General features: G+C 40.8%; 1 protein-coding gene and 1 long non-coding RNA gene across 5 annotated transcripts; one reads left to right on the top strand and one right to left on the bottom strand.

Annotated features, from left to right (window-relative positions):
• Nucleotides 1–36224: 36224 nt before the first annotated feature.
• Nucleotides 36225–53353, bottom strand: TNFAIP3 (TNF alpha induced protein 3). 4 transcript variants are annotated; one of them, XM_009242296.4, is made up of 10 exons: nucleotides 52960–53353; nucleotides 52541–52653; nucleotides 48001–48310; nucleotides 44494–44684; nucleotides 43694–43841; nucleotides 43363–43533; nucleotides 42267–42447; nucleotides 40173–41092; nucleotides 39271–39452; nucleotides 36225–38496 (listed from the first exon to the last, which is right to left on the bottom strand). In XM_009242296.4, exons 3-10 carry the CDS (start codon nucleotides 48293–48295, stop codon nucleotides 38212–38214), a joined length of 2373 nt encoding a protein of 790 aa, XP_009240571.4. In that variant the 5' UTR covers nucleotides 48296–48310; nucleotides 52541–52653; nucleotides 52960–53353; the 3' UTR covers nucleotides 36225–38211. The 4 variants fall into 4 exon arrangements, with proteins under 4 accessions (XP_009240571.4, XP_009240568.4, XP_002817458.4 ...); XM_009242293.4 differs by lacking the exons at nucleotides 52541–52653; nucleotides 52960–53353 and adding an exon at nucleotides 51995–52315; XM_002817412.6 differs by lacking the exons at nucleotides 52541–52653; nucleotides 52960–53353 and adding an exon at nucleotides 52019–52278.
• LOC134761558 (uncharacterized) lies at nucleotides 53148–62273 on the top strand. Its single transcript, XR_010140354.1, has 2 exons — nucleotides 53148–56615; nucleotides 61386–62273. It is a non-coding gene; the product is annotated as an uncharacterized LOC134761558 (long non-coding RNA).
• Nucleotides 62274–72089: the final 9816 nt, after the last annotated feature.

Here is a 72089-nt window from a genome sequence, read left to right as displayed (position 1 = left end):
TGATTTAGGTTACTGATGGTATGTATTTTTTTAGTGTCAGAGTCATCTAGGCACTGCACTTTAGAGAGTCCAGTGTTTCACAAACACACAAAAAAACAGAAATCTATTGATGAACACACGGTTGCCTTTGTTGCTTGGAATTTGCTGTCCAGTGCGGGCCTAGTATATAACCCATAAACCTAGACATCCACTCAACAAGCAACACTCTTCAAGCCCCAGGGAAGCTCTGCAGTGTTAGGGGTGGGCCTGCACAACAGCACAGAAATCCATGTCTTTTCTGAGGATAAGTCCCACTAGGCCCCACATCACACATGTTCCTTTTTACCCTTAGCCTATCCTTTTTTTCTGCCTCCCAAACCAGCTAGACTATCTTTTAGCTCTGCTAAGATGTTTTGATAAAAAAAAGAATGATCCACTGGAAGTTCATTCTCAGAAGGTCTGTTTTCTTTTGATAAAGAACCCAGGGAGAAACGAACTGGTGAAAGCTGTAGTCTTGTTGGGGCTGTTAGTCTTTATTGAACCATGAATTCCCCTGGATGAAGGCCTAAGCAGAAATCCCTCATTCTTTACATAAGTAAACAAATAAATAAAATATTTTGGCTGGTACCTAACAAAAACACACACAGGCAAATCAAGTTTAGCACATATCCTGGAAACTCCCAACTTCAATAAGATAGTCAGTTGTAGGGTATCCAGCCCAATTAAGGCATATACACAAAATCCCCTTTTCACTTAAAAAAATAACAAATAACGGGGTCTTTTTCTTTATTCTAGACCCTTTGATTGTGGTTTAGTGGCTAAGACTGAGATTAGTGAAGAAAAATATTACTAATCTGAAAACTTTTTTCTTGGGAGGAAAATGCCATGAAGTATCAAAATGTCCTAAGCAATTATTCAAACAACACAACACAAAACAACCAGGCTAAAAATGATCTTCCAGCAAGGGATTTGCCATGCTTGGCTCCTGTGCTTATTTCGAAAGGAATGAGGGAAAACAGATGGGCATCATACCCCTACTCTGGCCATACGGTTTTAGTTTTATATGGATCAGTTTGAACAGAAACTTTGAAAAGCAGAGACAGGCAAACAGACAGAAAGAAAGAAAAAAGAAAGAGAGAAAGAAAAAGGAAGAAAGTAAGAAAATAAAAGAAAACAAAGAAAAGAAAAGGAAAGAAAAGCAGCGATTGATCAGATTTCTGGCGTTCAAACCAGGATATATGCCCAGCCTATTTTGGTCTCAAGGCCCAAGGCCAAAATCACATAATGAAGAATCCCAGCAGACATAACTTATTTCTAGTGGCATACATTTCCCATTTTGAGTTTAGAAACTCTGGTCTAATGTGACAGAGGTACAGATTTTAAGATCTTTGGGGCCCTTTTGCTTTTCTTCAAAAGCACATAATGCAATGATTCTCATGGTGGGGGTGGTTTTGCTCCTCCTAGGTGCATTTGACAATGTCTGGAGACAGTTTTGGTTGTCACAGAATGGAGATGGGAGTGGGTGGGGATGGGGAGTGGGCATTTTCTAGTCTGGAGAAATCAGAGATACTGCTAAACATCCTACAATGCTCAGGACAACTCCCCCAACCAAAAAATATCTGGCCCAAAATGTCAATAATGCCAAGAATGAGAAACCCTGACATAATGGGCCCCCTTAGCTGACTACAGAAGTTACTGTGTGATGGACACACTCCCCGGGAAGACAGAGATTAAATAATTACAGCTATTATTCATTGAGGGTTACTTGTGTACCAGATGCTTCATGCACATTAACATTTTAAATTAATAGACTTTAATTTTTAGTGCAGTTTCAGGTTTACAGAAAAATTGCATAGCAAGTTCTCATATGACTCCTCATCCACCCCTCAGCTTTTCTATCACTAACATCTTGCATTACTGTGGTATATATACTACAATAGATGAACCAATACTGATATATTATTATTAACTAAAGTCCGTAGTTTACATTAGAGTTCACTGTTTGTGTTTTAAATTCTATGGGTTGTGACAAATTTATAATGTCATGTCTCCACCATTATAGTATCTTAAAAAGTAGTTTCTTGTCCCTAAAATCCTTTGAGCTTCTCATATTCTTCCCTCCCTTCCTCCCCCCAAATCCTTGGCAACTACTAATCTTTTTACTGTCTCCATAGTTTTGCCTTTTCCAGAATGTCATTTAGTTGGAATCATATAGCGTGTAGTCTTCTCAAATTGGCTTCTTTCACTTAGCAGTATGCACCTGAGCTTCTTCCAAGTCTTTGTGACTTGGTAGTTCATTTAATCTCAGCATTAAATAATATTTCATTATATGGATATACCACATTTTGTTTATACATTCACTATTGAAGGACATCTTGGTTGCCTCAAAATTTTGGCAATTATAATGAATACAACTTCTATAAACATTTGTGTGCAGGGTTTGTGTGGAAATAAAATTTCAGCTTATTTGGGTAAGTATCAAGAAGCGCAATTGCTAGATTGTATGGTAAGAGTATGTTTAGTTTTCTAAGAAACTGCACACTCTCTTCCAAAGGAGCCTTGCCATTTTGCATTCTCATTAGCAATGAATGAGGGTTCTGTTGCTCCACATCATTGCCAGAATTTGGTATTGTCAGTGTTCTGGATTTTGGCCATTCTAACAGATGTGTAGTGGTATCTCAGTGTGGTTTTAATTTGCAGTTCCTTGATGACATAAGATACTGAGCATCTTGTTATATGTTTCTTTGTCATCTGTATATCTTCTTTGGTGAGGTGTCCAGACATTTTGCCCATTAAAAAATTTGTATTGTTTATTTTCTTACTGTAGTTTTAAGAATTCTTTGTATATTTTGGACACCAGTCCTTTATCAGATACATGTTTTGCAAAGATTTTCTCTCAGTCTGTGGATTTTCTTTTCCTGTTCTTAATAGTATCTTTCACAGAGCAGGAGTTTTTAATTTTTATAACATCTAACTTATCAATGTTTTTTTTTAAAGGTCATGCTATTGGTGTTGTGTCTAAAAAGTAATTGCCAATTTTGAAGGTCTGTTAGATTTTCTCTTATGCTTTCTTCTAGGAGTTTTATAGCTTTGTGTTTCGCATTTAGGTCGATGATCCATTTTGAGTTAATTTTTGTGAAAAGTCTAAGATCTGTGTCTACATTGATTTCTTGAATGTTCCCTGTGTACCAGAACATTTTATGTATATATATATATATATTTTTTGAGACAAGGTCTTGCTCTGTTGCCAAGACTGGAATGCAGCGGTGTGATCTTGGCTCACTGCAACCTTCACCTCCCGGGTTCAAAGGATTTTCCTGCCTCAGCCTCCTAAGTAGGTGGGATTACAGGTGTATGCCACCATGCCTGACTAATTTTTGTCAGGGTTTCGCTATGTTGGCCAGCCTGGGCTTGAACTCCTGACCTCAAGTCACTTTGGCCTCCCAAAGTGCTGGGATTACAGGCGTGAACCATTGCGCCCAGCTGATGTACATTATTTTTAATCCTCATACTTGTTTTCAAGATTGGTACTTTCATCATTTTAAACTTGAGGAAGTAGAGGCTTAGAGGATTAAATATCATACTTAATTTAATTATGTACTAAGTGACAGAGGTGAGATTGAAGTTAGGTGTGTCTTGAGTCTGACTCCCAAAACCATCATCTTTCTACAACACTATGCACTCTTTCAAATTAAAACAAAGATACTTTTTGGAATTGATTTGTAAAGTCTAATGTTTCACTCTAAAAATCCATATCCATTTCTGGGCAAAATTTATTTTGAAATTAAATAGCTATTTTAAGGGATACTAGAATATTGAGACCCACACTGTATAACAGAAATACAGGGCTTGATTTATCCAATAAGCTACAATGTATGCAATTAAGTAATTCAAGAAGAGACCACAAACACTAGTGCGGACCCTCAAAATGTTGTGAATAAGATGCTGTTTCAATAACAAAGATGCATTAAAGTATGTTACCTAACAAGTACCTGGAGGTAGGGAATCCAGCCCAGCAACATCATCAGAGACACTTGCTCTCTCTCACATTGAGTTCTATAATTCTTAGTGGGCTACCCTTCTGTCCTCATGCTTGTTGGTTCATGATGGAAAAAATGGTTGGTCCATTCATCACAGCTATACTCTACACAGAAAGAAGGGGAAGAGAGTGGCACCTGCCTCCTTCTATTTATTTTATCTGGAAAGAGACAGAGACCCTCTGATATGGTTGGCTGTGTCTCCACCCAAATCTCATCTTGAATTGTAGTTCCCATAATCCCCACACGTTGTGGGAAGGACCCAATGGGAGGTGATTGAATCATGGGGCAATTACCCTCATGCTGTTCTTGTGATAGTGAGTGAATTCTCACAAGACTTGATGATTTTATAAGGGATTTTTCCACCTTTTGCTCAGCACTCCTCCTTTCTGCCACCATGTGAAGAAGGACATGTTTGCCTCCCCTTCCACCGTGATTATAAGTTTCCTGAGGCCTCTCCAGCCATGCTGAACTGTGAGTCAATTAAACCTCTTTCCTTTATAAATTACCCAGTCTCAGGTATGACTTTGTTAGCAGTGTGAAAATGGACTAATACACCCTCTCACAAACTTTCCTTTACATCTCATTGTGTTACACGGCTGCTTTTAGGTGTTCTAGGCTCTATAATAGAGGCTGGCAAGAAACTAGGGGGCTGAAAAAAGGTGTTGAATGTATCCACTTAAAAGTATCTGCGATTGGGCAGGATGGCTCATGCCTGTAATCCAATCACGTTGGGAGGCTGAGGTGTGTGGATCATTTGGGGCCAGGAGTTCGAGACCAGCCTGGCCAACGTGGTGAAACCCTGTGCCTACTAAAAAACATGAAAATTGGCCGGACATGATGGCACATGCCTGCAATCCTAGCTACACAGGAGGCTGAGGCATGAGAATCCCTTGAACCTTGGAGGTGGAGGTTGTAGTGAGCCGAGATCATGCCACTGCACTCCAGCCTGTGTGACAGAGTGAGACTCTGTCTCAAAAAAAAAAAAAAAAAAAAATGCCTTGGGAACCTTTTATCATAAAAGAGTCCTTCTCTTTCATCCTATCTCTTGCCCAACCTGTTACTGTGTATAAAGGGGCCCCCAGCACAATGACTGCTTAAACTTCCCCTCCAATTCTGGCTTCTCTAATCATTAAGTACAGTTTTCCCAGACTATATATATTTACTTAGAGAACCACTGGAACTGCCCACAGAACTTCCGTAAAGAAGCTAGATTGGTGAAATGGGAACTGCTACTTTAGAGAAAGAGGCCCTCCATTGGCTGTCTCAAATCCTGGTGTCATCACTTAGAAGTCACTCAGTTCAATGAATTCATAAGCACCACATTAGTGCCAGGGAGCACATCAAAAACAAAGAAGAGAAATATATACTAAGGGAAAAAGGATCCAATTGTTACATTAAATCTCAAAAAAACTTTCCTTTTCTCTGTGGTCATCTTCAATACCCAGTAGAGTACACATTCAGATGAATTTTGGAAGTCCTACCCAGAGTAATTAGAGAAGAGAAAGAAAAGAAAAGACATCCAGATAAAAAAAGAGGAAGTTAAATTATCTCTCTTCACTGACAATATGATTCAATACCTTGAAAACCCTAAAGATTCTGCCAAAGGACTTTGAGACATGATAAATGACTTCAGCAAAGTCTCAGGATACAAAATCAACATACAAAAATCAGTAGCATTTCTATATGCCAATAATGTTCAAACTGAGAATCAAATCAAGAATACAGTCCCATTAACAATACACACACACACACACACACACACACACATGCACAGAGCTAAGAATACATCTAACAAGGAGGTGAAACATCTCTATGAGGACAACTGCTGAAAGATTCCATTACTGCTGAAAGAAATCATAGGTGACACAAACAAATAAAAAAGCATTCCATGCTCATGGTTTGTAGATTCAATATTGTTAAGATAAAGTAATCTACATATTCAATGTTATTTCCGTCAAATTACCAACATCATTTTTCACAGAATCAGAAAAACCTATTCCTAAATTCATATGTAACCAAAAAAGAGCCTGAATAGCCAGGGTAATCCTAAGCAAAAAGAACAAAGCTGGAGGCATCACATTACCCAACTTTAAACTATACTACAAGGTCACAGTAACCAAAACAGCATGGTACTGGTACAAAAATAGATCTATAGACCAATGGAATAGAACAGAGACTCTTGAAATAAAGCTGCACAGCTAAAGAATACCCTATCCAATAAATGGTGTTTGGACAATTGTCTAACCATACGCAGAAGAATGAAAATGGACCCCTACCTCACACTATATACAAAAATTAACTCAAGATGGATTAAAGACTTAAATGTAAGACCTCACACTATAAAAATCCTAGAAGAAAACTTAAGTAATACTCTTCCAGACATTGGCCTAGGCAAAGGATTTATGATGAAGACCCCAGTACAACACAATAAAAAAATAGACAAATGGGACTTAATTAAACTAAAGAATATCTGCATAGCAAAAGAAACTATGAACAGAGTAAACAATCTACAGAATGAGATAAAATATTTGCACACTATGCATCCAATAAAGAGCTAACATCCAGAATCTAAGGAACACAAATAAATCAACAAGAAAAAAACAAATAACTCCATTAAAAAGTGGGCAGAGGACATGAACAGACACTTCTCAAATGAAGAAATACAAGCGACCAAGAAACATGAAAAAATGCTCAACATCACTTATAATCAGAAAGATGCAAATCAAAATCACATGAGATGCCATCTCATACCAGTCAGAATGGCTATTATTAAGAAGTCAAAAAATAACAGATGTTGGTGAGGTTGCAGAGATAAAGGAATGCTTATACAATGTTGTCTGGAAGGCAAATTAGTTCAGCCCTCATGGAAGGCAGTTTGGAGATTTCTCAAACAAGCAAAAATAGAATTACCATTTGACCCAACAATCCCATTACTGGCTATATACCCAACGGAAAATAAATTGTTCTACCAAAGAGACAACTGCACTTGTATGTTTATCACAGCACTATTCACAACATCAAAGACATGGAATTAACGCATGTGTTTATCAAAAGTGGACTGGATGAAGAAAATGTGGTACATATACATCATGGAATACTACATAGCCACAAAAAAGAATGAAATCATGTCCTTTGCAGCAACATGGATGCAGCTAGAGGCCATTATCCTAGGCGAATTAATGTAGAAACAGAAAATCAAATACCACATGTTCTCACTTATAAGTGAGAGTTAAACATCGGGTACACATGGGCGCAAAGATGGGAACAACAGACACTGGGGACTCCAAAAGCAGGGAGATTGGAAGGTGGCAAGGGTTTAAAAATTACCCATTGCATACTATTTTGGCTACTTGGGTGACAGGATCATTAAAAGCCCAAATCTCAGCATCACACAATATATCCACGTAACAAACCTGCACATATACCAGCTTAATCTAAAATTTAAAAACAAAAAACTAACGTATTTCATCATCTGACCTGATGTATACACATATCTTTTTATGTTCTCACAGGCAGTTAGTACTTACAGCATGTGGACCATTATATGAGTTCAGCACTAAGACTACAAGTGACCTTATACTGAACCAAGAATGTCTTTCTAGGTCAAGATTGGTCTATGCCAGAGGCATTTAAAATCCAGTGCAAGACCACTGCTTGGATATATCAGTGTAAGTGTGAGCACGTTAGTGGGGGCACAATATTGTGAAGCAGAATGATTTTTTATAAGTACAGAGCACAAAACATTCCTTTTCTCAGGAAGCCTACCTTTTAACTGGGGAGGTCACTCACTCACACTGACAAGTTGAAGGGAGGCATTGGGAATATAAATGCTAAAGAGATGCACAGAGGGGTGATCATAAACTTGGATGGGATTAATCAAGTCTTTTAGCAAGAGGTAAAATTTTCAATTATGTTGATAAATGCAAGACTGCTTTTGGATGTAGTTCAATTTGATTTCAAAGAGCTTAATTAAGAGAGTTAAACATGATGGAGGATATAGTAGACAGACAAAAAAGGAAGCAATCGTGCCTGTTGGATAAATTCATCAGTACACCCTCAGGGCCTGCCCAGGAAGAATCCCTAAACAGGAAATGAATTAAAATGAAAAGCATGGCCACCAGAGAAGAAGAGCTCAAGGGGCAGGGTGGAGACAATTTGGCCCCGGGATTCTGTTGTTTCCCTAACACATTCCCTGACTGTCCTTCTGCCAATGGACCTGCTTTGTAGCATGAAGGTGTTTCCCCAGCATGAACGAATGGTGAAGATGCCAAAAAGGAACGAAGCTTTAGCTATCAATCTTCACTTTCATTCATTTCCTAAATCTGCTTGTTTTTCTGCTTGGCTTGAAGGGAGAAGGGTTTTTTTCTGAACAACAGCCTGGTGAGAGACTGTGGCTGTCTGAAGCATAGAGGGGGACTCGAACTGCAGATGGCACCTGGTCTGAGTGTTTCAGCTGCAGCCAGCTGAAAGTCATATGGCCAGACGGGGCATTTCACATCCTTTAACTTCATTTCGGTTCAATCAGCATTGTCCAGTGCCTACACAGAGGTCGCCCTCTAATGTGGAGGTTGTGCTGGGCATTGGGGATTAAGAGGTGAATGCAGCATGCTTGCACTGTGGGGTTCACAGTGGAGTCTCTAACAGAAGTGTCTGAACAATGGAGGTAGGAAATCAGGGGAACACAGTGAGGGGTTCACAGCCCCCCATGAGGGTCATGGGAGACTTGTGAGTGGGCAATAAGCATTGAGTGCCAGTAAAGAGCACTTTTTAAGAATGAAAACAACTAAGCCTTTGTTTACTTATAGGAAAATAAAATGGGAATAGAAAATATCCTGTTGCTAAAAGGACGATTGGCCGGGTGTGGTAGCTCACATTTGTAATCCTAGCACTTTCGGAGGCTGAGATGGGAGGATTGCTTAAGGCCAGCAGTTCAAGACTAGCCTGGGCAACATAGTGACATCCTGTCTACAAAATACTTAAGTAAAAATTAGCTGGGTGTGGTGACGCATGCCTGTAGTCTCAGCTACTCAAGTTTGAGACAGGAGGATCCCCTGAGCCCAGAAGTTTGAGGCTGCAGTGAGCGATGATAGCTCTACTGTACTCCAGCCTGGGTGACAGAGAAAGACTTTGTCTTTAACAAAAAAAAAAGAATAAGATGATTGGGTTGGGGGGAGACTTTGAAAAAGTTATAGAATTTGTAGCTACATAGTTCAACTGGTGAAAGCAATGAATAATCCCCAAACGATTCATTTATAGGTGCCACAACAACAGCTATGGCTACATTATACTTGAAACTAGAAGTTTTAAAGTGGTAGATGCTAAGGCAGAGACAAGGAAACTAGAAACCCTATAAGCTAAGTAATACCTCTGGAAAAACATAGTATGGTATTGTAAGAAAAAATAATATAAATATGTATGGATGTGTTGGCCTTATTTTAGAAGGTAGAAATTCCCTGGGTTTGTGTTTCTATAAATGGATTGTACTTTGGAAATTGTGCTTGAAGTCATAAAGGGAAGAGGAGCACAGAAGAGCACAGAAAGGGACCTCAGCCAAAACTGGGACGAGGGTTTGCAAGTCACTGTGGTTTGGCTTCCCCCAAGCCATCCTCAGTCCCTTCCTCCTTTCCCTCCTCCCAGGAGGCAAGCAGAATAGTCACGCAGTCTCTTTCCCACCCTCCCCTGGAGCTGAGGATGGCCATTTCACCCATTTCTGCTAAACGAGGCATTAAGTAGATTTGCAGGAGGACATTTGGGAAAGTTATTTTGCTTTCTGATTAAAAGGACAGAACCTTTCCCTTGCCCTTGATTCCAGCTTGAGATGCTGAATTGAGGACAAAATCTTACAACCATGAAGCAAAATCACAAGGACAAAAAACAACACTCAGAGGTTATGCAGCCCTCTAAAGGACCCTGGAAGGGACTACCTCCTGACTTCTTGTGAACATTACCACTGAAAACATGAATTTTTCTGTATACGCCAATAAAAACATTCTAAATTCATATAGAAGGATTAAGAAAAACGCCAACTGGTAGAAGCAGGATTTTCTGATCTCAACCCCGCCCCTAATCATACACCTTCCCCTTCACCATTTCAGTTAAGGTAGATGGATGTTCTACAACAGATACATAAAATATATGTGAATGTTGTATAAAAGCAGATAAATAACTGATGTTTATTTTCTATTTATGGATGCACAGCTTTTATTGAAGAAGAATTGAGGAAGGAACTGAATTGTAGATAAATAGATCACTGAGGAGAGTTATAGCACGTCTGCCTATGATGTCTTCAGTAGTTGCTGTCTTGTTGAGAGCTGGGATTGAATTACCCGATCTTTCAAGATCCACTTGCACTGTCAGAGTAGGAGCATCTGAGCAAATGGGAAGGCTGTATTCTTGATTTCCTATATTTTGCTTCATTTTTCTGTTGGAGGTTAGCCCCGGATATTGGTGTTCCGTGTGCCTCTTCTTCCTCTTCTGTCTGCCTTCCTCTGCTTTGACCTCTTTCTATCCCATCAATTTCTCACTCAACAAGTGCCTAACTGGCATTCCTACCGGCCCCTCACAGGGCTCTTCTCTGCCATGGCACTGCTCTTTCTCCTCATGTGCCTGACTGTTCCCTCGCCTGGCTTCTCTCGCACTTTCTCTCCTTTCCCTCCTTTTTGTCCTTTTCATTTTGTTGTGTTGTCCCTCCCTCTCCTCTCCCCCTCTACTCCTTCCCTCCTTTCTTTAAAGGAAAAGGACAGGTAACAAACCGTGAACTTATACCTTCTATTGAAAATATTCATGATTTGTTAAGCAGATTACTGAGCAGAATTGGAGATACCAAAGATGGTGATGAAATGATGAAATTCTCACATCCTCTACTTTTCATAAACTGACACGATTTTAACCTTCTTCTACTTTAAAACCACAAAAGGAGAGAGACTTTCACTCCTGCTTCATGGGTCTCCTCTCTTGCACTCAGTTCCTGTCTTTATCCAGCCTCGTTTTTCTTTGGAGAGGTCATTTTGATCATCTAGAGTGGTAGACCGTGGAATCCACATTAAGACACCCATCCATGATCAGAGGTGATGTCCTAGGCAAATTAAATCTGAATCTTAGGGACAAGGCTCAGACATGGATATATTTTTTTTAATTCCCTAAGTGAATAGATTTGTAGCCAGAGGTGAGAACCAATATTCTACAACATGCGTTCTCAATATAATGCTGCCCATTACAATTGTGTAAGTTAAATTTGGGCCAAGGATATAAGGAAACCCCACATTGATTTGAGAATGAAGCAGAAAAAAAACCTCCTCATGAGGGTATCAGGACTTCCCAAAAGGGTAAGAGGGGGCTGAGATGACAATGTGTAGGCGCTGCCCACGTTCAGGGGTATGCCCGAAGCTAAAATTATTTCCAAAAACCCCTACGTGACCACGGACAGCTCTGAGCCTGTCATGCTTATATTTAGAAACAAAGCAATACATACATGAAGGAATTCTATCAGACATAGTAAAATTAAAAGAAATAGCTTATCTCTACCCTATAAAGAAAGGAAAATAAAGCATTATACACTAGTCATCTTGTTGAGAAGTACCCAGAAAATAAATAATCTTTAAAAAAAAAAAAAAAACTCAGTAGGAGCTAGCACTGCAATTTCTAGGATGGGTAATTTTGCAAAGTTTTCCTAGGTAGTTTTAGTGAAACTTTTAGGAAGTTTTTGGTTCCATTTAATGATTCAAGTTTAGAGTCCTCGGGGTTGTGTGTGTGTGTGTGTGTGTGAGAGAGAGAGAGAGAGAGACAGAGAGACAGAGAGAAAGAGAGAAAATGATTACAGAATGGATCAGATACACAGTTGGTGGGAGTCTATATTGGAACAAAATCTCTGGAAGATAATTTGGCAATGCTATTTAAAAAATGTAAAATTTTGCATTCTACTTCCAGAAACTTATTCTGAGGGAATCATCATAGGATGATAGAAAGTCATAACTATTTATAATAGCAAAATATTGAATACAGCACATATGCAATAAAACTAATTAATTATAATACATACAATGAAATATACAACGCATTTATCAAAAATAATGTGGCAGAAGAATTTTCAGTAATGTCAAAGAAATGGTTACATATATCGTTTGTGAAAAATATTAGGTTGCATAACTGCATGTACAATATGACCTGTTTGTGTTAAAAATATGTATTTATTATTTAAAAAAGCCCAAATGAGTATAATATCAAAATATTTACACTAGTTATTCACCAGAAAGCAAAATCTTTGAAAATAGGAAATAAGTAGTGCATTTAGATCACATGGTAAGTAATTTAAAACTATGTTATTGAATTCTAATTAATTGTGTGATGGGATTATGGGCATTTTGATTTTCTTATGTCTATTCTCTAAGTTTTCTGAACAAATAAATATTACTTAAATGAGAAAACAGATCAAAATTTATATATATTACAGAGAAATGAAATAAATATATAAAATAAAATTGATTTTTAAGTGGTAAAATAACAGAATAATGAATACTGTTTGGGTCTTTAATGTATCTTTAAACACACACACACACACACACACACACACATCTTGACAGTCACCCTTCAGATGATATAATTGTGTTTATGAAGAACCCAAAAGAATCCATAGATATTAAAACACAAATATTTACATAAAAGTCAATTGCATTTTTATATAACAGCAAACAAGTTAAAAAAAGAAACCAGCCTATAATCTCAGCTACTTGGGAGGCTGAGGCAGAAGCATGGCTTGAAGTCAGAGGTTTGACCTGATCAATACGGCGAGACCCCATCTCTTTAAAAAAAAAAAAAAGGAAAGAAAAAGAAACCAAAAAATACATTTTTTAAAGGCAGCAGTCACAAAAGCAAACAAGTTAGAAAAGGAAACCAAATTGAAAAAAAAAAAAAGACAATAGTCACAAAAGCAGTTAAAAACATAAGATACATAGAAAAACCTTTTTCAAGAGAGGAGCAAGAATGTTATGTAGAAGATTGTTAATATTTTAATTATAGAGCCCACGTGGTCTGGTTTCAGACTGTGGCTCCCCTGAATTCATGGAAAAAATAAAATCAAATTCCTGCCTATTCTTACCATATCCCCAAATCAATTTCAGAGATATTAAACATTTAAATATGTAAACCAAAACAAAACATTTTAGATGAATAACACCTCTGGAAATAAAAAGATTTCTTAAATAAGGTTTTTACTCATGAAGGAAAAAAATTAAAATTTGACAATGTTAAACTTAAGACTTTCTCTGAAAAGTCAACTGAAAATTTGGAGAAGATATTTGCAACATGTATGTCAACAAAAAGAGTAATAAAAATGTATAAAGACAGCCTACAAATTAATAAGAAAATGAGCAGCAAACAGAACAGTAGAAAAACGATGGGAAAAATTTTTTTCAAAATATAAAAAAGCAATTGACACGGTTATGTAAGACTGAACTTCACACACCCTTCAATCTGCCAATTTTACTCCTGGATATACACCCAAAAGAAATTTTAGCATGTGTGTACCAGGAGGCTTGGACAAGAATATCTATTTGATTTGTAACAGCAAAAACCTGAAGCGACACAGATCCAGGCAAATGGGATAATAGGTAAATAAGTGTGGTGTATTCATACAGTTGACTACTGTATAGCAGTGAGGATTAAGAACTATACACTATAGTCATCAACGTAGGTGGTACTGAATGAAAAGAGCAAGTTACAAAAGAATAATTATATAAAGTTCAAAGCCAAGCAAAATCAAATAGTACAGTGTTTAGGGATAAATGCCTACGTGGTAAAACTAAAAAGAAAAATGAAGAAATGATAAACCCAGTTTTTTTCTCAAGAAGCCTACTTTCTAACTGGGGAGGTGGCTCACTCACATGCACTAAATCATGTCTCTGGATTGGGGAAGATGAATAGATTGGGAGAAAGGTACATGAGGCTTCAAAGGTGTTGCTAATGTCTGATTTCTTAAGCTCAGCGGTGGGTATGCAAGTATCCATTTTATTATTATTCTTAGGCCTTATACTTAGGTTATAAATATGCTTTTCGTATTATTTATTTACAGTTTTTCGTTTCAGAACAGAAACATTCAAAATGAGGGAAAACTTTATTAGAACCAGTTTGAGCAGTCCACACATTTCTCTTAGAGACAGCATAGGATGGGTTTTTGAGATAGAGAGTTAGGATTTTTAAACATGACTGTGCACATTTCTGAGACCCAGTTTTCTTGTTTTTCAAATGGGGATAATACTTAACTCATAATGTAGTGTTAGGATGAAATTTGATCATATATATTTTTTATAAACCCTAGCTTATGGACTGTTATATATTAAGTATGTAATATATATGGGTCATTGTTATTATTATTAAAATATAATATTATAATAGTGAAGAGTTCTTTAAAAATAAACAAATAGAAATTACAGTTGGTCTTTTGAAATGAAATATACTGAGGCTATATTAAATGAATGCTGCATTATTTATAATATTGCTCTCAAATGTGAGGAGTATGTATGTGAGGAGTATGTTTTATTCGAAAGACTAAAAATAACTACTGTACATCACCTAAACTTTCTCACATTTTGCATGGGACATTTACACATAATGTGTATTTTGTCCATCACATCAGGCTTGATTACTAAGAATTACTATGGGTCTTCAGAGAACCGGCATTGAAGATCATTCCTATTAATGTTCACCTCCCATCAAAAGAAGATTAAGGAGAAAAGTAAGATAAAGTTCAAAGAGGAGATTTAAGGTGACAGGTCTGAGCAGACATGGCCAAGAAGTGACACTTCAAATTACCCAAGGACCTAGAGACAGGCAGAGACCTTTGAAGGTCAGGGTTTTATATGGGCGCACCATCTGGATGACTTCATTTAATGAAATTATATCAAAGCCAGCGGGTTTTACAACCCCAGAGAGGTGGGCTTGGGGTAGCTTCCACTGAAAAGTCAAATTACTTCACAGAAAAACAAAACAAAACCAAAGGTTATGTTGCTAAAACTTTTGAACCAAAAGGAGAAGACAGAATTTCCTCCAATCACAAGGAACCAAGAAAAATATCACATCTCCTGGCTGCCCACTCAGTTTACCACCCCCCGCCCAGTCCCCTTTAGTAACAGAGAAAGAAATCACAGTAGTGAATTAATAAAGCAGTGAGCCAGACTTTCCTTCCTCGTGTGATTCAGCCCCGCAGTTGGGGTGGCGGGGGGGCGGGTAGGGAGCGAGTTCTTTAACACTGAGCGCTCTGGACTGGCTTTCAATATTAGACATCTGGAGTTTTTGAAAATTAACACTGGAACAAAAGTGACTATCATACTCCATGTCCCCTTCACCCGCCCTCAGTCAAAACTTTATTTTAAGGTTTCTTTGAGGCGGATTAAAAAAAAAAAAAAAAAACTTAATGGGAAACACTATCTAGAAATGGAGAAATCAAACCAATACTAAAGCATGTTGTAGCAATTGCCACCACCTATGATTGGTTTTATTATAGGAAAAATGTGTTTTACCATAAATGACACTCCTTAAACTCGGTAACCAGCCTCCTTCCTCTCTCTTTCCAGCATATCTAGTTAATCATACATGACTGCAGCAAGGTGATGCAATAGTTTCAATGTAGCTGCCTTATCTAGGCATGCAATGAGAAGACCTGTGTGATTGAGGAGATGGAGACACTCACAGCGTGGCCCCTTGGGCATAAGAATAGTGGTGAGAGTTTTTCCACTGAGTCTTGCAGGCGTATCTGTGGCACCTGTACCTTCTGGGAGGTGCCCCCGAAACCCGGAGATCAGATAGGACTCCAGGGCACTGTGCTGACTTTCTTGCCCTGTGCTTACATTTCTGAGACAAGGATCTAAGAATAAATTCAATTTCCAGTCCCCTCACTTGCTATGTGCGTTTTCAAAACCTGAAACGGCCTACCTAAAACCTCATGCACACCCAGAGGTACTCCTGTTAACCGCTAGTGGCATTGATGACTATGAGATGCCTCATTGACAAGGAGATGCCCCCTTGTTTTTGAGTCCCCCATTGACATTCTCTGGATGATGTCTGTTGGAGACACACTTCTAGTAGGTAAAATTCACACTAACAGGCAGGGTGAACTCTTCCAGACCACCAGAGTAAAAGCAACACTTCATGCTAAAACTTGGACAATGCAAGTGTAAAAAGTACTACCTGGGACCAGGCGCGGTGGCTCATGCCAACAATTTGGGAGGCCGAGGCGGGCCAATTTCTTGAACTCAGGAGTTCAAGACCAGCCTGGGCTACATGGTGAAAATATCGATCGATAGATAGATAGATCGATACATACATACATACATAGTTAGATTAAAAAAAGTGTTAAAGCCAACTACCGGGGGTGGTTGTCTCTCCCAGCAGAGAATGAAGGAATCCTCCAAGCATAACTCTCTGTGAAAGTCACCATTATCATTCTCTAGCACATGATAGAGTGTTCTAGAAAGTGCCCCAAAGCTGCTTTCTCACCCAGGAATAAGGAGCCTCAGATGTGAGCTGGGGCTAAAAGGTACCTGGACAGCTGCCCTCCTCTGAGGAGGAGAGGCTGGGCCTTGGTGCCCAGAGCAGTGGTGAGTAGTCATCTTATCTCCTTTTACTTCCTCTGTGAAGCCTCTGCACTGGATTTTGACATCACAGATCAATATGATCCTATCCACTACACGCAATGCACAGAAGCACTGTGTAAAATACTTGAATAGAGATTCTGACTTCTAGTTACAAGTTGTTCTCACTGTTAAAAAGGAAAATTGGCCTCAGTCGTTTCTTAACAATGCTAACATTTACTTCAAGAAGAAAATTGTGGGCTTTAACCTTTGCGCATTTGATTCTTCCGCACGGCCTTCCAAAGAACTAGGGTAAATGGACAAATAGTTCTTATAATTTAATACTGCTTCTTAAAAATAGATACTATACTGAATTTTTTGCTAATTATATTAGTAACTTAAAAGCCTTTTATGGAGGATGTTTGCTGGAAACAGAAGGTATTTTTATTTCACTGAGAAACGTGATGAGATTTGGGTTTAGGATTTTGGAGGGAGGACCTGGAGTGTAGTGTAGTTGTTTAACACATTTGTCAATATGTTCTTTTACGATATCATATTTGGTCTTGTTTAAGGAATTCTTTTCTATCCTCAAGTCAGAAAACTATTCACTCATATATATTCCTCTCATAAAGTTTTGTTTTTGACATATAAATTCCTTACTCTGTCTGTAATTGATTTTTAAGCATACTAGGAGCTAGGAATCCAAATTCAATTTTATCTATATTTATAATCAGTTTTCCAACTGTACTTTTTAAAGATTCCTTCCTTTCTCTACTGCTCAGCTATGTCACCCCCATCATGTGACAAATTTCCATGTATAAGTGTGTCATATGAAGTGATAGTCTCACTGGTGAGCAAGGAAATCCAAGTCAAGACTGTTGAGATGTCATCTACACCCTGTTAACTGGCCTCTCCATTCTATCCCACTGAAAATTTGTCTGTTCTTATGCCAGTACGAAACTATTATTTATGATAAATTGTTCTTGTAGGATGAAGACAGCTAGCTCTTAGTGTATTATCTTTCTAAACACAGTTAGATTTGGTTTTCCAAGAGTTTGTTTCTTTTAAGTTGAAAAAAAAAAAAAAAAACTTGATGGCTGATTTGGCCCTGTATATATACATCGATGGTCTAGCTTGGCTTGTAATTTTCCTTTCTCATTCCATTCTTGGCTAATTTTGGTAGCGAGGTCGTATTGAATTCATAGAATGAGCTGTGGAGTATTCCTTCTTTCTCTGTGAATTGTAGAGATACTATAAGAGATAGGTTTTCAGAAAATCTTTTAAAAAAGATTACAAAGGTAATGTAAACTTATTGTCAGGAATTGTAAAAACACCCAATATTACAAAGAACAAAACAGAAGTAATTGATAGGCATTACCATCCAGAAAGTATTGTTAAATATATTTTGGTATATTTCCTTCTACAACTTTTTATCAGTCTCTGCAAGATATGTCCAATTTCCTCTTTATCTATATCTGTATACAAGTAACATGCACACAAAGAATTCTGACCATAGTAGCATATACTATTTACCAACTCTTTGATTACTTCATTAGAATTTCCCATGCCATTAAATATTCTTTAAAAACAGAAATTTTAGTACCTATTAAGCTGATTATTAAAACAAATCCAAATTAAACTCCCTTTGCCTCCCAAATAAAAATTTTAATTTTTTAGGTGAATAGTTAATATTTAAAAACTCAGTAAATAATATATTAATACATATTTTACTTCCTGTTAAGCTTTGGGCACCTGCCACCTTCATTCTTAGCTCCATCCTGGTCCTGACGCAGCTAGCCTGACCAAGCCTTGAAGTACATCAGGTGCTCTAACCCTACTCATAGGTACAACTTTTTTTTTTGTCTTTTTTTGTTGTTGTTGTTGTCTTTTTTATTTATTATTATTGTTATACTTTAAGTTCTAGGGTACATGTGCACAATGTGCAGGTTACTTAAATATGTATACATGTGCCATGCTGATGTGCTGCACCCATTAACTCGTCATTTAGGATCCAAGGCCATTGCGTATGGGGTGAGCTTCAACGTCTTTGAGCCCCTTGAGCTATATCCTTTCTCTTCCTCCTGGCCTTCACTGAGCTTGCTCTGTCCATGTCACTAGGCAGCTTGCCCTGGTTAACACTGAAATCCCTATCTGGGCCTGGAGCCAGGTCATGAACTGCACTCATCTTCTCTGGGGTCTTGACAACATGATATCTTATTGCCAGATATGTGTTCATTTATTCTGTTTATCAGTAGGTCAAGTCAATAAAAATATATTGATTGCCTACTCCATGCCAAGCTACTATGTGGGGGATATTACTGTCTGGACTTTGATCTGCTGTTGAGATATCAATCCAAACAACTAGATCTCAGTCAACCCTGCCAAATGCCTGATTCCAAAATTCACCATTGGCTGGACAGTGTTTTGCCCCAGATTGGACCTCTTAGATACTGACACTGTGTCAGGCTTACTATATCCCTTTTGACACTATAACTTGAAAATCTAGCTATCCATCTCAGGTCCCAGTTCTACAGACAGGTTAGTCCCCAGTAATTCTGGCTTCTTTTCCTGTCCTCATGTCTCCATTGCCAAGATCCTGCAAACTTCTTGGGATCTGACCTTTACAACATTTATGATTTACAAAAATATCTTTATATATATTTTCCCATTCTTGTTTTGAATCTTAAAATAACTCTTTGAGATAGGAGGGGAGGCTTGTTAAATTTCTGTTTCACTAAAGAGGAAACTGTCTTTAAGAAGCCTAATGACATATTTATGTTTAATAAATGGCCTCTTTAGGATGTGAACTCAGACCTTATCTCTCATTTTAGCGTTCTTTACCCTGGGGGGTGGGGTGGCTAACCTTCACTTTGAACAGACCTTATAATTCATTTCAGGAAGCAGTCAACTCTTTGGTATGAAGGATTGATGTGTTAGACCTCCTAGGACGACACTTTAACCCCCAAATAATTACTCAAAACACATAAATATTACATCCTATGTAGTTAGAAGGATAAAAATCAGTAGATGTAGGGCCAAGCATGGTGGCTGATGCTTATAATCCCAGCACTTTGGGAGGCCAAGGCAGACAGATTACTTGAGGTCAGGAGTTTGAGACCACTCTGTACCTAAAATACAAAAAATTAGCCAGCCATGGTGGCATATGTCTGTAATCCCAGCTACTTGGGAAGCTGAGACAGGAGAATTGCTTGAACCCAGGAGGCAGAGGTTACAGTGAGCTGAGATCATACCACCACACTCCAGCCTGGGCGACAGAGTGGGACTTTGTCTCAAAAAAAAAAAAAAAAAAAATCAGTAGATGTAAAGGACCTTTGAGCAATGTGAGAATATGTTTCTTAGCTAGGCATAGACCTATCAAAGGGAAAGCTCTGTATAGGATCTCTTTTTTAAAAGAATTTAATTGTTATATTGAAACATAATTGTACGTATATATGTGATACATGTGATATTTTGATACATGCGTACGATGTGTAGTGATCCAGTCAGAATAATTAAGATATCTGTGACCTCACATAGTTATAATTTCTTTGTGCTAGGAGCATTTCAAATCTCTTCTAGCTATTTTGGAATACACATCCTATAGCCTATCTGCAGACTGAAAGTCAGCTTGGCTACTTCAGGGTAGAGAAGTCACCCACCCCAATATACATAGTACATGGCAGTGTTAGTTGCTACCACCTTCAAGAGCCCTTCCCAGCTTCCCTTTCTCTGTTGAGGCTGAAAGCCTGGAAACAACATTGCCTGCCCTGTGTTTCTAGCGGAGTTCTTGTTTAGAGCTCACCTCCAAGAAAAAATCACCAGAGATTTGGAAAGCAAAGGAGAAGGAGAAACCATTATCTTCTCATGACAGCTGTAGGTAGTGGATGTAGGCAGGAAGAAAATGTCATCAAATGTAATTCCTGAGTTTTCATGCTTTTGAAAATCATCAGCAATTTATCCTGAGCTTCTCTTGCCCAGCAAGTCTATCAGTTATCTTAGCATCACATTTCCTATAAAAAATCCTTTCCTGCTTAGAATTTCTAACATGGTATTGTTTTCCCCCAGTCCAGTTTCAACTGATTATCATATTTTCCCCATGATTTTATCTTTTTTACATTTATTTTATTATTTTATTATTTTTTTTGAGACAGAGTCTTGCTGTGTCGCCCAGGGTGGAGTGCAGTGGCACAATCTCAGTTCACTGCAGACTCTGCCTCTTGGGTTCAAGAGATTCTGGTGCCTCAGCCTCCTGAGTAGCTGGGATTACAGGCCTGCACCACCACACCTGGCTAAGTTTTGTATTTTTAGTAGAGACTGAGTTTCACCATGTTGGTCAGGCTGGTCTTGAACTCCTAATTTCACTTGATCCTCCCACCTCGGCCTCCCGAAGTGCTAATATTACAGGCGTGAACCACTGCGCCCAGCTACATTTACTTTTGTTTCTCTGAATGGGAGCTCTTCAAGGCATGGATGTGTCCTATTTACTTTTGCATCTCCAATGCTTGCAATATATGAGGCACTCAATAAATGTTGTTAAAAGGGAACATAAAAAATAAATTTGGGTGGGATGAGGGTGAGATATTTTGGAACAAACGAAGAACCAAATATCCTAAGCAAGGGAAAAAAGGAAATCTTCAAAATGTCACTCTTTAATTCTAGAGTTGTTTTGTATGGGTCAACTAGCTATTAGCATTTAAGGCACTACCTTGATGAAGAAATCCTATGCAAAAACCTCCTCTTTATAACAAAGTTGGACTTCTAAAAAAATCACAAAATTATTTCTACATCATGCAAATTCAGATTGACATGCTTCATTAATGTTTGATTCAATGGTGACATGCCTTCTAATTGAGGTATATTAGTGGTGATCACCACAAGAGAAACTACTCATATTTAAACATTTTTTCAGCCCATGGTTGGAGGTACAGAGGGCAGACACCGGGCAAAACACAAATTCTGATCCCTAAAAAAATATTACATCTCAAACATCATCTCAACATTTACTTTTAGAGAAAATCCATACTGTGTCAGACATAGGGTTAAGCATTTGAGACACAGAAAAATCAAGTTCCTCTACTTTGAGAAATTCACATGTATGATAAGCGTTAATCAATAATTACAAAATCATGACAGAAAGTACACAGGTTTCAAGGAAGTACCTAGGAAAAGCAGCTAAATCATATTGGAGAGTGGGAGACCACGTGCCTCTTGAATTAAAGGACTCTAGAGTTGAGTCATGAAGGATGCATAGGGCTTGGCTAGGGAATAAAGGTGGTGCAGGCGGTGGGAATGGCAGAAGCAGGCTCTGGATTGAAGACTCAGGGCATTCCTGGATTCTTTGTGGGTATGAATGGAGGCAGAGCCACGGGCCACATATCACCAAAGGGCCTTGTGAGCCACATTAAGGAACTTGGACTTTAGAAATCTATTGAGGGCCATTAAAAATAAGTCCTATGGTCAGTGGAATTCCGCTCAGAGTTTAGAGACCTGGACTTCATTCAAGTCTTTGTCCCTGAAATCCTTCAGATCTAGGGTGTTCCATGGACCCCAGGAGGAGAACATAATTAGATGGATATTTAGAAAGATCCCACTGGCTGCACTTTGGCGAGTGGTTTGGAGGGCTTATGACTGCAAGAGGACTAGTTACGGAGCTTTTGGGGTGGACCAGGTGAGGAGTAATCTGGTGCATGGGCAATGGTGTACTAGACAGATTTAAGAGGTTCCAAATGAACACTCTCTACCCTTCTCTTTTTTTGGTTAATTAAAATTTTTTCATTAAAATTTTTTTCTGCACATTTCATTTCATTTTCATTTATATTAAATAATGAATAATCTTCTAACTTTTACTGATGGCTTGGAATATATTCATGCTATATTATTATAACATCGTTAACAAATTTTCTGACAATCAGTTATTATCTTTCATTTACTTTTAGATTGGAAGAGACATTCGTGTGTTTTGTTCAGACATGAAATATCAAGCTGTTCTTTTCTTAAAAATACAAAATCCTACATAGATAACAAAAGAAGCATAAAGTTGGTTTAAGCAATATGTTTCTAAACTCAGTGGTTAAATAACTATGGTACATTTTTCACAGACCCACAAACGATTTTGCTGCCTCTGAGGACGTGTGTAGCTTGTGCTGGGCCAATGGGGTTGAGCCTCTTGTGGAGCCAGAGGCCTCTGTGTCAACAATTTCCTCTCCACTCTTTGAAACTACTCCTGTTTATTTTTTTCTCACTGCCAAAAAAATAAATAAATAAATAAAGTGGGCCAGGCGTGGTGGCTCATGCCTGTAATCCCAGCACTTTGGGAGGCCAAGGCAGGCAGATCACCTGAGGTCAGGAGTTCGAGACCAGCCTGGCCAAGATGGTGAAACCCTGTCTCTACTAAAAATACAAAAATTAGCTGGGTGTGGTGGCACATGCCTGTAATCCCAGGTACTCAGGAGGCTGAGGCAGGAGAATTGCTTGAACCCAGGAGGCAGAGGTTGCGGTGAGCCGAGATCGTGCCACTGCATTCCAGCCTGGGTAACAAGAGTGAAACTCCGCCCCCCCCCCAAAAAAAAAAAAGACTGCTCCTTTTTAATACCTGTGATAACTGTTCTTACTTTAAAGTATCTACTTTAAGAGCCACAAACTTGTTGATGTCTTTAAACCCTCAAGAATGGATAAAACTACCACCAGACTTTTCAGTTTTCTAAACTTAAATTTAAGTCATTTAAAAATTTATGTTTTCTAAAGATGATCATGAAAAGTGTTGAGTACTGTCTACTACCTATATTCTGACTCATTATTCTGCTGGAAAATCTATAAAACTGGAATTCACAGAGAAGCATATTCGGTAAACTAGTTCAGTATTCAACCAATATGTTAATTAATTTCACCTTCATGAAACTGTTGGTGTGAAGGGGCATGGAACAGCCAGGACCTGGAGGATTTCACCAGCAAGTCTTTGAATGAAGTCCAGGTCCCTTAAACCAGAGCAGAAGTTCACTGAATCATAGGACTAGGAAGATGATACAGCACTCACAAGTGCTGTTTTAAAGGCAGGGAGTGAGTGGATAGGACAGTGCAAGAGAGATTTATTCTACTTCTTTCCTTAGTCATTTCATATTAGGAATCCAAGCTTTTTTTTTTTGAGACAGGGTCTCATTCTTGTTGCCCAGGCTGGAGTGCAGGGGCGTGATCATGACTCACTGCAACCTCCGCCTCCTGGGTTCAAGCTTTTTGCCTGCCTCAGCCTCCCCAGTAGCTGGGATTACAGGCGCCTGCCACCATGCCCAGCTAATTTTTGTATTTTTAGTAGAGACGGGGTTTCACCATGTTGGCCAGGCTGGTCTTGAACTCCTGACCGCAAATGATCTGTCCTCCTTGGCCTTGGTGCTGGGATTACAGGAATGAGCCACCGTGCCCAGCCATCAAGTTTCTTAATATTAGAAAATTCCTGCTTGTTTGCTGTGCTTCTTCAGGCTGTAAATCATATCTCCTCTTGTTTTGATTCCTGTGTAGTCTGACAGCAGCTGGATGTCCGTCTTACTATAATAAAGTATTCCAAAAATAGTTGAAACTCTACATGTCAAATCTTACTCCAACAAACTCTAAGGATTTCCCAGATTCCTGACTTCTAACTCAAGGTTTTAGACAGTAACTGGAGGTAATACCTTGGAAATAGATTTTCTTCTGGGAGTTAAGTAATAAACCAGTTCAGATATGTATGAAGCCGCCAGAAGAGACAGACTATGGCTTAAAATTGAAAGTCTTGACCAGGATTAGAGGAAAGTAGGCCAATCAGAAGGTGGGGGTGTTGACACAGAACAGGCTGGGTTTCAAAGGCAGAGACATTGGTGGGACTCATCAAGCCATGTATGCAGAGACAGTATCCTGAAGGACTGTTGCTGAGTAAGGAGAGACTTAAGGAGAGAAAACTCACTCTATTGGGACATGGAGACGGATATATCCAAATATGCAGAAGGATGCTTCAATCACACAGACAATCACTAGCTCCCCTCAATCTGACTCCAGGCTTATCAGGCACCCTGATAATAAGCATTGCTACGGAGTGTGCCTCTAAGGAGGGGTGTCACTGACTGGAGAGTACAGTGTTTGTACCTTTTTGGTAATTAGCGGATCTTATGAAAATAATCAATACCGGTAGCAGCATATCTCTGATCAATACCTGATCTGATCTGATATTGTCTCTGGGACACTGAGTTTTTATGGCACTTCTATACCAAAATGGATTCACAATGGTAATAAATACCACCTAGTGCATGTGCACATGACAAGCTGGTCACCTGCAGAAGAAAGTGCCTGCCCTCTTGTAATGCCCCAGGTATACATTGTAATTTTATTCGCTTTCCCTCAATTGCTCTTTGAAAACAGCACTCTTTTGGCTACTAGCAATTCCGAACCCTGGCTGCATATTAGATTCACTGGTACTTAAAAAAATAAAATACCCAAGACAGCCATCACAAGCCAATTAAAGCTGGGAATCTCTGTGCATTGGCATCACTTAAAAGACCTCTGGGTGATTTTAGTATGTCCCCAGGGTTGAGAGCCCTTAGCTGGGTTATCAATAAAAAGAGCGTTATCTGGTAGGGTGAGGGGGAAAAGTTCCCTGATATATTTTTGAAAGCATTTAATGAGCATTTTATAGATGAGGAAACTGCGACTCAGAGACATGAGGCAACTTGCTCAAGGCTGAACAACTCATGGGTAATGGAGCTGGCATTTGAACCTAAACATTTCTTTTACAAAATGTCATGTTCTTTCCATGATATCTGGGAGAATGCAGGGCAGAAGTCACAAACTCTACCAGGTTCTGATGAAGGGAGAGAAGAGAGGATGGCAAAAAGGACATAGGGAGTATACAATGGAGTTTTCCAGAGGCTCCATGACATGTCATGATGTCAGCGTTCTGGAAGCTAATGGTGTTTGCTTGTGAATTCTGGCTGTGACATTTTTCTCAGTTTTAATTTCTAAAATGGTAAATATAAACAAATAAAAACACATATAAACAAAAGCTCTCTGGGGTCTTGAATGATTTTTAAGGCTGTAAAGGAGTCCTAAGACCAGAAAGGTGTCCCATTCTAGAGAGACTAGGAAGCCATAATATGTATATGTATACATGTAGTGACAGAAGGCAAGAATGAATACTCAACTGGGTGTATTCTAAAAAGCATTGCATATCATGTTGGAAATTGGACTCCATATCCTTTTTTTGTTTGTTTGTTTTTTTGAGGCAGAGTCTCTGTCACCCAGGCTTGAGTGCAGTGGGGCCATCTTGGCTCACTGTAGCCTCTGCCTCTCAGGTTGAAGTGATTCTCCTGCCTCAGCCTCCTGAGTAGCTGGAATTACAGGCGCCCATCACCAAGCCTGGCTAATTTTTGTATTTTTAGTAGAGACAGGGTTTTGTCATGGTGGCCGGGTTGGTTTTTAACTCTTGGCCTTAAGTGATCTGCCCACCTCAGCCTCCCAAATTGCTGGGATTACAGGTGTGAACCACCACGCCCAGCCCCAAATCCTTTTGCTCTCATACCATCTTTAAAAACATTTTTTGAGCATAAATTTACAAAATATGAGTTATTTTAAATCAACTATAATGCACTATTATTTAAAATATTAAAAATCACAAAACAGAGGAATTTTAAAATGAGATACAGATGAAGTAGGTAATATTTTTAAAAAATTATTTTTATTAATGGTAAAAGTATATTTTGACCTCAATAAGAAATGGTAAAAAATTAGTTAATATGCTTTATTGAAAAAAAAAACATGTCTATCACTTTGTGAGAAAGCCACTCCAAAATGATTCTAAGTTAATTTTATTGTAATCCTTGGTGATAATGACTATCAGGGCTGAAAAAGACACCTCAAGAAAATGGAAAAAAAATAGAAGATATGTAGAAAAAAATCACTGGGTGTGCCTCTAATTCATGGTGAATCACATTTCATTGTCAGTTATGAAGTATGAAGCTTTTGTTGAAACTCAGCTAGTAAATTCCTATCTTCTTTGATGTCAATTGGTTGGGAAGTTATAAAGATAGTTGAAATTCTCAACAAATGGGCTAAAAATCTCTTGAAAGCCTTCATTTGGGTAATTTTTAAGCTGACTAGAAAATTTGGTTTTCAAGTTTAAGTGTGCAGATAATAGAGTTTGTAGGTGGCACATCTGCATCATTCCTGAATGAATGAATGAATGAGTGAAGGTGCCTCTGGGACCCCCCTCTGAGCTAAGTAAAGCATACAGTGACAGTGACCCATAGACACTGTCCACTCATATATCAAATACTAGCAACATGTGGTTTATATCATAATTTTTAAGATGAAAAAATAAACTCAGAGATCTTCTATTTTGTTCCTGCACCTCCTGGTGGCATGCACTCTGCTTTGGGCTTTGGGAGAAACACAAAGCCCCCAGGAAGTCTTAATTAGAGGAAAAGCATGTCCAGGCCCATGATTCACAGGCATAGGTCACTAATAAAGATACAGCAACAAGTGGGCTGGAAAAAGGGATGAAGGAGGTTCCAGCCCAAGCTAGAGCAGCAGAAGGGGAGGGGGAGGGGTGGATTTGAGAGACATTTTGGATATACACTTAAAAGTTTGGATGTGAGGCCAGGCACGGTGGCTCACGCCTGTAATCCCAGCACTTTGGGAGGCCGAGGAGGGTGGATCACTTGAGGTCAGGAGTTCGAGACTAGCCTGACCAACATGGTGAAACCCTTTCTCTATTAAAAATACAAAATTAGCTGGATGTGGTGGCACACGCCTGTAATCCCAGCTACTTGGGAGGCTGAGGCAGGAGAATCGTTTGAACCTGGGAGGCAGAGGTCGTAGTCAGCCGAGATTGCGCCATTGCACCCCGGCCTGGGAAAATGATAATGCCCTTTCCTCCTTGAGCGTGGGAAGAAGAGGGTGGGGCATGAAATGTAATGAGTTCAGTTTCGGATGATATGAGGTCCCCTTGCCTCCCACTGTGTGGTATATGGGAGGCTTCCTGCAGCATTGGGAGTGAATATCTGGGCAAGCTGAAGCAAAGCCAGTTCCTTCCAAGCTTTATTTTTCAGCCTTCTAATCCCTAGGCTCTTCATCTTTTTGGAAAGTTATTTATTTCTTTGAGACTCTGAAGAAAGCCATGGGCTCCAGTTCAGAAGAAAGTGAATGTACACACTACAGCATAAATTTGCACTTGTACTTTATAGGACACTCAGCCCCAGAGATCTGTCCATGGCCAGATAGGAGCTCTGCTCTAACTGGCTCTTTCAATGACCTCAAAACCTGCTCTGTTTCACTACGTGCCAATCTTCTGAGTCAGAGATAATTTGCTAATTATAAGTCACTTCCTATTTTAGAAATCCTCATGACTTATGGTCAAATGCTAATGTTCATCACGCTGATTGATGAATTGTAATTTCTAATGCCGGGTGTGAAATGGCAGAGAAAATGGAGACAAGAGGAGGTTCACTCTGAGACTTTGATTCCTCTGGGCCAGCATTCATATGGCTCATCCAGGATGGAATGCAGTAGGAAACACACAGCACCATCTGCGAATGATTCTTGCCTCACTGAACCAGAATCTAGTAAGAAGTACAAAAGAACAAGTTAAATGACACCACAAGAAAGCAACCAGCCAATCCAGAATGTGGGATACTCTAACAGATGACCTCATTGCTCTAACAAATGAATGGCATGAAAAATTAAAAAAGAACATTCCAGAAAAAAAAAAAGAGCCTTGGCTGGGCGTGTGGCTCATGCCTGTAATCCCAGCACTTTGGGAGGTTGAGGCAGGCAGATTACCTGAGGTCAGAAGTTCGAGACCAGCCTGGTCAACATGGTGAAACCCCATCTCTACTAAAAATACAAAAATTAGCCAGGCGTGCAGGCACGTGCCTGTAGTCTCAGCTACTTGGGAGGTTGAGGCATGAAAATTGCTTGAACCCAGGTGGCGGAGACCACAGAGAGCCAAGATTATGCTACTGCACTCCAGCCTGGGTGATGTAGCAAGAATCTGTCTTGGTGGCTGGCAAGAAGCCGAATAGGAACAGCTCCAGTCTGCAGCTCCCAGCGAGATCAGCACAGAAGGTGATTTCTGCATTTCCAACTGAGGTAACCAGCTCATCTCACTGGGACTGGTTAGACAGTGGGTGCAGCCCATGGATGGTGGGCCAAAGCAGGGTGGGGCATCACCTCACTCAGGAAGCACAAGGGGTTGGGGAACTCCCTCCCCTAGCCAAGGGAAGCCATGAAGGACTGTGCTGTGAGGAAGGGTGCACTCTGGCCCAGCTACTACACTTTCCATGGTCTTTGCAACCCACAGACGAGGAGATTCCCTTGAGTGCCTATACCACCAGGGCCCTGGGCACAAAACTGGACGGCCATTTAGGCAGACACTGAGCTAGCTGCGGGAGTTTTTGTTTGTTTGTTTGTTTGTTTTCTATACCCCAGTGGTGCCTGGAATGCCAGTGAGACAGAACCATTCGCTACCCTGGAAAGGGGGATGAAGCCAAGGAGCCAAGTGGTCTAGCTCAGTGGATCCCAACACCATGGAGCCCAATAAGCTAAGATCCACCGGCTTGAAATTCTAACTGCCAGCCCAGCAGTCTGAAGTCAACCTGGGATGCTCAAGCTTGGTGGGGGGGAGGGGTGTCTGCCATTACTGAGGCTTGAGTAGGCAGTTTTCCCCTCACAGTGTAAACAAAGCCGCCAGGAAGTTCAAACTGGGTGGAACCCACCACAGCTCAGCAAAGCAGCTATAGCCAGACTGCCTCTCCAGATTCCTCCTCTCTGGGCAAGACATCTCTGAAAGAGAGGCAGCAACCCCAGTCAGGGGCTTATAGATAAAACTCCCATTTCCCTGGGACAGAACACCTGGGGCAAGGGGCAGCTACAGGCACAGCTTCAGCAGACTTAAACGTTCCTGCCTGCAGGCTCTGAAGAGAGCAGCAGATCTCCCAGCACAGCATTTGAGCTCTGCTAAGAGACAGACTGCCTCCTTAAGTGGGTCCCTGATCCCCATGCCTCCTACTGGGAGACATCTCCCAGCAGGGGTCAACAGACACCCCATACAGGAGAACTCTGGCTGGCATCTGGCGGGTGACCCTCTGGGACGAAGCTTCCAGAGGAAGGAACAGGCAGCAATCTTTGCTGTTCTGCAGCCTTTGCTGGTGATACCCATAAAGCAAACAGGGTTGGGAGTGGACCTCCAGCAAACTCCAGCAGACCTGCAGCAGAGAGGCCTGTTAGAAGGAAAACTAACAAATCGAAAGGAATAGCATCAACATCAACAAAAAGGACATCCACACCAAAACCCCATCCAAAGGTCACCAACATCAAAGAGGAAAGGTAGATAAATTCACGAAGATGAGGAAAAACCAGCACAAAAAGGCTGAAAATTCCAAAAACCAGAACACCTCTTATCCTCCAAAGAATCACAACTCCTTGTCAGCAAGAGAACAAAACTGGATGGAGAATGAGTTTGATGAATTGACATAAGTAGGCTTCAGAAGGTGGGTAATAAACTCCTCCAAGCTAAAGGAGCATGTTCTAACCCAATGCAAGGAAGCTAAGAACCTTGAAACAAGGTTGGAGGAATTGCTAACTAGAATAACCAGTTTAGAGACGAACATAAATGATCTGATGGAGCTGAAAAACACAGCATGAGAACTTTGTGAAGCATACACAATCATCAATAGCTGAATCGATCAAGCAGAAGAAAGGATATCAGAGATTGAAGATTAACTTAATGAAATAAAGCATGAAGACAAGATTAGAGAGAAAAGAATGAAAAGGAATGAACAAAGCCTCCAAGAAATATGGGACTATGTGAATAGACCAAACCAACATTTGATTGGTGTACCTGAAAGTGACAGAGAGAATGGAACCAAGTTGGAAAACACTCTTCAGGATATTATCCAGGAGAATTTCCCCAACTTAGCAAGACAGGCCAACATTCAAATTTAGGAAATTCAGAGAACACCACAAAGATACTCCTCGAGAAGAGCAACCCCAAGACACATAATCATCAGATTCACCAAGGTTGAAATGAAGGAAAAAATGTTAAGGGAAGCCAGAGAGAAAGGACAGGTCACCCACAAAAGGAAGCCCATCAGACTAACAGTGGATCTCTCTGAAGAAACCCTACAAGCCTGAAGAGATTGGGGGCCAATATTCCACATTCTTAAAGAAAAAAATTTTCAACCCCGAATTTCATATCCAGCCAAACTAAGCTTCTTAAGCAAAGGAGAAATAAAATCCTTTACAGACAGGCAAATGCTGAGAGATTTTGTCACCACCAAGCCTGCCTTACAAGAGCTCCTCAAGGAAGCACTAAACATGGAAAGGAAAAAACCAGGACCAGCCACTGCAAAAACATACCAAATTGTGAAGACCATCGACACTATGAAGAAACTGCATCAACTAACAGGCAAAATAACCAGCTGGCATCATAATGACAGGATCAAATTCACACATAACAATATTAACCTTAAATGTAAACAGGCTAAATGTTCCAATTAAAGGACACAAACTGGCAAATTGGATAAAGAGTCAAGACCCATCGGTGTGCTGTATTCAGGAGACCCATCATATGTGCAAAGGCACACATAGCCTCAAAATAAAGAGATGGAGGAAGATTTACCAAGCAAATGGAAAGCAAAAAAAAAAGCAAAGGTTGCAATCCTAGTCTCTGATAAAACAGACTTTAAACCAACAAAGATCATAAAAGACAAAGAAGGGCATTACATAATGGTAAAGGGATTAATGCAACAAGAGTTTGCTACCCTAAATATATATGTACCCAATACAGGAGCACCCAGATTCATAAAGCAAGTTCTTAGAGACCTACAAAGAGACTTAGACTCCTACACAATAATAGTGGGAGACTTTAACACCCCACTGTCAATATTAGACAGAACAATAAGACAGAAAATTAACAAGTATATTCAAAACTTGAACTCAGCTCTGGACCAAGCAGACTTAATAGACATCTACAGAACTCTCCACTCCAAATCAACAGACTGTACATTCTTCTTAGCACCACTTTGTAGTTATTCTAAAATTGACCACATAATTGGAAGTAAAACACTCCTCAGCAAATGCAAAAGAACAGAAATCATAGCAAACAGTCTCTCAGACAACAGTGCAATCAAATTAGAACTCAGGATTAAGAAACTCATTCAAAACTGCACAACTACATGGAAACGGAACAACCTGCTCCTGAATAACTGCTGGGTAAATAACAAAATTAAGGTAGAAATAAATAAGTTATTTGAAACCAGTGAGAACAAAGACACAATGTACCAGAATCTCTGGGACACAGCTAAAGAAGTGTTTAGAGGGAAATTTATAGCACTAAATGCTCACAAGAGAAAGCAGGAAAGATCTAAAATCAACACCCTAACATCACAATTAAAAGAGCTAGAAAAGCCAGAGCAAACAAATTGAAAAGCTAGCAGAAGACAAGAAATAACTAAGATCAGAGCAGAACTGAAGGAGATACAGACATGAAAAGCCTTTCAAAAAAATCAATAAATCCAGGAGCTGATTTTTTAAAAATATTAACAAAATAGATAGACTGCTAGCCAGACTAATAAAGAAAAAAAGAGAGAAGAATCAAATAGACACAATAAAACAGGATAAAGGGGATATCACCAATGGTCCCACAGAAATACAAACTACCATCAGAGAATACTGTAAACACCTCTACACAAATAAACTAGGAAATCTAGAAGAAATGGATAAATTCTTGGACACATACACCCACCCAAGACTAAACCAGGAAGAAGTGGAATCCCTGAATAGACCAATAACAAGTTCTGAAATTCAGGGAGTAATTAATAATAGCCTACCAACCAAAAAAAAGCCCAGGACCAGGAGGATTCACCACCGAATTCTACCAGAGGTACAAAGAGGAGCTGGCACCATTCCTTCTGAAACTATTCCAAACAATAGAAAAAGGGGACTCCTCCCTAACTTATTTTAAGGCCAGCATCATCCTGATACCAAAAACTGGCAGAGACATAACCAAAAAAGAAAATTTCAGGCCAATATCCCTGATGAACAACAATGCAAAAACCCTCAATAAAATACTGGTAAACTGAATCCAGCAGCACATCAAAAAGCTTATCCACCACAATCAAGTTGGCTTCATCCCTGGGATGCAAGGCTGGTTCAACATATGCAAATCAATAAATGTAATCCATCACATAAACAGAACCAATGACAAAAAACCACATGATTATCTCAACAGATGCAGAAAAGGCCTTCAATAAAATTCATCACCCCTTCATGATAAAAACTCTCAATAAACTAGGTATTGATGGAACATATCTCAAAATAATAAGAGCTATTTATAACAAATCCACAGATAATATCATACTGAATGGGCAAAAGCTGGAAGCATTTCCTTTGAAAACGAGCACAAGACAAGGATGCCTTCTCTCACCACTCCTGTTCGACATAGTGTTGGAAGTTCTGGCCAGGGCAATCAAGCAAGAGAAAGAAATAAAGAGTATTCAAATAGGAAGAGAAGAAGTCAAATTGTCTCTGTTTGCAGATGACATGATTGTATATTTAGAAAACCCTATCGTCTCAGCCCAAAATCTCCTTAAGCTGATAAGCAACTTCAGCAAAGTCTCAGGATACAAAATCAATGTGCAAAAATCACAAACATTCCTATACACCAATAATAGACAAACAGAGAGCCAAATCATAAGTGAACTCCTATTCACAATTGCTACAAAGAGAATAAAATACCTAGGAATACAACTTACAAGGGATGTGAAGGACCTCTTCAAGGAGAACTACAAACCACTGCTCAAGGAAATCAGAGAGGACACAAACAAATGGAAAAACATTTCATGCTCATGGATAGGAGGAATCAATATTGTGAAAATGGCCATACTGCCCAAAGTAATTTATAGTTTCAATGCTGTCCCTATTAAGCTACCATTGACTTACTTCACAGAATTAGAAAAATTCTGAGCTTCTGCACGGCAAAAGAAACTATCATCAGAGTGAACAGGTAACCTACAGAATGGGAGAAAATTTTTGCAATCTACTCATCTGACAACGGGCTAATATCCAGAATCTACAAAGAACTTAAACAAATTTACAAGAACAAAAAAAACCATCAAAAAGTGGGTGAAGGATATGAACAGACATTTCTCAAAAGAAGACATTTATGCAGCCAAAAAACATATGAGAAAAAGTTCATCATCACTGGTCACTAGAGAAATGCAAATCAAAACCACAATGAGATACCATCTCATGCCAGTTACAATGGCGATCATTAAAAAGTCAGGAAATGCCGGGCATGGTGGTTCATGCCTATAATCCCAGCACTTCGGGAGGCCCAGGCAGGTGGATCATAAGGTCAGGAGTTCGAGAGCAGCCTGGCCAATATGGTGAAACCCCGTCTCTACTAAAAATATAAAAATTAGCCAGGCACGGTGGTGGGTGCCTGTAGTGCCAGCTACTCCGGAGGCTGAAGCAGGAGAATTGCTTGGACCCCGGGAGATGGAGGTTGCAGTGAGCTGAGATCACACCACTGCACTCCAGCCTGGGTGACAGAGTGAGACTCTGTCTAAAAAAAAAAAAGGAAATACCACAAGCTGGAGAACATGTGGAGAAATAGGAACACTTTTACACTGTTGGTGAGAGTGTAAATTAGTTCAATCGTTGTGGAAGACAGTGTGGCAATTCCTCAAGGATCTAGAACCAGAAATTACTGGGTATATACCCAAAGGATTATAAATCATTCTACTATAAAGACACATGCACATGTATGATGTATGTTTATTGCAGCACTATTCACAATAGTAAAGGCTTGGAACCAACCAAATGCCCATCAATGGTAGACTGGATAAAGAAAATGTGGCACATATACACCATGGAATACTATGTAGCCATAAAAAAGGATGAGTTCATGTCCTTTGCAAAGACGTGGATGAAGCTGGAAACCATCATTCTCAGCAAACTAACACAGGAACAGAAAACCAGACACTGCATGTTCTCACTTATAAGTGGGAGTTGAACAATGAGAACACATGGACACAGGGAGGGGAACATCACACACTGGGGCCTGTCATAGGGGGGCTAGGAGAGGGATAGCATTAGTAGAGATACCTAATGTAGATGACGGGTTGATGGGCGCAGCAAACCACTATGGCAAGTGTATACCTATGTAACAAACCTGCACATTCTACACATGTATCCCAGAACTTAAAGTATAATTAAAAAAAAATTTAAAAAAGACTCTGTCTCAAAAATAAATAAATAAATAAAGCCTTATAACTCACTGTAGCCTTAAGCAGTTCTCCCACCTCAGCCTCCTGAGTAGCTGGAACTACAGGTGTCTGTTCACTCTTACTGCTATATAATAATCCATTGTATGAATATACCACAATGTATTTCTCTTTTCTCCTGTTAATGAACATTTGGATCATTTGCAGTTTGGAGCTGTTATGAATACTGCTGAGATGAACATTTTAGTACCATATTTTGGTGAACATATGCATGCATTTCTGTTTTATGGGTGTATAGCTAGGAGTAGAGTGTATACCATCGAGTGTATACCTAGGATTGGAATTTTTGGATCATAAGGTAGGTATATGTCTTAATAAATATTGCTAAACATTAAAAAAAAAGAAAAGATCCTTAATAAAAGAAAGCAATAAGACTTTGTCTTGTATGGTGGATAAACTGAGAAATTAGAATACATACTTGGAATTTGGATATTAAAGGATAAAATAATTTAGCTGGCTCTGATAATGGTGGTTATGTTAAAAGGATACATTCTATTCAATTAGAGGTGCACACTGAAATATTTATGGGTATGAAGACACAATATCTGGGATTTGCTTTCAAGTAGTCCAGGAAAAACAAAAAAGAGGATGAGATAGATGGAACAAATTGGGCAGAACGTTGGTAATTATTGAAACTGGAGGATGGCTATAGAGTGGCTCTTTATAGTACTTGTCACTTTTTTATTAAAGTTTTCTACTTTAAAAGTTAAAAAGAAAAAAAGATTATATTTTTTTAAATGTGATTCTAAAATCTGGCTGATCATCCGAATCACCCGAGGAGCTTAAAAAAGTAGATTCTGGGAGCTGCGCAGTCCTGCTGAATCAGTCGTCTGTGAGTCCATTTGTACTGGACGGGAGGTGGGGATGAAGGCTTGCGCATGGAGGAATGTGTTATTTTTTAATTTCCTAGTTCTGGCAGCCAGCACAGCCACGCTGCCTCCTCTGCTTTGTCTGACCCAGGAGATCTTACATCAGTCTTCCTTCCTTCCTGCCTACTTCTCTCTTTCCTGTCTTTCCCTCCTCCTCCCTCTTGTTTTCTCTTTCTTCACTTTATGAAAGTTTAGGGCAGGAAGCTTAAAAGGGCCACAGGGTCCTAGCATCCCTTTCCTCTTCCCATCAGAGGAAAAGTGTCCTCATTGTCAAGCAGGGGCTTGTGCTTGAGGACTGGGCCTGGACCTCATACAGTTATTATTTATGAAAAGCTGCCTTGCTACCATGGATGAGAGATGTGTGCATTGCTCAGGTGCACTTCAAAATAAAGCTGCTTAGGAAGCACAGTCTTAATATCCTAGCCTTTCTTTTTCTTTCAGCATTCATCAATTGAAACCATCACAATCTGTTCTTAAATAATTTATTTTTTAATGTTGACTCTTGTGAAAAGTTACATTTATTTAGAAAAACTTGAAGAAATCCAACAAAGAATAGGTGGCTTTCTATTAGGGACAATTAAATGTGCAAATTTCAACTACTTTTTATAATAAGTATAAATAATTACATTTTTTTCACATTAAGAATGGAAATAATGATCAACACAAAATATTAAGGTATCAACTTTAAAAGAATTAGATGAAAACACTGAAGTTCATTTGATATCTTTGGAAAGAAATTATAAAGATTTGTCTGGGAAAAACTTAGGGAGCTCTAAGGGGAAAGTGTGCCTAATAATATGAGTAAAGGCTATGTAGAGTTATGGATCACAAATATTTTCAGGCCATAAGCACAGACCCCCAAAATGGCAGCCTTTATCTCTGGGGAAAATGCATTTCCCCTCCTTTTTTTTTTTTTTTCTAGAGCAAATATGACAGCAACCACAAAGCACACAGAGAAACTGTAAGCCAGCAACAGAAAGAGATTTCCTCATACTCATGGTTATTGGCTTTTGCTGTCCCAATACTAGGGTACCATAGGATGCAGGGGACTTCCCAGCCCCCCAGGACACAGTGTTAACACAGAAAATAAAACCATCACAAAAGGCCACATCTTTCCCTGTGACCAACGCCAGTCTCATCCCTGCTCCTTCCCTATCTCATCTCCAAGGAGGTAGGACACTCAGAGGCATTAACAGAACACACAGTATAGTTTTTTATTACATAGGTGGAGTTTCATAAGGAGAAGCACAAAACTTCGATGAATATATATACCTTGGATGCAATTCCTTCTTTCCTGGGGAGGCAAGCAAAGTGTATCAAAGAGGCCAATTTATTTCCTGTGGTCAGGAACTTGCCCACAACCTGACTCAAAGCAAGTATGTTCTCTCAGGAGGACACTGTGGCATCTTCCCCAGAGCTGAAGAAATATCTTCACTTAAATAATCTTGAAGTTTGTAATAAAATAAATAAAGTGAATTACACAAAAAGGACTAGAGCTCCCTTTAAAAAGGCAGCTGGTTGAGTTTATGCAAGCAGTGTATATACAAGCTCATGCCCCAACAACAACCAGAAAACAGGTTATTATTATTTAGCCTTCCTATTATACTTCTAGGGCAGCATTTCAATATAATTTAAAAAAATCCCTCATACATAATGTAAGGGTATATTATATGTGTACACACTTTTACTCCTCAGTTCAAGCTAACTTCTTTAGAAGTAAAGACAGTAATAACCCAAAGAGTTACACGTCTTCCCACTAAAATATTCTAATTTTTTAAAAGGTGCATATTATAAAGAGCAGCTTGTTTTTCTGTCAATGTGAACATGTTCAGTCTCAGCAGCCTCAGAATCACAGTCCATGGATGGTTCTGCATTTCTGCCGGGTCCTCAGGAAAGGAACCGGGCAGGTAGGGAAAAACCATGAACTACAAACACTCTCTGAATACGTCCATTTTCCCTGAGCTTCCTTGAGCTTCTTGCAGAGGGCCTCGCTGCCATGAGGATCTGGCTTCACATCTCTGAGAGATGCTGGGGGAGGGGAGGTGGAATGGCTCTGGCTTCTCCAACCCACCTGACTGTGTGTCTTTTCCCTTCTCAGCCAAGACGATGAAGCAGTCCTGATGGGCAGGGTGCAGGGGCCTCGGCCAGTCCCCGCACACCTTCCAAGTCCAAAGAAGTTCCTGGCCTCCTGCTTGGTAGGAGAGGAGGAACCTTGGGCTGAATCTGACATCATCCCTTGCCAGTTACAAGCTTTGCTTTCTAAGGCCACCTGGGAACACTCCCTGGTTACCAAACCTGAGCATCGTGGGCACCACGAAGAGCTTATCTTTCCTCTCCTGCTCAGACACCCTTAAGCCCACTGTTGCAGTGGCAGCTGAGGGTTCAGAGGATAGCACCATGACGACTGACAGCTCGAGGCCCCACTTCTTACAGGAGGTGACCCGCCTGTTTCCGGTTAGCCATACATCTGCTTGAACTGAAAGCACTCATTGCAGTAGCCGTTGCACTTGGCATTGCCAAAATGATCACAGGCAGGGGCCCGGCAGCGCTGCTTGGGGGGGTCTTCGGGGGCAGGCTCACCCCGGTGGGCCCCGGGGCCCATCCTCTGCTTGGGATGCTGGCACTCCATGCAGAGCTCCTCGCTACGGCAGGCCAGGATGTTCTTGCAGGAGGCCCGGGCGCACTTGGGCCTTGAGGTGCTTTGTGTGGTTCGAGGCACATCTCTGCGCTGGCTCGATCTCTGAGTGGAAAGAACAGGCAGATCATTAAAAAGTCAGGAAACTATTGCTCACATTTCTTAGGGAGAGCACAATGAAATCTCACTGGATAGTGTGGAGTCTACAAAGAGCTTTACCTGCCTGAGCAAGGGAACAGGAGAGCATTGCAGTCTATGAGCCAGAGCTCTCGAAGGATGTTTCTTTCCAATCTCAAGGAAAGCTGACTTGGCCCCCAGGGAGGCTGAGGAAAACCACCAAGCCTAAGTTGGCCTGCAAACTTTCCCTGGCTCTCTTCTCTTGGGACCAAAAACCACTGTTCTTAGATAGCTTCCCTACCGTTCTGTGAACAACAGGCGACACACCTGTCAAAGCTGGCTTTTCTGATGTGCCATTAAGCGGAGGCCCCTGGGAAGCGCTGTCTGTTTGCTCCTTATGATAAAGGATTATTTAAGAAGGGCTGCTTTTTAGATGTCTATGCTTCTCTTACAAATCAAAGAAGCCTCTGATCACCATGTGGCTTTTTGGAGGCTTGAGGAAGTTTTATGCAATGGCTGTGTTTCTTTGTTTTTAAAATAAATTTGAAAGTATACTTGGAGCATGAAAATCGGAGGTAGCATTTCGGACCTGGGGAGCCACAGTGACATGGACATTCCCCTTCAGGTTCTGAATTAATCCTTCATCATGAGGAGACAGGACCTGGCAGAGAGGAAAGTCTGCTTGTCACTGTCAGAAGAAAATGCTCCAGCAAAAAGCATCGGACACGTGGGAGGGAGGGAAAGCTCCTCAAAATGTCTCACCAGTTGTTCTTCTGTCCTTTTGGCCTCATGAAATCTCTGATTCTGAGCTTCAATGAAACACTTCTGGCAGTATCCTTCAAACATGGTGCTTCCAAGGGTGCCGCATTCCCTCCCCAGGCACGGAATGGTGTTCTGGAACCTGGAGGCTGTGGGACTGACTTTCCCTGAGGCAGCAGCAAAATCTACACGAGAATGGATGCTAGTTAGTACCACATAGGGGTCACCCCACAGATACAGAGATGCTGACATTAGAGAAATAAATGGGTTCCAAATACAGATTAGGCCAGCCTTAAATATACAGAAATATATATATGTATATATTTAAGTATATAAATTCAGCAAAAGAAATAACATCACTATTATGGAAACATCTTTGGCTTTACCAGTCTCTCATTTTGAACTTGAAGCACTGATTGGTCACAGGAACAGGCAAAGAGCAGGCATTACCTGGTCACCCTTCTTTCGAATGAGAGATTTCCAAAACCACATCTGTTTTCTTACAGTGTCAATAGAGACTTCCTTCTCTCCAGTTACTACTCTTCAGATTTTAAGATTGTTCTATTATATCTAACTTGCAAAATAAGTCTAGTTTAAACTTAGACTCTCTTAGATATGCCAGACCTGAATGGTCTAGTAAAAGCAAATCCCATGAGCTCTGTCTACAGGGCACTCTGGTTTTTGGAATGTGATATTAGGAGCTGCTGTAATCACGCAGTGCCTTTTGCCTCCATAGGCGGCTGGCAGGGCCACCGTGACTGTCCCCTGCACAAGCCGGTAGAAAAGCACAGTAGGTCCTGACCATTCTGCCTGACTGCCCACACGGGCTTTTTTTCTTAAAGGTCAGGAACAAAACCCCTTCTGGACAGTAGCTGCTGTGTTAGGAAGTCAACCATTTCACTCACGTTTGTTTTCTCTGTACTCGATGAAACACAGTGTGCAAAAGCCCTTGTTTTCTGGAGTCCCAAAATACACGCAGCCGGCTTTTCTGCACTTGCTCGTCCCCGTCCTGTCCCCAGGAGTCCGTGCAGCTTGAGACAGGCAGCCAGCGGGGGCGTCGTTTCCAGCTCTGTGGCAAGAATGCAGGGAGGGGCTCCGGACGAGCTGCGAGGGATCTGACTTGGAACGCTGGTGACAGGAGGGAGGAAGGCTGGTGCTGAGGCTGGAGGAGGCCTCTGCTGTAGTCCTTTTGAAGCAAGTACTGCAGATGCCATTAAATGTCCTGGTGACATCCTGGAGGCAGGCTTGGCACTTCCCGGGATCCAAGTGCCTTGTGTGGTCTGGGGCGTGGCTGGCGTGAAGTTGCCGGGCGTTGTGGCAACGTTCACAAAATCCGTTGTGCTGCACATTCAGTGTGAAGGGGCAGCCGGGGCTCCTGCACTTCATGGCAGTGGTCTCACTGAACAGAAAAGGGCTGGGTGCTGTCGGTGGGGCCGAATGAGGCCCCCCAGCAGGCTCCTCGGGGTTCCACGCCAAGGGCTCATAAGCTTCTCCCCGAGAGGCCCCGAGCGCCATGCCAGGGAGCCCCTCAGGGCCCGGCTTGGAGTTCAGCTTTGGGAGTTTGTTTTGATTCTTTTGCCGCCTCTCTGAGCACTCATGGCATAAAGGCTTGGTGTTCACGGACATGAAGAATGGGCAGTTGGGCGTTTCACATTTTACATCCATGAGAGAAAGCTGGGGCAGGGAAGGTTCCATAGGATTCTGGGCATGCCCCTCTCTCCTCCCCTGCTCGCTGTTTTCCTGCCATTTCTTGTACTCATGCTGAACAAGTTCAAAGTAATCATCTACCAGATTGATTTCTTTTGGTAAGTTAGCTTCATCCAACCTGAAGACCAAAAGGAAAAAATATGTATGAGACTACACAAAATCACACACAAGATTTTACATCATTAGCTCACAGAACAAAGTTTTAGAATGTGGATTATGGCAAGAATTGTAGAACCATTCATTGAAATGCAGGCCTGTGATGAAGAGCTCACACTATTCACGCGACACGATCCGACACATTTCCCAATGTGTTCGAGTCAAGAATGATGTCAGTTAGTTTGCTAAGACTTCCTTATTTTTAAAATCATAGTTTCATTTAATCAATCTTGGTCCATCCAAAAATTATAGATAGTTCTAAAACAAGGGTTAAAAAAATCAGTTGACTTTCCAGTTTCTTAGAGATCAAATTCTGAGTAAAGTATTACTCAGGCCATTGGTTTGGGACTAGTCTACTTTATAGCACAAACTACTTTGAAACCTCAGGTTGGATATTTTGCTGTTACTAAGTTTAAACTTGTGTCTGGTCTCCACCAGCATTAGCAGCCATGAGTAACTAAGACGCAGACACACTCAAAGGCACTTGTCTATTTACTGTTGACTCTGTAATTTGCTAATCTCCACATTGAGGGACAGATTCTCTTACGGCCTCCTTGTCATCTCTTGTGCATTTCAAGTGCTCAGAAACAGGCATCTCTTTAACATAAAGCCAATGTTTAAAGACCGGATACCTGCACAATGGATATTCTGGGTCTTTCGTCCCATTTCCATGTGGCAGAATCCTGAGCTGCAACATAAACAATTCTACAGCCCCATCAATGTCTGATGTGCCTGTTCTTACCAAGAAGCCAAGAGAGAAAGGCTTTTGTTTCCAAGTGTTTTCACTAGTCTTTTTAATATGTACCAGAGTAATTAAAATACAAAAACAAGAAACAACAACTATCCTTGATGTAAATGCACTTTGAAAACCCATAATTCTGCAATTCTGACTTTCGGGATCCAGATATCCAGGAAAATCATTATGGATAAATGACTTGTTTCAATTTGAAACCCAAGTTAGTACTGCCTTACATGATCCTCTCTAACCATGCACAAGACTCTGAATTTGTTTCCCATTGGCAGAAACTGGCCACAAATCACTCTACTGCTGAGCTTCAAGGTGGCAGCAACTCAGGTGGCTGAGGTTAAAGACAGTTACAGATGACACAGGAGAGAGCTGAACATAAACTGCTTACTTTGCGGCATTGATGAGATGAGTTGTGCCATGGTCCCAGCCTTGGACAGGGATTTCTATCACCATTAAGTACTCTTTTAAGAGCTTCTCCTTCATCTCATTTTCAGGATCTGTCAAAAAGTGAACTTTTAAGTCTTCAAATCTTCCTCGGTCTCTGTTAACAAGTGGAACAGCTCGGATTTCTGAGGAAAAAAAAATAACACATAAGTAAAACAGTATTCTACTAAACAAGGCCACAGGTAAGTAGATCTCATTCTGAAAATGTATAAAAGATATAATTTACAGAATAGAAAAGTATTCTCAGCCACAGTTAAACCCAAATGGGAAAACAAAATGTGCTACAATCTAATTAAAAAATGCACTGTTTCCAGGAAACTCACAAAATATTAACCAGCCTGGAGGTGGTGGATCTTATTGGTTAAAGTCCCAGGCTTTAGAATCAGACTGACCTGAGTTTGAATCCTGGCTTTGTCACTATCAAGCTGTGTGGCATTAGGCAGGTTAGTTGACCTCTCTGAGGTTTAACTGTCTAATCTGTAAAATAAGGCTACCAAGGCCTACATCTCACAAGAATGCTAAAAGGATAAAAATGCAATAAAATAATATTTCCAAAGCACAGTGCTTATTCCACATGAAGCTATTAAAATAACAGCTAACAGGCCAGGCATGGTGGCTCATGCCTGTAACTTTGAGAGGCCAAAGCGGGAGACTGCTTGAGCCCAGGGGGTTGAGGCTGCAATGAGCCATGATTGTGCCACTGCACTCCAGCCTGGACAACGGAGGGAAATCCTGCCTCAAAAAGAAATAAAAAAGCTAACCTGACAGGCATTTACTTGCTCCATACCAGGCACTGTATTAAGGGCACTGTGCGCCTTAATTTATCATGTATGAAAGTACTTTCCAAGTCATACTCAAAAACATATGAGGGTATTATGATTACTGCTACTGTATTACTCTTACTAACCAAGCAAGTCACAGAACAATGTATTTAAATAAAAATAATATACTTAAATAAGACTGTTACAATAAGAAGCAAAAAAGAAAACCCTGATGTTTCAGTGTCTAGTTATAAATGTGAATTAATGCAGTTTTCTCACCAGGCCCACTGTCCTTCAGGGTCACCAAGGGTACAAAATGATGGCTGTCATAGCCGAGAACAATGGGGTATCTGTAGCATTCCTGGGCAGGCCAGTGGAGAGGCAAGTAAATTCCACCCACTTTCAAAGGGGCGAAATTGGAACCTGATTCCAAACTTCTTAGCATTTTGTCTGTTCAAAGAAAGAGAAAGAAAAATGAGGCCCTTAGGTGACTTTCATCAAATTCCATTGAACTCTGTTACCTGAACTTTGGCAGTGTGGTTTTCTCCAAGAGCCAAGGCATAAGGCTGAAAGCATTTAAGTACAGATCCGTGATCTGCAGGCATCTCACCTGAAATGACAATGATTGGCCTTCTGAGGATGTTGCAAAGGACAAATATGTGTATTTCTTCCAGTGAGTTGTACTGAAGTCCACTTCGGGCCATGGGTGTGTCTGTGGAAGCCATTTTGATAAGGTTGTCCCATTCATCATTCCAGTTCTAAGGGGAGGGGGGTGAAAAGAAAAGCTTGAATGTACCCTGTACTCCCTGTACTAAAAAGTCATTCTGACATCACTCTACAATTATTCATTTATATAACTCAGCTTATTTTTCCCCTTTCATGAAACCATCATTCAAATGATCACCCTTTATTCCCCACTTTGGTTTTCTTCCTTTACTTTTTTCCACTACAAGGCAAACTCAAAAGTTGGGGAGGACAGGGACAGCACCTGCTTTAAAAAAAAATCCCTGATGAGGTATCATATTGCAGTCCCTTATCCAAATGTTCACAAAAATTCCAAACTTGTGACTGAGGATGGTGAGGCACGTGTCTTAATCTTACTGGCTGGCTCAGCAAAGCTAAGGGCAATCAAACCGAAAAACAACAAAACACCAGTGGAAAAGGCCATGATCAAAAGACTCGCTGCTACAGGAACAGATCCACAGCTGGGAATCTGCTAACCAAAAGCAGAGCAAAAGCCTTGGGTGAGTCCCACTGGAGGTTTCTGGTGTTTTCCATTGAGTATGCTTCGCTTCGCCAAATTCATGTGACCTAGTCCATCAGATGCTACCAGAGAGCAGGCAGTTGCCCAGGGGTACCCTATGCTCACCATGGAGCTCTGTTAGTAGATAATTAGGGGGAAAAACATACCCGAGTATCATAGCAAAGCCCCGTTTCAACAAATTCCTGAGATTTGAGAGACTCCAGTTGCCAGCGGAATTTAAAGTTGCGTGTGTCTGTTTCCTTGAGCGTGCTGAACAGCGCCTTCCTCAGTACCAGGTCTGTGTCCTGAACGCCCCACATGTACTGAGAAGTGGCGTGCATGAGGCAATTGCCATCACCTGAGGACAGAAAGGAGGAGAAGAGAAGGAAAGTCAAGTTATCTGCATGTAAGACCCAGCAAAGGTTTTCAGAATAAACCAGCCCTACTGCTATTCTAGGGGACTGAATGGTTTAATTTGGTTTAATTTCCTAGTCAAGGGCAAACTGATGTTTCACAAGATGATGACAGCTTTAAGGAAAAAAGAGTTATTTTTATTCTTCTTTTTAATGAATGACACCAACTGCAAAGGAGCCAGGGGACCTTGGTTCTAGCTTAACCCTGCTCCTAACTAGTTTAGGTGACCTGAGGGAATTTCCTTAAGTTCTCCGGGCATTTTTCCTCTTTGTGAAATGAGGGCAGTGAGTGATGATCTCTAAAGCCCTATCCCTTCCTACCATCCCTTGATTTGCTGGTGAAGGCACTGGCATTGTTGCTCTCTAGTTCTAAGGAGGAGCACACAGGGCAACATGCACAAACCAGGAAGCAGGCATGGCTTGCTAGACAGGGATGGTCTGGCTATGACTCAATGGCAAATGACTTGACCATTCCACTTTAGCCTTTGGGCCCTGGGAGTTTCCTCTCCTGGTGTGTAAAGTCGTGTTGACAACACTGAATTACCTATGGCCTGCTAGTCCGGCTCTCAAAAATGCCTTATGCAAACCTGCTTGTTAGTAACTGTAAAGTACAAAAGTTAAAAAGCACCAGGGTGTCTAAATATGAAAATAATTCAGTGTTTAGGGCTGACATTTTGAGAAGAAAAAAAAACAAAGAAACGGGTTTAATTGTATGCCATTAATTTGTGACCTTTCCAGTTTAAAACTCACAATTCAATGGGCTGCATTTTTTTCAACCCCCAAACAATAAATATTTTGGGGGAATGTTTAAAACAAAAAAAGTTATTTCCTTAATCTCCTTTGGCAAGTGCAAAATAATTTTTATAAAGAAAAGTTAAATTGTTTCTTATATTACTCTATAAGTAGGGCAATAAAGCTATTTGAAATTTTATCAAATTGTAATTATAGTCAAACTGTAAAGAAACCAAAAAACCCTCAAATATACATCCACAGCCAGTATTCCTTCAATTTATACATTTAGAAAAACTAGCTAAGTATTCAAACAAATGAACAAAAAAGATCACCCAAGCCTTGTGTCTTGGCAGACATGTAGCAATGATTGCATTCTGTTGAAATTTCCCCTTTGCAAAATCTAGAGCAAAGATAAGGCTTTTTTTCTTCTTGTGCTTACTTTCAGTTCTTTATTGAGATGCACCAGTATAAAATTCCCTAAGTAACATCTGGAATTCCCCAGTGCTAAGTTATTTGACTAGCAATTGAGCAACAGCTATTGTACTTTTTGTTCTGGTGTGTAGACATTTAAACTGCGAAGTGCACCCTGGACTTTCCAAGTGGGTGTGGTCAGGGTGAGCTGGAATAGGGCTACTCATTATACAAGTGAAATCGCTGCAGCCAATAGGCGCTGGAATTTTTCACATGAAGTTTCAATTTTATGCCACCTACTCCCTTCCTCATTCACCACAGTCTCATATCCTCAAATGCAAACTTGTGAATCACCCCCTCCCCAAACAGATATTGCCTTTGAAGAACCCTCCTATCAGGGGAAGGATTAATTTTTTTTTAAAAGGTGCAATTAAAATCAAAGAAAAAGTCATTTGTTTTCCTCCCTCCCTAAATATCTTTTCTTCCTTTTTTAGAATCTTAAGGAGTTTTCTTGAAAGTGAAGAAACAAAAGGACTCTGAGTCTAAAAATGATTTCCCAGAAAATGTTACCAAAATGCACCTGCTTTTGTAGTTTTATTTGTAGTGTGGCTCCTTGTTGATTTAAATGACATGTTTGCAAAATAAGTGTTTCCTATTTATATTCCTTTTTTTTTTTTTCTAGTGGAAATAGAGCATTTCCTTTCTTCAGGAAATAAAGCAAAAAGTCAGTTAATTCTCTTAATAAGGTTTTCCCCTTTCTACCACATTTTTAATTCAGCAGAATCTTTGTTTCCAACTCCCCCAAAGTTGACTCCATCTCTTTTTGGTAACAAATGGGAGAGGATTAAAACCACAAATTGTCAGGCACATAAACCCCGTGATGATGACTTCACATAATTACCTACCTCTATGTATCACTTAATTTAATGCCAAGAACAATGCAGACAGTAGCTATCCCCAGTTTTCTTTCTATCTATGTTTCTAAGAATCAGTATTTCATAAATCTAGGCAAGATGTTGGGGTAATGTACCAGAGCACCCAGAATCAAAATTTAAAAACCCATGTCCACCAATCACTCTAAGTTACCCAAGTCAAAAAAAGCCAAAGTTAATGTACCAATGAAGTTAATTAAGTTAGTGTTCTTATCGTAATCATTGTCAACAAGGATTTTCTGCCCTTGGACATATTATTTCTATGAGGATGGTTTGGGACCGTCACAGATATAAGGACCTGAGATTCCTGCTCTTATGTAGACTATGAGCATTTAATTGATCTTGTACAGTCTACTTGCTTATTGTCATAATTATGCACATCCATAGAGTAGAATTTGGTGCCTGCATGAAACAGTATGCTCTGACATTCCTGTTGATGCACATATTCTTACCCAAGGGAAATGATTAAAAAACAAAACAGTAAAGCTTAGAATAGGAAATAGCTACTCGTGGTAAAGGCCATTGGCAGAACAGCACAGACAGGAAGGAATTCAGTGACTAAGAACCCCTAAAAATAATGAAGGTGAAGTCTAAAATTCATGCTAAAAATCTCAGCTATCTGTCTATTTCACCTTGCAGGGCATAGGCAATAGAACCTAGGTCAGAGAGCAGGAGGAGACAAAAGAAGTTCTTCATGTCTTCAACAGCCATTCACTGGTTAACCCATAGAATGCTACCAATTCAAGAAGTGTAAGAACATCACAAGCATTTTCTAATGACAGTGGGAAACAAATGTACCACCAGTTTTCACACCATGCTTTCCTTTTGAACTTAAAGGCTTTTAACATTTCCATTACGGGCCAGAGAAGGGTATTTTACACATGATTAAACATTTGCAAGAATTAGAAACAAATCACCTAACCGGGTTATGGTGTTTACAAATGCATTCTCCAAGCCTCAGTGTGCTCTGCAATATACACAATCAGAAAATATCCTTAATAAATAGATTCACAAAACAAGTCTGCTATTATCACATGCCCCGAATAGAGATTCTATACTAAGGTCTCAATACTAAATCTCAAGACTGATTTGAGTTTGGGCTTGTGCTATTAAAGCTTCATGAATGGGGACCCAGCAGGCAGGAGCTATCACCCAGGCAAAAGAAACACAACAGAACAAGTCTTACCGTTTGTTTTCAGCGCCACAAGCTTCCTGACTTCTCGACACCAGTTGAGTTTCTTCTGGCTTTCCAGGGTAGCCTGGATGTTTCTGTCGATGAGGGCTTTGTGGATGATCTCCCGAAACTGAGGACAAAACTGGCAAGTTCTGAACATTTCCAGTGTATATCGGTGCATGGTTTTAAAATGATGAATGATCCCATTAGTAGGTTTAAAAATGTCTTCTGGAGTTCTCTCCCGTATCTTCACAGCTTTCCGCATATTGCTCAAATACAAAGCCTGAGGAAGGACTTGTTCAGCCATTGTGCTCTCCAACACCTGAAAAGGAAAGGAAAAAAAAAAGCCATTCTATTAGCCTGACTTTAATATGACTCCTCTATAGCTGCCTGCAGGAAACCCCAGTGTTTGATCTTGTCATTACCCTGATCTGTAGGCAAAAGATCTTAGCACCTCTACTCCCGGGATACTAGCTGGCCCCAGAGATTAACTCACACTGGACTGTTTTAAGTTACATCACTTTAAAAGATTAGCCTAAACAAGAGAAGGACGGCAGAGAGTGGGTACTGAGGAGGAGGGGAATAACCCGTGTTTTCAGTAATGTTTGTCAGGGAGCCAACCCTGTCTGTCAGCAACAGGTACTGCTCCTCAAAACCAACTTAAGCTCCTGTTTCATTCTGAGGCCACCCTCAACAGCACTGGATTTGGGGAGTACTGGATGCCAGTTAAGGGCTCAAAGTAGCCCTGACAAGTCTGTAGCTCCTCCCCTCAGACCACCACCAAGCAATCCTGCTCTTGGGCAAACTCCTGAGTTACCACTCCCTCCCTATGCTGGAAGGACAGTAAAATACTTTATGAAAAATCTTGCAATTTTATGCTGTCACTTAGGCTGCTGGTTGGTGTTTCCTCTTTAGCCCCAAAGAGAAGTATTTATAAAGTGTTTATTCATAAAGTTTATTCTGATGTTTATAAAGAGTTAAAGTCGAATGTTTTCTAATCAATAAAAAAGTCCATTTCCAGCAAGATGCTTTGCAATTTTAAGAGCAGTCAGCATTCCTTCAGAACCTCCCCACCGGACTTCATATCAGAATAAGAAACAGACTAACAATAGGCTAGGCATGGTGGCTCATGCCTTTAATCCTGGCACTTTGGGAGGTTGAGGTAGGAGGATCACTTGAGCTCAGGAATTTGAGACTAGCCTGGGCAACATGGTGAGACCTAGGTCTCTACGAAAACAAAAAATGAAAAACCACAAAATAATAATAGAACAATAAGTTCTATACTTCTAAGAACAGATATTGGAGCTCAATCATTTGAACTCAAGTGCCAATGAAATTTTATCATCACCCTTCAGGTACCAACACAGAGGCAAGTCTGCCTGGCTTTTCACCCTGAAATCTTTAAGCATAATCAACTAGTAGAAGGAATGAAAGTCTAGAAGCAGACAAGGAAAGAAGTTTCCACCAGGGGGCCACTCTGGCAAATGAAGGAGGTAAGGCGGCAAAGACCAGCATCTACAACCCATGCCAACAGCGCAGGATGATGCAAATTAACATGATGTAGGATCTCTCCAGTGTGGAACACTGTAAAAAGCCAGCCCTGATTCACCAGCCCTTAAGTAGGGTGTCTGGCCACACTTCCTAATTTCCAAGAAGATGAAGAAGTTTTCAGAGCACAAAGACATTCCCTAGGAAATTTCACAGTGATTGTTAATTCCATTCCTGCAACATCTTATTTGCCAGGGCAACTCTCCAGTTAATAAAAATGTTAAACCTATGGAAGAGGGAGGAGAAGAAACCTAGATTTTAGGGTAGCTACTTCTGCGTGCGTCTAGACTCTCTCAACAACATTGATAAGGTGGTCTAAATTCTTGTGGCCCACTCAAAGGAGAGAGGTTGGACTAGATGACCCATGGTTTCTCCTGAGGAGTTTTCTGGTGATAGTTTTAGATTGGGATTCTTAATCTGATTGCTGGGAAAGGCATAGGGGGAGTCCTTCTCTGGATCAGATGGTGCTCTCTTTTGATGTCAGACGTCCTCTACAGGTGGAATTGGGCAAAATCATAGCAGGATAAAAACAACACATATACCTTTCCTTTGTGGCACAGCAAAAGTCTCTTTCACAATATCATCTATCCGTCCGTCCGTCCATCCATCCATCCATCCATCCATCCATCCATCCATCCATCCATCCATCTATCCATCCATCCACCCATCCACCCAACAAGCACTATCTGACCACCTACTGAAGGCCAATCACCATGCTTGATGATGGGACTAAAAGTCAAAGATGACCTTATTCCCTTCCCTGAAATTACACTACCACCTTAGTCTGCAGCTAAGGCAATGGAGTTACAGGTACTGCTCAGATCTCACAGCCATTCAGGGGCAAAGTTTTGCCTAGGAGCCAGGTCTTTCAATACCTGCCCCTTGCAATCCCACAACACCAAACCTGTGACTACAGTGCCTGCCACAATCAGATGCAAAGAGATGGGCAGTAGGAAGATTTTAAACAAACGAGGTGTTATCTCTTTTTGCTTGTCTGACTCTTTCATTTTTCTCTTCTGAATCTAAAGATTTTTCACCAAAGATCTAAAATAGTGAGAGCTGTAAACCATAGGCAAGACATGCAAATGTCAATATTGGATACGCCAGTGTGATCTCATTGGTAGGGTTAGCCTTGCCCAGCCTGTAAAACTGCCTCCTTAGAAATCAAAACCCACTGCCCAAATTTCCAGTTCTTGGACCTCTCTACACTTAAGATTAAAGAACAAATGTTTCAGATACATTATAAAGTGGCAAACAAAGCAATATTACCCTTAACTTTTTTTTTTTTTTTAAACATTTGTTACCTCACTGTCTTATTTAAAGGTAGTTTCTCAACTTTTGTCACTAGGATTCCACAGAACTTCTCCATTACTCAAACTCTTCTCCCCCTTGTTTTATTTTTCCACTCTGGGCAGACATTTTTGTCTGCATTATGGAAATTGATGAATTATTTATCAACAAATACCTCATCCAAATTTGGGGATGTGCCTCTCCAAAAAATCAAAAATAGTACAAAGAATTGAAAAAAAAATCAAAGCAGCACCTTAAGCAATGAGAATGAGGCATTCATTGGCTGCTCAATAATCTGGTACATTAAGGTTGCGGGTCCAGAAGGCCCTTTAAGTAACAATGAATGGTTCTGCCAAAATGCTATCCTGAGACACTTGACCAGACTGGCTTTCCAAGGCAAGAAGATCTGAGGCGAGGAGAACCGAAAACAAAGCGGGCTCAAAAAGAGTTAAGCTCCTTCCTTACTTAATGCCACTGCTTTCCTGAGAGGCCAGGTGGCAGGATGTGGGACGACTCCGGCTGACAAAGACAGTCTAACCGTGGGGTAGGGGCTGGAGCAGGGGCCAGCGACCCAGGTCTACATGCATACTTCTCTTACACTGCTGCTACTGGAAAAGCTGGACCCCGCGCCAGGACCCCAGCCCCCTGCAAGGACCCCTGAGCGTCTGGGAAGCTATCTCTGGGACTGAAGCCCCCCACCTCCGCCGGGCTGGCGGCCACTGCGGTACCCTACGCCCCGTCGGGCTGGTCCTGCACAATTTGGGAAAAAGCCGCAGCGCTTCTGCAAGGTCTACGTGGCCATGAGCATGCAACGCTTGGCTCCAAAAAAGACACGAAAGGAGCAAAGCGCCAACGACCACCCGATCGGAGGGCCCGAGGGGCGCCTCTTCACCAGTCAGCTGCAGCTTAAGTTCCGTGCATTATCTGAAAGGAACAGCTGGCTGGAGGTATCCAGGGCTGTCACTCCAACCTCTGCAGCGGTGACCTCAACTCCCAGCACTTCAAAACCCAGACAGAAACAAACGTCCAACAAACTCCCAGTCCAGGAGCGCTGCAAAACCAACGCCAGGTAGACGGTGCCAGCCCGGGGGTCGCTGCCCAACATGCACCCGCAGCCCTTGACTGCGGTGAGCCCGAGGCAGACGGCACGGGGAGGCGCGGCGGTTACCTCTCCGGGAGGCGCGGCGGTTACCTCTCCGGGCCCTGCGATCCTTTCACAAAGTCCCAAGTCCGGGTCAAGGCAGGAGCGCGCCGCAGGCTGGGGTCGGGGCCGGGACCGGGCGGAGGCGACGCTCCATGGACGCCCGGGGTCGGGCTCGCTCGCTGGCAGGGTCGGCTGGGGGTGTGATCTCTCTTGGCGGCCGCTCTCACCGCTCCGCCCCCGCGGGCTCCAAGCTCGCTTGGCCCGCCACGAAGACTGCAGACTGCGCAGTCTGCTTTTCCCCGTTTCAGTTGTATGCGGGTTGCAGGCCTGGGGATTTCCACGGGACTTTCCAAAGTCACGTGACTCTCTGGGTCGGGCTGCGAATTGCGTCCAGCCGGCCGCCAGAGGGCGCAGGGGGCGAGGGGCGCGCGCGGCCTCCGTCCGACCGGGCCTCCGGGCCCCGCCCCGCCCCCTTTCCCTGCCCCACCCCGCTGCCCCGCCCCGCCCGGTCCCTGCAGGCGCCGGGAGAAACTCCCTCGCCCCGCCCCGGGGTGTCCCCGCGTGAGTCACCTGGGCATTTCGGAAGCTGGGGTCACGTCACATCCATGTGGAAATCGCGGTGATGGGAACTGGAAATGAAATAGGTTCTTTTTCGCAGTTGTTTTTCTGCAGAAAATCATCAACTGTGGAGAAGAAGAAGGGAAATAAGAAAGAAAGAAAACCCTAAAAACCACCCTGGCGTCCGGGCCCGCAGGCCTCGGGCCGGCTCTGAAAAGTTTGGGCTGTGCACGTGATGAGCGCGTAGGCGGGAGCCCCAGACAGGACTCGGGCGGGCAATTCGAGAAAAAGCAGCGGTGACAGCCTTTGGTCCCTATCTCCATTGTTCCTGCCAGCTCTGGACCCCAGGCTGCATGAGACGTAGGTCCCAGGGGACACCCGACCCCGTGGCCCCAGTCTTAGGTAAACTTAGGAATCAGAACAACACTCACCCCTATGCCGCGCTTGCTCCATTTCTCCTTCTCTATTTCTGCTCACCAAGCATCCAGCTGACATTGCATTCAAAGCAGCATTTCAGCTTAGAAATCGCTTCTAGTCCATCACGTGCTTGCCATGTGTCTCCAAGGCTTTATTAGATGTGTTTTTAGTTGTCCTGATAATCCGTTCACCCCAGGGTGCTGATGGCTGATAATACTGGCTCTCCCCTCCCTACCTCCATGCGTTGCACAGGGAGGGTGAGTCATGTGGAGATGGATGCAGCCCCCTGGGCAGTGGGGATGCAGGTGCTGTGCAGGGAGGAGTCTTAGGGCGTTTTCACTGTCTTACTGCCCTCTAAGCACGGGACCCTTTGGATCATTTACTAGATTGGCTAAACTAGAACCGGATGGAAATATTCTGTACTATGGTCCCCTTAATTACATTTAAGAATACTCGTCAGGCCATATATCACAGGTGTTTAATTAGAAAAGTATCCTCCTCTCGCCAGTAAGGACTTGCAGAGATGGGGGTGGGGGCTGGGTGGAGGGTGGCACTTTTTTGGCAAAAAGAAGTTTAGAGCAGAGTGTCACTAGTGGCCTCTCTGAAGACTGGTCCTCGTCTTTTAAAACCGATGGCTGGGATTTCTTCCAGTTCCAAACCTTGTTATTTGTGCTCTCTTCTTGTTCACAAATGTGCTATCAACATTCAAACATTGGATAGTCAGCTATCCATTGTAAATGGACCTTGCTGGAGTCCAGGGCTAGCAGAAATGACAGCGTCTAAAATGACATTTGTCAAGTACTTGCTATATGCTTATATATGCTTTTTATATGAAGGTTAAGAAGCTTGAGGCATTTGCCCAGTTTCCACGACCAAAAGGGGCAGAGTCGCCAGTGGCATTAAGCCTGTGTTACTCCAAAGCCCATAATGACCAGTCTTACTAGACCATTCCTCTCAGGAAAGATCTTGTGAGACAGGGACTCTTTTGGTGCCCTGTCTCCCAGCCTCTCAAAACAGCCAAACACAGACCCTGGACAGAATGCGGCTTCAGAGGTAGAAGGGTCTTGGTTTCACCTTCAGGAAACCTCCTGGGTTTCAGTTGAGCTGACAGAAGAAGATCATGTATCTGAAAGACCCTGCATGGAATGTTAATCCTCACACCACTCTCCCGCTGGTGCTCCTTTGTAAACAGAGTTGGCCTGTTTCCTCTCATCTCTGGCTCCATGACTTCAATTCCTCCTGCAGCTTCCACTGCCCCTGTCTGGCTCATGTCTTGCTATCTGGTGTCACGAACTGGGAGTGCAGTAAAGAGGAGTGACAAGCCCGAGGGGCCATGTTCATACCTGCCACTGCCAACTGTCCTGATGTAACTGCTTTGTCATCTTGCCTGCCAGGATTTGTGACAAGGTAAGAGCAGTGAGATGCAGGAGTGGTCTGTAGCCCTCGATTATGTTCGAACTCCACTTTCCATGATTTTACTGCTGGGCTTGTGAATTGCCACTCCCACCACCAGGCAGTCTTTACTGTCTTTTCCACCTTCTAAATCAGCGCTGTGTTGGGCTGTACCCTTGGCTTTTCCCCTTCTATTATGTAACACATGGACAAGACCAATGACAATTTTCTTGGTGAATCAGAAGGAAAGAATAGAAGAGAAGGAGAGAGTATAGATGGAATGCCTTCTTATGAAAAAAAGGAGAAATACAATTTGGGGAGATTTGTTGAATAAGTTGAAACCAAAGAGATATAGAATGCTGAAAAGCCTTGAAGGAGACTTTAATTTGAGCTATAGGCCTTGTCAAGATGGACAGAACTCTTTAAAGAAGAGAATATTTATTAACATTTAGTAGACACTTAGGAGAAAAAATATGTCTCCTTACTAGATGAAAAAGGAATTCTGATTATGTGAAATATTTTTGGAGGGTTCTTAAGTTACCTGCCATTTTGACACCAATCCTGGGGTTTATGGGTCATGAACTATGTAAAATGAGCACACATGACCTCTTGGAATTAAACGGTTTCTGTGAGACTGTGCTTGCAGCCTGTATCTCTGTACCATGCAGTAAAAAAGATGTGCTTGCCAAGATGGGGGGAGCAGGAAAAACCTGATGAAAGAGAGTACCACGTGTGACAAGTGAGAGGAGACCCTGCTGAGCTCAAACATATTTCATGAGCCTTTCTTAATCAAGAATCAGCAACAGTTGATTGGTTGTTGATTCTTTTTTTTTGAGACGGAGTCTCGCTCCGTTGCCCAGGCTGGAGTGCAGTGGCGCAATCTCGGCTCACTGCAAGCTCCACCTACCGGGTTCACGCCATTCTCCTGCCTCAGCCTCCCGAGTAGCTGGGACTACAGGCGCCCGCCACCAGGCCCGGCCAATTTTTTGTATTTTTAGTAGTGATGGGGTTTCACCGTGTTAGCCAGGATGGTCTCGATCTCCTGACCTCGTGATCCGCCCGCCTCGGCCTCCCAAAGTGCTGGGATTAAGGTGTGAGCCACCGCGCCTGGCCCCTCGTTGTTGATTCTTAATTAGCATGTGTCTGCAGTCCCAGCTACTCGGGAGGCTGAGAGGGAAGGGTCCTTTGAGTCCAGGAGTTTGAGTCTATCCTGGGCAACATAGTAAGACCCATGTCTCTAAAAATTAAAAAGATAAAAAAGAAGAAATTATGTATTTTTAATAATCAGTGACACTCTCTTTCTGAGAGTGTACAGAATTCCAGGGCATGGCAGTCATGGGCCAAACTAAAATTGGACCTTTTGTGTCTTTTGTACAATTGCCCCCTCCCCTTTTCCCTGCACTGTGCTCTATTGGAAAGGCAGATTCATAGAAAACATATTGGGAAGCAGCCTTAGGTAACAATGGCAGCTTAGTTATTATGGGGTAGCTTTGAATCATGGTTCAGATTTTCAAATTCTGCTTCAAACATTACTAAAGAGTAATGTTTGCACATTCAAGCCCACTACAAGGGCTAGTTCTGAGAACAAAGAGAAGCTCTCTGTGGATTATAACCGTGAGAACTGGGATAATGATGTCATAAATTTCATCATCCTGTGAATGCTAAATTCTACTGAATGTTGCTTCTTATCTAGGGACCTCAGATCCTTTACAGGTGTTATCTGGACTGAATGGAGAAACCCAAGACCCACCATGGTGGAGGGACAACTGAAGTCCTTAGTGACCCAGTGAGTCATAGTACCAGGAACAAAGACCCTCCACTGGGAAGGAGGCAGTTGGTGTAATGACAAGTAAAGTTCCTTCTGTTTTATTTCCTGTCAACACTTGGCTGAAACACTTGGCAAAGTAATTTTATTTTACATCATAAATATAAATATTCAATTCTTAGTTTCATTTATGTTTCTGTGAAGGCTGCTATTAATGACCAAATAGGATGATAGAAAGCCCAGAAATGGGTGTTATTAGGAACCAGCTAGAAAGCAATGTTGGTTTTAGCAGTAAGCCCGGTGTTTCTGAGATAAATTAGTTCCTGTTACTTGGAATAGTGCAAGCCATTGTGAAAATTTGCCTTGACATTCCCCTTTCTCATTTGTCCCTCAATCCCTTCAGTCTAGTTTGGGGTCTCTATAATCCTGCTCCTTTGGCTGCCAGCCATCTCCATAAAAAAAGAATTTGAAAGGCTTCCATTCTTTCAGAGACCTGTTTCCCGGGACTGGCTGGTAAGATAAATCATGCTCATTTTTCAAACAGATTGCGATGTGTTACTGTGTTATATTTCTTGATAAAATGTTCTTACAGAACTTCCTAGAGCTTAATGGTGGAAATTCCAAGCACTTTAGCAGGCTGGAGAAAGAGCTGTGGTATTTCTATGATTCTGAGAGTCCATGTTTGTAAGACACACTATGGATTTAATAACAAGATTGGGAGGGGAACAACCTTATTGTATGAAATGTACACACGTTTCTTCCTTTACTCACTTAGCCTACGTTTATTGATGTGATGACATTTCTCTTTCTTCTTCACTGTCACCATTCATGTTTGATTTGAAGGCTTCTTGGAGTTTTATGATTCCTCTGAGCTGATTTTGATCCTTGACAATTGAGTACTGCAGTGCTCAGATAGGCTGTTTGCAGTAATCTGCCTCTTCTGGCCTTTTTAGTAATTTAGAATTGACTATAACATTACATATTCCTTTAAACTTCTCTTGAAGGTCTGCTGGAAACACAGATAGTCCTTTAAGATGCTCTGTTCATTTTTTTTAATTATACTTTAAGTTCTAGGGTAAATGTGCACAACGTGCAGGTTTGTTACATATGTATACCTGTGCCATGTTGGTGTGCTGCACCCATTAAAAAAAAAAAAAAAAAAAAAAAAGATGCTCTGTTCAATAACAGCTTTGGAATGGAATTTGGCTCCCTATAAGCCTTTCATCGTGAGAGTGGGCCTATTGTTCCATGACGCATTTAAACAGCTCTATCTCTATATGGGGACCAAATGGGCCATTGCTTTATTAGAAACAATGGACTTCAGTTCTGCGTTTTTCTCTTTTAGCTTTAGTCCAGCATCATAATGTATCTTTTGAAAGATATTTTGTTCAAGAGATAGAAATCCAAATTTAAGTTAAATGGAACTTCTTGTTCAGCTAGCCATGTAAATGAGTCAACAGGGTGAGTCTCCATGTTCCCTTATTTTGCTGAGCTCAGGCCAGCTTGCCTCAGGGCCTCTGCGCTTACTGTTTTCTCTACAGGGACTGCCCTCGCAACTGCTCAGCACTCAGCTTTCTGCTTACATGTTATTTAATCAGAGAAACCTCCCTGACTTACCCCACTTGCTGATCTTTCTGTCTTGTTTTCTTTGCAACATTTATCACAATTGAAAATTCTTTATTTATCGGTTCAATTGTTTATCATCTACCTTTCCCTACTAGAATGAGGCTCTTTGAGAGTCTATCATTGATGCTTGCATTGTACTCTTTACTCCCTGTGCCCAGAAATGTACGTGATACAAAACAGGCACTCAGTGAACAACAGTTTGTTAGACGAGTGAAAGGATTGGGTGGATGAATGAAAAGATACCTTTCCTTTAGACATTTCTAAGCTTGCAAATGCACAGGCAATGAGAACCACCTCTCTTCAGTCCCTGGCATTTGAGGCTTTTTATGTAAAAATTTAAACTAATGACTATATTAGAAATTTTTAAATGTTTTAAAAAAGTATGTCGTAAAATTGAGGAAATATAGTATTTTGAGAGTCCAAACATGTTAATGCAGTTGACTGAGCCTAAGTGTTGGGTTAATCCTATTAAGTGATTGATCTTTTTAGGTAGGTAAGGGACTAAACAGAAGATCAGAAAAGAAGAGTTACTGCTACTACATTTTAAGTTTCCAAATATACTACTAAGTGTCTCTAGTAAAACTTAACTCATTGAAGAAGAAAATAGTCTGACTCTAAAAAAAGAGTGTGTGTTCCTGAGAAAGACTAGACGAGTTATTTTCCCCCTTCATGTTTGAATGAATAACCATCAGCAAGGAGAGATGCACTGACCCTCTGCCAGGTATGTTTAGTATGGATGTTTCTATGCTGTTGACAAAAAAAAAAAAGAAAAAAGGAAAAAAAGCCAATCTCTGTAAAATATTTAAAAACATTTATTCTGAGCCAAATGTGAGGACCATGACCCATGACATAGCCTCAGGAGGTCCTAAGAACATGTATCCAAACAAAGCGGTTGGGTTACAGCTTGATTTTACACAGTTTAGGGGGACAGAATTTATAGGCAGACATCAATCAATATATGTAACATATATATTCGTTTGGTCCAGAAAGGTGGGACAACTTCAAGGAGGGTGTTGGGCTTACAGCTGATAGTTGAATTCAAAGGTTTTCTGATTGGCAGTTGGTTGAAACAGTTAAGTTTCTTTCTAAAGAGTTAAGACAGAAATGCTTAGGGTTAAGATAAGGAGGGTTGTGGAGGCCAAGGTTCTTGTTATGAAGATGAAGCCTTCCGGTAGCAGCCCTTCAGAAAGAGTAATAGGTGGTAAATATCTCCTATCAGGCCTTAACGGTGCCAGACTCAGTTGAATCTCTCCTGGATCAGGAAAAGACCTGGAAGGGAGAGAGAATTATCTACAGAATGGAGTTTCCTCATGAGAGACAGCTTTGCCAGGTCACTTCAAAATGTATCAAATAAATATATTTTGAAGTAAAATACTTGGATTTCTTTCAGGGCCTCCTGTCACGTTGCTATCTTATTGCTACAAAAAGTCTGTTTCGTCAGTCTTAAGATCTCTGTTTTAATGTTAATGCTGGTCAGTTGTGCCTGAATTCCAAAGAAAGGAGAGTATAATGAGGCATGTCCGACCTTCCCTTCCCATCACGGCCTGAACTAATATTTTAGATTTCTTTAAAATCCTCTTGGCTGAGAGTAGGGGTCCATTCAGTGGTTCGGGGGCTTAGAATTTTATTTTTGTTTAGAATATTTATTATTCTTTTGTTTACAGCAAGCTGGCTGTTTTCCCATATTAATGTCTAGAAGTTTTAAAATGTTTTTTCATGCACTTTAATTTTTAAAAATGTATTTGTAAATGAACTTACATGCAAAAGTGTTAATCTTTTGTCTTATATTAATGGGAAAAATGTTCTTATTTTTCTTAACTGGTTCTGTTCTCATAAAATCCCTAGAATTTAGCCTTGTTGATTTCTAGTTTTTATTAGAGGGCATTTAGACAATCAGGAGAAAATGTTGGAATTGCCATATTTTTAGTATATGCTTTGCAGGGAGTAGGAGACGGTTGGGGAGGGGTTCCTGAATTTTTCATATTTGAAATAAATCTACCAAATCTATCTTGAGACATGTTCAGCTCTCTACAGAAAACAACTAGAGAAGCATTGTGCTTCATCTCTACAATGAAATGTAATTTTCTCTTGAAATAAATTACTTTTATGATATCTTAAGAAGTACCTCTGGGAACACTCAACTTGTTACAATTCAGGTGTGAAATAAACCTGTAAGAAATGACTTGATTCTTGAGGTTTTCATGGTTAGTTCTTAGGTTCTCTGGTTGAACCAAGCAGTCATTGTTTGGTTGGTTCTCAATGGTGTCAAACATCCTAACTTGAGCAAGTATGGGATTTGAGATTTTTGCAAAAGATTTTTTATGAAAGAACTTAATTCATATATACATCCCTGGCTTTGAACTTTGAGAAAATTATTATACTTCTTGGGTGGCTGAAAAATTCTTGGCCTTAGGCATTTTAGCGATAATTGTTCAGAACTGCACAGCCTGCTACGTCTTATTCCCTTGCTACAGCTGTTTACTTTGTGATAACTGAACGAACAATGTGGAACTCTGGATGCTGCTGTTTTCAAAGTGTCTTTCTAGTGCTAAATTGGATAATTTAAATAAAAAATTCACCACAACAAAACATTAATAACCTTTTAAACTAATGATCATTTACTCTAAGCCTTAAAGCTTCTGTTTGTCTGAGTTGATACCTGTTTTTTTTAATTTTCAAATTCTTAAAATTTTTATTATTATTTTTTAGAGACAAGGTCTCACTCTGTCACCCAGGCTGGAGTATGGTGGTGTGATCATGGTGTACTGTAGCCTTCACCGACCCTTCTGCTTCAGCCTCCTGAGTAGCTAGGACTACAGGCTTGCGCCACCACACTCAGCTAATTTGTAATTTATTATAGAATTGGGGTCTCGCTTTGTTGCCCAAGCTGGTCTTGAGCTCCTGGCCTCAAGTAATCCTCTTTCCTCGGCCTCCTGAAGTGCTGGAATTATAGGCATGAGTCAATGTGCCTAGCCAATACCTGTTTTTTTTTTTTTTTTTTTAATATCTTTAAGGTACAAATTCTTATATAAACCATTTTGAGAAACTTTAGAAAAAACAGTGGAACTTTCAGCTGAGCCAAGAGATTAAGAGATTATTTTTTTCCCTTCTTAAATTGGCCTCGTTTTGTTCATTTATAAAATGAAGGATCTGGATGCATTGATCCCTAAGTCATTCCAACTCCACTATTTTATCTTTCTATGATTCCACCAAGAAAATTTTATATGATTTGATATTACAGTAGATAACATTTTATATAGGAATCTGAGTATAGGGTCTGAATCATACTGCTGGGTTCAAAGCTTGTTCTGCCACTTACTAAACAACCTTGGGCAAGTTACTTGCTTCTCTGGTTTGGTTTTGAATTTGAAAAATTGGAGATAATAATAGGACTTAGGGTTATTAGGAGGATTAAATAAGTTAATACATGCGATGTGCTTAGAACAGTGAATGGCACATAGTAAGCACTCAATAAATGTTAGTTGTTATTTGCTCACTTTATTGACAGGAGAAGTCTTTTTATTGTAAGGTTTGCTTGGAATTAATAAAACTAAAAGCTACAACAAGGTATTTTATGGTTGTTTTCCATATCTTGGGGTAAAGGGTATTTTGCAAGGGAGTTCAAGAATTCCTTTACACATTTACTTATTTTTACAGGTATAGAACTATTGAATGGCAGAGTTTGAGATCTTAGAAACCATCAAGACTGATGATTTTCTAGCTACTTTCTACATAGGAATCCTAGAGTTCCTTGGAGAGGATATGAAGGTTATTCTCAGGCCATGCAGATGGACAAGAAAGGATGTGCCTCCATCGTTCCTCTTCAAATTCAACCAAAACAGCCTTGCTTCCGTTGGCTTTATACAATACTGCAACTCTTGATAATTAATCTGATTTAACACAAATTTCCTCATTGAGTTTCTCCTCATGAAGAAACGGCCTCAGTGAGGTAAATCGGAATGCACAGGAACACGTAGCAGGTTAGTGCAGACCAGAAATCAAACCCAGACTTTCTGACTGCTCAATAGACCACATTCCACCATGTTACCATGGAAACTTTAAAACAGATGAAAGTAAAAACAAACAAACAACAACTTAAAAAAACAAAAACAAAAAATCCCAGAGCCTCTCTAGGAAATACCAACGTGCTTACCAAGGGGGTTTCTCTCACTTCATAAGAGCAGTAAACACTAAACCAAGGGAATGTGAATTTAGAGTTTAGAAAAGATAACCAGAGATTTGGCCAGGCGGGGGACTCATGCCTGTAATCCCAGCACTTTGGGAGGCTGAGGCTGGTGGGTTGCCTTAGGTCAGGAGTTTGAGACCAGCCTGGCCAACATAGTGAAACCCTGTCTCTACTAAAAATACAAAAATTAGCTGGGTGTGGTGGCGTGCACCTGTAATCCCAGCTACTAGGGAGGCTGAGGCAGGAGAATCGCTTGAACTGGAGAGGTGGAGGTTGCAGTGAGCTTAGATGGTGCCATTGCACTCCAGCCTGGGCAACAAGATTGAAATTCCATCTCAAAAAAAAAAAAAAGAAGAAAAGATGCCAGAAATTTGGCGGGGTGCTGGGCTCATGCCTGTAATCCCAGCACTTTGGGAGGCCAAGTGGACGGATCACTTAAAGTTAGGAGTTCCAGAAAAGATGTCAGAGGTTGGGCCTTTACATTGTTTTGTAAATTCCTCAAACCTTAATCTTATTTAACTTCCCCACCTATACAAAAATTAATGCAGTAATTGCTTTTTAAGGAAGCATTCCAAGGGCCAAATAATTCATATATGTCAAGTATCCTGGGATTCAGGAAAGAAAAATTCTCTATAGCTCTAAAGCAAGGATTATAATTTGAGGTTTCCTGACAGTTTTTTTAAGAAAAGAAATACCAACCTTTCTTTTCTGGGCCAAATGCCAAGGTAGGTAATAACCCCTTGCCCATTTTCTTTCCCCAAGCTGTTTTAACTAGATAAGAGCTCTGCCTTCATTTCCTTTTGTGAACTGACTTGGGATGTTGCCACATGCCCTTCAACTACTGTCAATGCTCTAGTTTGCTGAGTGCTTTTCTCTTCAGAATGGAAAAGGTTTTGGCATAAATATCTAGCTTTCTTCAAGGTACAAAATGCTTTCCAAGGAGTGGAGGACAGAGGGAACAAACTTTCATGTTTCCCAATTGTATTAGTCTGTTCTCACACTGCTAATAAAGACATACCCAAGACTGGGTAATTTATGAAGGAAAAAGGTTTTACTGACTCACAGTTCCACATGGCTGAGGAGGCCTCACAATCATGGTGGAAGATGAAGGAAGAGCAAAGGGATGTCTTACATGGCAGCCAGCAAAAAGAGAATGGAAGCCAAGGGAAAGAGAAAACCCCTTATAAAATCATCAGATCTCATGAGACTTATTCACTACCACGACAACAGTATGAGGGAACTGCCCCCATGATTCAGTTATCTCCCACCAGGTCCCTCCCACAAAATGTGGGAATTATGGGAGCTACAATTCAAGATGAGATTTGGGTGGGGACAGAGCCAAACCATAGCACCAATACTAGATCCCTCAGCTTCAAGTTGGCTCCAGTGATCCTAAGAGGGTCAAGGAAGCCCTACCTCCCTGCTTGTCCTGGATGTCTCTGACACATGTTAAGGGAAAAGCATTAATAAAGTGCTCAAGAAACAATTGTTCAATAGGTCAATCTTATAGTCAACACCTCATCCCGTGCTCTGTCCCCTACTCCTTGAAAAACTGCCCAAAGAAACAATGGATCCACGGAGTCACAAAAACAGGGCGTCCAGTGACCCTCTCCATCTTACCAGCAATGTGACTTTCCCACAGCATAATGACAGCAGTGCCCAGCGCCCAATACAAGCAGGGCTCTACACTGAGACAGAGCTGAGTTCTAGTACCAACTACCCTCCTTATAGCAGTGTTATTTTAGGCAAGTTTCTCAACTTCTGGAAGGTTCTTTTCTCAGGCTTACATAGTTTTTAACTGAAAAGACCTGGGAGTCATCCATATCAGCACAAGCAATCTACATTATTAGTTTTTTTAATGGCTGCACAGCATTCCATGATATGGCTGTACCATTATTTAACTATCGATGGATATTTAGGCAGTTTCCAGTCTCTTTCTACAGGAGCCAATACTGCAATGTGGTGGGTCATAACTTTTTCTTTTTTTCAAATGTGGTCTCACCATTTCGTCCAGGCTGGAGTGCAGTGGTATGATGACAGCTCACTGCAGCCTCGAACTCCTGGACTCAAACAATCCTCGTGCCTCAGCCTCCAGAGCAACTGGGAGTACAGATGTGTGCCACCATGCCTGACTAACTTTTTAAATTTTTTGTAGAGATGGGGTCCTGCTATGTTGACCAGGCTGGTCTTGAACTTCTGGCCTCAAGATATCCTCCCACCTGGGCCTCCCAGAGTGCTGGGATTAAAGGTATGAACCACTATGCCCAGCCCTAGATAACTATTTTTATTTCCCTTTCTGTAACTTCTCGTCTTTTGTGCATTTTTCCTTGGGTATTGGCCTTCTTATCAAAGTTTAAGAACTGTTTATATATAGGGATTAACCGTTAGTCTGTTGTATGAATTGCAAATATACATGTATTTTTATTTGTATATGCAAAGTTTGTCTTTTAACTTTGTATATGGGACAGTTTTCCAAGCAGAGTTTTATTTTATTTTTCATCTTGCATGTCTTTCCAAAGTACCAAGCAGAGTTTTTTAAAAGTTGTTTTATGGCTTCTGGGTTTTTAAAGTCGTATTTAGAAAGATCTTTCCCACCCTGAAATTAAAAAAATAAATAAATAAAATCTCCCAATTAAAAAAAATTATGATTTTGTTTTTCATATTTAAATATTTATTCCATCTGGAATTTATTTTATTTTAAGCTGTAAAGTAGAGACCTCATTTTATTGTATTTCTCCAGATGGCCACCCAGTTGTTACAATACCATTTACTAAATAATACATCAATTGCCACTGAATTTCGCATACCAACTGAATTTAGCATATACTAAATTTTCATGTGTGTTTTGTTTGTTTGTTTGTTTGTTTGTTTTTGAGACAGAGTCTCACTCTGTCACCCAGGCTGGCGTGCAGTGGTGCGATCTGGGCTGACTGCAACCTCTGCCTCTCGAGTTCAAGCGATTCTTTTGCCTCGGCCTCCCAAGTACTGGTACTACAGGTGCCTGCCACCACACCTGGCTAATTTTTGTATTTTTATTAAAGACAGGATTTTGCCATGTTGCCAGGTTGGTCTTGGACTCCTGACCTCAAGTGATCCTCCTGCCTCAGCCTCCCAAAGTGTTGGGATTACAGGCGTGAGCCACTGCACCCAACCCTTCGGTGTGTATTTTGATGTATTGGACTTTCTAGTCTGTTCCATTAATTTTTTATCTGTTCTTAGACAAAGAAAGCATTGTTTAAGTTGGAATTTTGTAACATGCTTTACTATCTAATAGAGTATCTTCTAACTTTTTTCTAGAATTTTCCTGGCTAATGTTACTTGTTTATTTTTTCATATGAACTAGTCTTCCCATTAATCTAGTCTTCCTCCCACTCCCAACAAAATTAATTACTATTTTGTGAGGGGTAGTGCATTAAACTTATGAATTAATTTAGGATGACTTTACATATTTATGATATTGGACCTTTTTACTGAAGATTATGATATGCCTTTCTATTTAACTTTTTGTGGTCCTCAGTAGTATTTTGAAGTTTCTAAGTACAGATGTCATAGAGTGTTTAAATATGGAGAGGGGATAATAATGGTACTTCCTGCAAAGAGTTATTGTAAAGATTAAATGAAGATAATAGTCAGTGCCTGGTCATAACACACACTTAAAAAATTAAAGCATGACAAATGCACACTTATCGCCATATCCTGGACTATGTGTGACTAATCTAATAAGATAAATCGGTCTTTCAATAATCTCAAATTTCCATGGTTGTGACTCACTCTTGGCTCTACCCTTGAAATAGGAACTCTTTTTCTACTTATGTCGCACTCACTATGTCCTGCTCACCTCTGTGAAAGGTGAATTGAGACAACCAGAAGTCCCACTAGGGGTATCTGTGGCCATCCTTGGACAGGAGATATTCAGGGTATGGCTGCCCTGCTGATCAAGGGAAATATCAGGACCCAGAAAGAGGTGACTGCGTAAGAGTCACATTTCACATCTCTCTTGACAACTCTGGACAGGAGGAAGAAAATATTAAAGATACATTATAGCTTTCTAAGATACTTTATTTTTGTTTTGAAGGTAGAGGATCTCCCTCCATAGGATGACAGGGGGGTTGATAAGATTGCTCAGATGTCAATCACATGTAAAGTCTGGATTTATTGTCTCCTGACACTCAGCACCCCATATCCATATATGTCATACACCTTATGGCACACTCACTGTATACTAAGTATGAGCTAACTGTTTTATTTGCTTTATCGTATTTAATTTTCTGAAGTAAGTATCATTATCCCATGGTACAGACAGAATAACTGAGGGTTAATGTCACAGCTCTAGAAACTGGTAAAACTGCAGCTGGAAATTTGCTTGTCTTCAAAGTCTGTGCTATTAACCACAGTGCTTAATTTAGCTGATTTTAAAGAAGCTAAATAAAACCAACTGTAAAATAAATTGAAATATGATTTGACTGCGTGTCAGAGCATGCTCCTTCATCTGGAACAGAAGCATTGTCATGCTAGGTATTATTAGTGTATACCTTGTTTTCGTTAATAAAGTTGCACCTTGACTGAGGGCTGTAGTTCCTGGTCTATCTTGAAAATCAGTCTGAATAATATCCTAGGAAATTTAACTATCTTTTCAGCTGCATTTGCAGGAGGATAAGGTTTTCATTTTTATGTGACAGAAAATGCCATCACATCAATATCCAAGGAGTACTCTGTTAAATTGTCTTAATTTTTTAATGCCTTCATTTGGCAGAAAACTTATTTATGTCACACTTCCATTTGGCCTTTCCCAGGTAACCTATTCAACCTCTGAGAAATACATCAGCAAGTAGGAAAAATGGCCTAGCAAATTACTTATTCCCCAAGGGAAAAGCATGTGGCCAATGAATCAGGGGAAACTGATTGCCCAGGGAAGAGAACACTCAAGGCGTTTCAATATGAGTCACCAAACATAACGACTACCACATGATTAAAAAAGGTGAATGAACAAAGCCAGGATTCCTTTTATAGTTTCCATCGATGCAATCAGCATGGGATTGTTCCCACACAGGCTGGTGAGGCCTGTCGTGTAAAGAATGAGGGTTTGTCACTAAAGTACCCAAAGGGATGCTCTGTCAGAGAGGATGCTCCAAGTAGGAATGGAGGGCCTAGGGCCTGGGAAGCAGCGCTGGGTGGGTGGGAAAGGTATTTGGAAGATCAGCATCACATCGATGGTCCGATGGGGGAAAAGGCCTGGAGTCCGGGAGCAGAAGTATGTGGAGACACGCATAGTTACAGAGCTGGTAGGAGATGTTGGCTGGACTAGATGTCAAAGGACCTCATTCCTACAAGAACTGGGAGAGCAAATCTGAGACTTATTCTTGGAGGAAGTGGAATATTTAGGGTTTTAGGAAGGCAGGTACTTGGACCAAAAAACTGACTCACTGGGGTGTAAGGGGAAGGCTTGTTTCTAGGAACTATATGTCTGTTTTGCTTATTGCTATATTGTTTCCAAGAGGAGGCCCTCTGCTTGGCACATGGGAGGCAATTAAGTGTTTGTTGAGTGAATAAATGAGGCATAAGGCAGACACCCAGTTTCAGAATGTAGGACACATGGTGAAAGCAGGTCTCTGAGTGGGGTTGACTTGATGCCGACTCACCTGAGCAATGACTAAGGACATGGTTATTGCAGAGCCTCGTGTGGGGCTGAAGCTGCAGGTGGCATGTGCAGTGTCTGGGTGCAGGGCATACGTGGGAGAAATTAGGAGGATGAGGAGTAGGCAGGAAGCTCCTTACTCATTCTATGACAGCTTTACACATTATTGATCTTCACTTTGATCATATATAATGAAAATGTTTCCTCACTTTCCATGGAACTTCTTACTAAGGAAGTCACACATCCCAAATGTCCAGGGTTCACAATTTTATGAGCTACCATTTAGTTTCCACTTATTTGCTTTCTATGTGGCTGGTACTGTGATGAGTTCAGTATAGTCAATATCTGTATTCCTCCCTGTAATCCTTAGAGGCGCTACTTTGCTTATAAAGTCCCAGCTGCTGCTGCTGCTGGTGGTATCTGTACCACATGTGGAGTAGCAAGAATCTACAGCAGAGTTGGCCAGATAGTAAATATTTCCAGCTTTGTGGGCCATATGGTCTCTGTCACATCTCTTCACCTCTGCCGTTGAAGTTCGAAGGCAGCCATAGATAATACATGGATAGATGAGTGTGGCTGTGTTCCAAGAGAACTTTATTTATGGACACTGAAAATTGGGTTTCATGTAATTTTCATATGGCACAAAGTATTTTTTAATTTTTTTCAACCATTGAATATGTAAAAAAAATAGTTAATGGGCCATAGTTCCCTGATCCCCAGTCTAGAAAATTCAGTGGCCTGAATCCCAAAGTGTTGAAGAGCATCCCGAAGAGGATAGCCCAGGTTCTGAGATTTTGTGAAACCACCACCAACCAAAACAGGTGGCAGGCAGGTGACTAACATGAGGGAGCACCTCATCTAGAGCGTGGGGTCAGATTTGCCTGTGACAGCCTTTGTCACTTCCAGCAGGATGACACAACAAAGTTTTTAATGTCTTAGTACCTTAATTTCCTCATGTCCAAAGTGAGGCTAAAAACAGGGTGATTGTGACAAGAAAAAGAAATTAGTTAATACAGGGAAAGCGTTTGTGATACCTGACAGAGATGAATTACAAGGTTAGACTTACAATCTTAGCATCACTGACTGAAGCAGGCTGTGAGGACAAGAGTCCCTCAGAACCTGACTGGACCTCAGAGCCAACCCACTCAAAGATGACCTGAGAGAGAATTTGCTGATTGCTACACTGCAGTTGTCAACAGTCATACAATTTTGAGGACAATTCTTTGAGGAATTCAGAACTAAGTTCAGTTCTATAAAGTGCAGGTGAGGTCAGTGCAGAGTTCTTATGAAGATGCCTTTATAGGGCAGGCAGCAGAAACCCTCAGGAGAACTGTTGGCAAGGCACAAGGACACGGTTGGTATTAAAGTAATCAGAGCAATGAATATAGCTGACAGTTATATAGCATTTATTAATATCCTCTGCTTGGCAATGGTCTGGTGTTTTCTAAGCAGAAAATATGTAGGTCTGGTTTACCCCCACGATCACTTTGTAAAGTAAGCACTATTATTAAACCCATTTAATAGATAAGGCAACTGAGACTGAGAGGGTAAATAATATGCCCAAAGCCATGCTTTCTTTAAGTGGCAGCACAATCTGGCTGCTGCATCCTTGTTCTTAGTCTCCAGGCTGACAGTCTTTACCCCAGGCTCTCTAGGTCCTCGGATAAAATTAGCTTGGCCAGACTTGGGGACAGTGGGGTCAGGGATTTCCTTCCAGGGAGCAAATGGGGCTCTGGGGATTTGCAATACTTTTATGTCACTAGGTTATGACAGATAGCAAATATGATTCATGTGCAAATGGAAATAACAGTTTTTGCCTTCGTATTTCACATTTACTAACCTCTCAAGCCGGAGTCCTGGTCTAGTCACACAGCATACTGTACAAGTTCAGACTGTATCCTGCATTTTGATGTAGATTCATTTCCAGAAGTGGGTAGGGGTGGCACACATATTTTTGTCTCTTTTCTGTGTGGGTGATGACCCTGGCCTCATATGTGGACTGTGCACAGACAATATGAAACAGAAAGGTGCCCGTTATGGATCAGAAGGAAATGTCACTTGAACCAGGGCTCCTGAAATTAGTGCCTCTGATTACTTGGATCCTATGAGTCTATAGAAAACTTTGGGTGTTTCCCCACATCATGACTGTTGTTTTTTCCCATCAGTAATCTAAAAGAGTTTTAGACGTTTTTTTTTTCTGTTTTATCTAGCAATTAAACAGATCTTCTAAAACTGGATTTGGGAAAGGAATTTTTAATAAGGGTATTCCCAACTGCATATACCTCAGAGGATTTGCACTGGAAAATTGGTCTCAGTCTATGCCCATATTTGGGAGCTTCCTCATTTGTGAGATCAGATTTCCTGGATATTCCAGAATTGCCTCCACCACGTTTTTTTTTGTTTTGTTTTTTTTACTTGCAAAAGGGACACTGAACCTTGAAATGTTATGTTACCTTTTCTCAAAGGATAAAGAATGATATATGAACTGCCTATCTTTGTGTACAAACTGTGTTCATAAGCTTTGACCACCATCCAGTGTCATTTCTCTTGGTTAAGCAAAATAATCTCATATTCTCTAAATTTTCCACGGACTTTTTTTCAGCTGATTAGTGACTATGAGCCTGTACATTATTTCCTAAGGAGTTATAGATATGTCTTGGATTCTAGCCCTGCACATAATTAATATTTTTATGAATATAATGATAGTGAGCCCTTAACCACACACACGTAACTAACTGGCATTTGTTATGTAGATTTCCTTTCTGTTTTCTTTTTTATGGATTTAATACATAGAGTTTTTTTTTTTAATGAAAACTGTTTTTGTTTTATAAGAAATATGCCTTCAGCGATTCAAAGACAGAGCTTGCCTAATTTCTATGGGATATACAGCCAAGACAATCACTGGAAATAGTTGTTTAAATGAGAGTCACACACAAAAAAGTCCTGAATTGCCTTAAACATACTTTGTAATAATGTCTTCATATGTTATGAGAGTCACTGCAGTCAATTAGAAAAATACACAGAATACCAGGAATTCCTATCCCGAGTCCAGCCTCACTTGTAAATATGTGACCTTAAATAACTGACTTGGGAGAGATCCTTATGGCAGTAAATGTATTCTAGAAAGGGATTGTTTATAATTCATCCCAAACATATCTCATTAACTATATACTCACAGGAGACTAGGGGAAAAAACAAGAAAAGCAATGCTAAAATATATTTTCCAAAATATGTTAAATTTCAGCCGGGCCTGGTGGCTTACATCTGTAATCCCAGCATTTGGGGAGGCCAAGGCAGGTGGATCACTTGAGGTCAGGAGTTTCATACCATCCTGTCTCAAACTCCTGACTCATGGCAAAACCCCATCTCTACCAAAAATATAAAAATTAGCCAGGCATGGTGGTGGGTGCCTGTAATCCCAGCTACTGGGGAGGCTGAGGCAGGAGAATTGCTTGAACCCAGGAGGTGGAGGTTGTAGTGAGCTGAGATTGCGCCACTGCACTCCAGCCTGGGAGAGAGAGTGAGACTCTGTCTCAAAAAAAAAAATTAATTAAAATAAAATAAATAGAAACAAAATATGTTGAATTTGAAAAGAAATTCTTAAGGCAAAATGATTTCTCAAGGTATTTGGACATTCAGTAAACAGATAACCTGACCGGGATCATACTCTGGGGGAAGACAAGGGTGATCCGTTATTTTAGGTTCCCCTTGGTTTATGAGACATGTATAACTCCTAAGAATCTATACTGAACAACCCAGGACAGTACATTGAGAACTATGTTGTGGTTCTCTGGGGCTATAGGAATTCAAAAGAGCCTAAAACAACTAGGTAAGAAACAGCCAGAGGCTGAAGCTCCAGGGAGGAACTGAGAGTTGAGGCTGATCTTATGTGACAGGGACAATGCCCAATGTGTTCTGGAGAAAGGTGAGGGCCTTCCAAGAAAGGGAGGCAATGTGGGCCAACTCATGGAGGTGGGAAAATGAGCCCGATAGGTTAATGGAAGCATGAAAGAACTAGCCTTCCATGAGCAGAAGCGAGCCAGGGCCCAGACACATTCTAAAGGCCACTGCAAGTCTGTGGGGGGGGACTTAAGTTGCGGAAGGGAAGGGAAATGGAGTCTCTGAAAATTTTAAGCATGAGTCCTGTGATAAAAATGGTGTTTAAAGAAGACTGATCTGGCAGCGAGGCACTCCGAGAGAGACTGAGAGGTTTTCCTTTGCGTAGCAGCAGCCTATATATTTCTATGCTGTAGAGTCTTAATTTGGGAGATTAGCTGTTTCACCATCCAGTGAACCATTTACCTTCACATTCACTTACACATTTAATCTAATATTCTAAATGTATTTCTGGAATATTAGTTGAATATTTTATATCAAAATACCACGTACATTGCATTGTGCCACTTCCAATCCTCACAGACCAAGGGTAAGTAAAAATGCATCAATGGGTCCTCTATTTTGGACTGAGTTGTATTGATAGACAAGGCAGGTAGGGTGTCTGCCCTCAGAAAGCTTATCCACTGAGATTGGCCATAAGCAA

Source organism: Pongo abelii, chromosome 5, assembly GCF_028885655.2.
Source record: "Pongo abelii isolate AG06213 chromosome 5, NHGRI_mPonAbe1-v2.0_pri, whole genome shotgun sequence".
Lineage (NCBI taxonomy): Eukaryota > Metazoa > Chordata > Mammalia > Primates > Hominidae > Pongo > Pongo abelii.
The sequence above is the reverse complement of the archived record's forward strand: the minus strand, read 5'-3'. Positions and strand labels throughout refer to the sequence as shown.

Bases quoted from the DNA above. Each gene is read 5' to 3' on its own strand.
- TNFAIP3 (XM_009242296.4), bottom strand. From the start codon at position 48,295: ATGGCTGAACAAGTCCTTCCTCAGGCTTTGTATTTGAGCAATATGCGG. The intron at 42,448-43,362 runs GTGAGAAAACTG...TTTTTTCCTCAG, and splicing joins CCTGAAGGACAGTGGGCCTG to AAATCCGAGCTGTTCCACTT. The intron at 38,497-39,270 runs GTGAGACATTTT...CTTTCCACTCAG, and splicing joins AAAGGACAGAAGAACAACTG to AGATCGAGCCAGCGCAGAGA.